Below are 63,770 nucleotides of genomic sequence, written 5' to 3' on the forward strand. Positions count from 1 at the left end.
GTGGTATTAGTTAGCCAGCTAGTACTATACCCGCCCGGCACGGATCTATTCGGACGCAACCATGGTACTAATGAACCACCTAGCGTTTTCACCGAAGACGATCTAGACGAATATCCGTCTTATGAAATTAAAAGGTTTCTCGACCGACGCTAGAATCAGAATATAAAGAAGAAACAGTACCTAGTTAAATGGAAGGGCTAGAGTCTAATTTATAACTAATGGTATAATGAAGAAGACCTTAGAGATGCCCGCGAACTTCGAGAGGAATTCGACATAATATACCCAACCTTAAAAACGGAGATGAGGAACCGTAAAAGAGGACCTAGACAAAAGGAATTCATAGCCTTAAGTACTGAAAGGCGTTTCTTGCACAGCGTTGAAATCCCAGCTTAGGTTAGAAACCGAAAGGTTCCTACCTAAGATGGATACAATTCCGAATTATCATTAATTGCATGTATACGTTCCTTTTCGCGTTTACCCTTTAGAAGTACTACCGTATAACAAAAGAATTATATTAATAAAAGAATTGTATCTAATGTTAAACGTATAACAGCATCAAAGCATTGCATCTAATATTAGATATATCTCTAACCTAAAAAACACACTTCACCGAAACTGCGCCTATGTGTATAACTATTCCTATAATCATGTCCCCTAAACATTCATAGTAATAGTAAGCGAAATAGTATAACGGTCCAAGAGGAATAGAATCCGTGAATAAAAACACAGCGACATTAATTATTACCGTATACCTACGAGCTTAAACGAATTCTTAACGTATTATAACACGAATTCCGTGAGGACGATAAAGGAGCAATCTCATAGCACTATATCTATATAGATTAACACTAGGATCCGAGAATGCCCTCCTTACTATATATATCTCGATCGGCTATTAAGCACACGCTAGAGACTACCGTTTAGTATCCGTTAGTAGGAATATATTACTACACACGACGACGATGACGAACACGATACTATTTAGTAGTTAATAATATTATCGCTATACTTACCGCTATTAGTCCTCTTAACGACGCAAACCTAGTACTAGTAGATATAATCTTAGTAAAAGGAGAATTCACCCTACCGTCAAAGGAAGGTAGTGATAGTAACGTTACGCTCGCGAACACTCTTACCGCCGAGCTCGATTTACCTTCTACTTACTCATCCTTAACTTAACGCGTAACTTATCTTTCTATCTTCTACCTTAACCTCGCAGAGACTCTAGCTTAATAAGTTTTATCTATAATCTTAAATAGTCACTAATTCCTCCTTACTCTTATATCTATAGTATATAAAGATAACACGGAGTAAAGATAATGAAGCTAAAGTCACCTTAGATAAGGAAAACGCCTTAACCCCGCTAAAAACAGTTACTAAGAGAGGTCGTAAGCGAAAGCCGAAAGGGAATGAAGGTGACGGAGGTTATTCGGCGAGCGAAATTAACGAAGGAAAGGCTATAAAGAGCAAGAAGTCACTGATTAAGAAGCCTACCGCCTTAAAATATAATATAGTTCCTGTTATAACTCGAGCGGTGTATGGAAAGCACCCTTATATAAAAGGAATAACAAGCGGTATTATCGGAACTACATAATTGGAAACCTTTCTATTCTATAAAGCGCGCATTAGAATCGACGTAGAATAAAAAGGAAGCTTTAATAGAAGATACAACGAACGAAAACTAGTCTATGATTATCCTACCTTAGGAATTATGGTTAAGGGCCTCCGATTTGCGATGCCAACTCACGGCATCCACCTTTCTAATAAGTGTAAACTCGAGATTTACGTGGCATTGATGTTCCATAGGAAACTTAATAATATCTTTTGCTAGAAGGATATTATAAATAGATTTATAGCGTTATTTTAAGTGTCGAAGACTTAGTCTTTAAAGGAAGTATCGCCTTTTATAACGAAGGAAGGCGATAATTTCTATATTCTACCGCGAAAGCTAGACCCTCCCTATAAAGATGGATGCTTATACTACGATGATAAAGGAAAGCCGGTTGCGGTTAATGGAAAGTTCTACTATCTTGCCATCGGTTAGTACGTGCTCCATAAGGAGCGACCGATTCTTACCGACACCGATATTAAGAATTCTACCTGGTGGGACCCTTCTCTCCTAAAGTACGGGGTTTATCGTTCGAACATAGAGGTGTCGCAAATGGCATTATATAAGCTTTAATAGATTAACCTCCTATATAAGGAAGACAAGGGAGTCATGTAGGATCTGAAAGGTCTAACCATGCTACCAAATGTCGCCGTGCTATATTATATTATAATCGAGACGAAAAATAAGCTTAAGATTACAAGGAAGGGCGAATAAAAGGCGTATGATAAGTATAGTGCGAGGCACGGTACCATGCGTTATAATATTCTCGACGGTAGCATAATCTCTAACTCTAACTATAAATACGAGCCGCCCATGATAGAAGAGGAGGAACTAGTCGTCACATGGTAATATTAGTTAGAATTTTCGGACCTAGGAGTAAATCCATACCGCCTCCGCCTAGGTTTGCTCGCTCTAGTATCTATGGACGAAATTAGGTACATTCTAAAGTAAAAAGAATTCTTTATAAAGATTCTAGCCACGGTTTCTAACAAAGAACTCGAGGAGAGTATAATATCCGCGGACGAGGAATGGAACTTCACCGTCACACTCCTAAAAGGCACGAGATTCGAGGTAGAGTAACCGTCTAAGAGTAGTATTATCGCGTAGCTCTTAAAACCAGGTAATAGATACTCTATAAAGGAAATAGCTTAAGTAGAATATACGTAGATTCCGGCACGATACTTCGTAATAGATACTATAGAGGAAATCCGGAGCCACTATAGTCACGCGTGGAATATACTAGTATCTTAGCTATAAGGTTTGAATAGTAAGAATATTCGGTGCTACGCCGCATGGCGAAGGAGGGACGGATTAGTTTAGGTTACCGTTATAGCTTAGTAGTAAAGAGACATCGCCTAGGAATGGGTAATAGGACCCCTAGACTTAATCATATAGTAATTATAACATGATTAAGAAGCGACGCTCGTGGCGCACGAATACTAATAATACATCCTCCATAGATACGCAAGATCCTAGCACGTCGTATAACGCCTTAAAGGACTTAACGGTAACCATATAATAGTACTATAATCGTCCGGATACCAGTTCTGGTTAATCTACCGTCTAAGTTCCCTAGAAGATAAGGCTAGAATTATAAAAAACGTCCGTGAAGTGTACTCATAGATACCATTAAATAAGGTTATACTCTAAGACTTGGTTCGGAAATAGGGCCTAATAGAGAGCGCTATAGTAGACTAGCGTCGAGGAGTAGAAGAAAAGCTACTTAAAGAAGTCCACGCGCTATATGTAGAAGACATAGCGCGTGCATGGCTAATCTTGGTAGTCTCTCTTAAAGACCTCGCACGGAAATTCGCCACGGCCCATGAAAAAATACTATGGTTCACGGATCCTTTGAATTACGGTGCCACGAACGACTAGGCAACCATGCCGATAATTATTCGAGACGGTTCCCGCGAAGATCGAATTGCATAGGGTAGGAAAATTAATAAACTCCTACCACGAAACCTGCTTAGTGGATGTACTTTAACCCTGCCTAAAATCTCTACGTAAACTGTTACTATAAGCTCGCTACCTAGTTTTGATAAAACAGATAACTTTTTCGTAATCGAAGGATTCACGAATACCAATGAGGTATGGCTAATCATTTCGGTAAGAGAGATCGCTAAGGGACCAAAGGCCGGAGTGTCTGCCTTAAACGTCCTAAGGAACCTAACCGAAGGCGTTATTAAATTAAGGACACCGGAAGAAACATAGACTCTGGTCACGAAGGCGATAGAGGTAATCAAGGTCCCACTCTCTATTATAAAACCTATGCCAGCCACCACCGCGAAGAAAGCCAAAATAGTAAAGAAGGTAAAGTCAATCACCGCCAAAACAATAGCATCCAAGGTAGCTCCTACGTCGTTAGAACTTCCGCCTACCCTAATAGAGCTAACGGAGCTACGATCTACCTTAATTCCCGCGACCTTACCTACCTTAGTTCCCGCCGCGTTAACCGCAAACGCTATTAGTTAGTAAGAGGCGGAAATGAACACACTTATCTTAGCCCACGAGAAAAAGATAGAAGCATAAATCAAAGACATTATAATGAAGGCTCTAAAAAGGTTCATAGTAGAAGTATAAGAGATCGCTGCGCAAAAGATAGCTATAGTAGTAGCAATAGCTGCGCCCGCGGTAACTGCTGCGCCCGCGGTAGATGCTTCATCCGGGAAAGAATTAATTAGGTAAACACTAAGAGTCACGGAATGGATAAAGAAATTCATGGAAATAATCATAGACCCGTAACATCTAAATAGCGCGATAAGAACTATGGAGCGCGCTATGGAAGTAGGCGCGTAAGATATTAACGAAGTCATTAGGAGATACTAGTAATATATCCAAGATAGCTTCGAACACCTACTCGCTATAAAAGAAGATAAACTACGTATAGCTTCTAACGGAACACCTTTCGAAACGCTCTTCGACGAAGTAGCGGCCGCTAGTACTTATAATTACTATCCTGAACTCGATAATATTCAGATGGAAATACCGGTTTCTAGAATTCCTACGCCAGAACATCGGTTTAAAGAACTTCTAGAACGAAACGCCTAGGAGCTCTTAGACGACAAGGCATTAAGCTTAGAAATTAAGCTACTAGAAGTTAGAGAATTAGATACTAACATGAATGACGACCTAATGGAAGTCGTGCACGAAGAAGCCGTCTTAGATAAGTTCAAGAAACAAATGTAGCAATTCGTAAAGCTCGCGAATACCGACGACTCGGAGTCGGTAAACGAATTTCATAATGTAGAAGACTCCTAAATGGGAGAAGCCGCCGCAACTGAAACCGTCCTAATCATTGAAACTAAGGAAGTTACCGCCGCCATCGATAATGCTACCACTAAAACCATGCTAATAGTAGAGACTAGTGCCGTAGCCGACGTAAAGATTAACGTTATTGTAAGTGCCGTAGCCGACGTAGAGAATGACGTTATCGCAAGTGCCGCTGCGGCTATAAATATAGAAACCGTCATTATTCCGATACCTATAGTTCCTACTCCCGCTAAATCCACTCACTCGAACTGGCCGAGAAAAGACGATGATACGTACGAATGGTCTTAGATCCCTATAGCTATACCGACGCTACGAATGGATCAAATGAATATAAAAGAAATGAGAGTAATAAGAATAGTACTAAATCGTATATTCGAATACCCTAATAACTAATTCGAAGCTTTCCTCGAGGTTCACGATAGGCTTTAGGAAGTTACTATAAATCTAAAGGTAATAGAAGCTATCCTCGCGTAAGAACCGGAGAGACGAAGAGCTATATTATAATAATACTATCAATACTTCTACCGACACCTAGGGAGTGATATAGCGTAGTATCTACACGAGCATCCAACTAAAGTAAGCCTACCAGAGTAAGGACTTTCACATTTATCGTTTCGAGCTGTTGGGGGCAGCTGTCACGGAAAGTGATAAGGAGATAGATAACGGCAAGAACCACGGACTAGCAGTCCCATATACATAGCCGTAGATTCCATGAAGTAGCTAGTAATCAATTCAATACTTGACTAAGACTTGACATCTCTGTCCTTAACATCTCCCGCCTACTTATATAAATTAAACGGAATAGCTAAACGATTTAATCGTACGGTTTAGACATTAGTAAGATTAATTCTCTCTTCTAATACTAAGTTAAAATTCTAGGCTAAAGCTATTTATATAATAATATTTATTAAGAATATTATACTATATACTTCTCTCCTAATAGTTAACACGCTATATTATACTCTCTTTAGTAAGAAACCTTCTATTTAAAACTTATATCTATTTGGAGTTATCTACTATATATATATTCTAAAAGAAGTATAAAAGCTAGGTAGTAAGCTCCTTTATAGATTAGAGAAAGATATTCTAGTTAGCTATAGTAAGTTAGATAAAATCTATAAGTACTATATTTCTAACCGTAAGGTTATTATTAAGTTATAAGATATTACTTTCGTACCCTTTAGTCCAAGACCACTTCTATAGTAATCTCTTTTCTTAATTATTATAGAAAGAGATAGCTCTAAAGAAGAGTCGGATAATAGAGGAGTATCTTATAATATACTAGATATATTATATAATATACTAGTTGTAGTCTATAATATATAGGACCTCTAGCCCTATATAGAAGATATAATAAGTCTTACTAAGATACCCTAATAAAGATTATCTACCCTTTCTTATAGTAGGACGCCTTCTACTATATCTAGGGTAAATTAACTAAAATTTAAATCTTTCTCTAGCTATAACCTACTATATAAAAATCTATATCCGTTAAGATTACCTTCTAATATATCTTATTTTAGAAGGAAACATAAGTATATAATTTATTTTAATAACTCTATAAATTTAGTAGATATAGAAGAGAAGGAAATAGTCTATACTCTATTAGTTAATACTATCTTAAATATAGATGTTCCTTTAAATCTAAAAGAGGCTAGGAATTCTTCTAATTAGTATTAGTAGTAAATAGCTATTAAAAAGGAGCTAAGAAGTTATAAGATTAATTAATTATAGTAGGAAGCTCTACTTACTACGAATGTCTCTATAATAGTTAGTTCTAGATAGATATTTAATATTAAGACTACTATAGATAATACTAAAGTTTATAAGGTATATCTTATTATATAGGGCTTTACGTAGAAATATAGTCTTAACTATAATAAAACTTTTACACCTATTATTAAGTATAATTCTCTTTATATTATACTCTAATAGACCGTGTAATATAGTAAGTATATTTACTAGATTAATTTTAATACTATCTATCTAAATAGTAGTCTATCTAAAAATATCTATATAAGGCACCCGCTAGAATTTAAAAAACTAGGTAAGATTCTTAAGCTCTAAAAGGTAATTTATAGATTAAAATAATCTAGTTAGAAATGGTTTTATACCTTATATAATCTTCTTTAATCTCTTAAATTCTAATAGTTATAGTTTAATCTATATATCTTTATTAGATATATTATTATTACTATCTATATTAATAACCTACTACTTATAGAGGAGAAACCTTATATTTAATACTTTAAGTAATAGATTATAGAATATATAAAATATAAAGATCTTAGAGAAGCGCGCTTAATATTAGGTATTAAGATTAATTAATCTTAAGAAGACTAAATTAAGCTTTCTTAAAAGGCTTACTCTTAATATATTCTAAAAAGGTTTAGTATAATAGATTATAATAGTAGAAAGACTCTAGTTAATATAAATACCTTTCTAATAAGATTAGAAGAAATCATTAATTAAGAACGCTAGCTTATATATATATAACTAATTAGGTTACTTAATTATCTTATTACTAGTACACGTCTAGATCTATTAGGCACGTGCCTACTAGTTAATTATACATGTATGTAGCAGTCGTATATAAGTAGTGTGCTCTACCCTTGAAGTAGTAGCTTTAAGATTCGGTCCTTTTAGTATAGTTGGTTAGTACGTAGAGCCCGCCTCCTTATAAGATCTTACCTTTATAGTCGGAATATATACTATTTTTAATATAAATCCGTTGGAGTAATATACTTAAATAGCCTTTAGTATATTATAATATATTAAGTATACTATTAACTAATACCTTATATTAAAGAAATCTAAAGGCGTAATAGAAATTAATATATTCTTAGATACTTCTTAGAGTTTAGACTCTAATACTACGAAGTCTATCTCTATATATATACTTTAATTAAATAGAAGCTTAGTAGCCTAGAATAGTAAAAGGTAATTATATATTACTAAGTCGACCTATAAAGTAGAGTATATAGCCTATTTAAAGGCTATAAGTTACTTATAGTAGGCTCTACTAGATATAAAAGAGATTTTCGATTAAGATATTCTAGTTTCTTATCTTCTTATAGATAATTAAGCTACTATAGCTCTTATCCGAAACTAGTAAATTATAGTATAGTCTAAATATATTATAATATACTATTACGCGGTTTAAGAATTATTTACTAATAGAGTTATATCTATATAGTATATTATAAGTTACGATAATATTACTAATATAGAAATAAAAGGACTACCCTTACTACTACTAAATTAAATAAAGATAATAATTAGTTTATAGTAGAGTTATCTTACTTATAGCCGTTTCTCTCTTAGTTATTTCTCTTATATCTCTCTTTCCTTTATTCTTTTAATACTATCTCTTACTATTACTTACTTTAAGCTTTTCTTTATTCTAATATTACTAAGTATATATATATACTTAGTATAGGGGAGTGTTATCGGAAGGCACTTTAAGTAAGAGACACTACTTCCTAAACGGGACTAGTGTCTAAACGGTTAAATAGCTTCGACTCTGTCTCCCAGAACTTAGTTCTCTACACACTTACAGAATACACTCAATGACCTCAATTACGTCTCCGTTTCTCTTATAATACTAATCAAGTACATGTCCTCATCACTTCGCCGTGTTATAGCGCTTTCGTAGCAAACTTACCATGAAATTATAGGCTCATGGGAAACCGAATATGGTTCCGCCTTGCCATTGAATCTGCTTTGAAACCGTAAGTATGATGTTCTTCCACCATACGTAGCGATCCACTATGAAAGTTAGTCATTGAGAACTCAACAATTAGGACGACAGACCTTGAGGGTCATGTCTGTTCGCGTAGTCCAATCGTTGAACCAGGCGACGCTCCATTCAATCACTCTATCAAAATGGCACATATGCCTGGTCCTGGTATTCACGGTACTGCCCACATCGTCGGCTCGTCTATCGCAGGTCAAGCATTGGAGATATAGGCTGATCTAATGATAAAGCAATGTTTTTGTTCTAGGCGGTTTCAAGTGTTCTGGTAGATAAGTAGTGGACTTAAGGATGGGGTAATTAAGGGTGACGAGGAGGGAAGAGGAGGCGGATGATAAGGGTCATGGCATCTGTGGAGTGTTTGACTTAACGTCCTTGTTCGAGAGAAAAAACCACGACCGTATCCACCAAGGGGTGATCGGAAGGGTTATGGCGAAGAGCGTTCGAGCACAGGACACAGGCTTTCGCCGGTACTAGGGGAACAAATCAAGAGAAACACCGACTTTCATTTGAATGACGAATTTTACAACCTGGACGAGATGTTCTGCGCCAGAACCTCTTTCGCCCCTTTTAATTGCGCTTCGAGGTCTTCCTCCCACAGCCATTTCATACGTACAGCCATGTTCTCCCTATACTTGTCAAGATCATCCATTACACCCGGCTTCTCAAAATCGTAGAGCTGCCCACAGTCCCTACTTGTCGTGACCAGATCCTGTGTGCGCTTTCTCCGCACGGCGTCGAAAGTCTTGAAAGCTGCTTCGATCTCACTTTTGTCGTTGATGGCAGCCAGGATCTCGCTCATCATCCACGAGTCTTCAATGCATATTCCAGCACCGGCGCCCTGGTGTGGTGTCGATGCATGAGCTGCATCACCGCTAAGACAGATTCGTCCTTTGCAGTACGTTTCCGCAGGAGGATGATTGAAAAGTGCCCATACGTCGCTCTTCTTTGTCAGGTTGATGATGTCGATGGCATGCTGGCTCCAGCCCTCGAAGTCTTTTAACATGTCTTCCTTGGTCATGGACACAACCCACTGGTCAGAGTCCCACGTGTCGCGACTGCTGAATGCGACCACTATGATAATGTCAGCTCGAACATCCTATTCCAAGTCCGGTTAAGTCGTTACCGTTCATCGTTTTTCCTTTCTCAATGGCAAACGTGAGTATGTGACCGCCATAGCCGCCGTAATTCTGCGAATTCATTGCCAGCTCCTCCCCGAGAAGTTCCACTGCCTCGTTCATGGGAATAAGTCCTCTATATGCGTACTTGCCCGAAAATACAGCTTTTGTCGCTGGGTTGTCTTTCCCAAGAACGACTCCGCGCATAGCGCTCTTGATGCCGTCGCACCCTATGACAGCGTTGTGCTGCGCCGTCGTGCCATCCTGGAAATGAAGAAGCACGTCTCCATTGTCCAGTTTCTCCACATCGACCAATCTCTTCCCAAAGTTTGATATTTCCTGCGGCACAAGCTTCACCATCTCGTCCAAGAAATGAGCGCGATGTACGCTCGCCTGGCCACCTTCACAGGGAAGTGCAAACCACTTGTCTCCGCCCTTCAAGCCTCCATCTTTCGACCCAGGCTTGGGCTTCCATTTTGCATCGCCTAGTCGGAAGTCGAACCAAATATCCTTCTTGCTGTCCCACTGATTGTGTGTTGCGACTTTCTTGAAAGCCTTCTCGACGTCTGGGGAGATCAGGCGCATGGCACGCTGCGCATTGGGCCCGAAGGAGACGCCTGCACCGATTTCGCCGAACTTAGGAGCTGCTTCATAGAGTGTTGTTTTGATGCCCTTGTTCAGTAGAGCAGTTGCTAGGGTAAGTCCGGATATGCCGCCTCCTACGACGGCGATATCGAACGACTTCTCAAATGGTGACATTGTGGACGTAAGCTGGCTGATTCAAGGACAGGAGGGTAAGAGCTACCTGACAACAGGAATTGTCTGGAGCATGAGTTCGATTTGTACGTATGCATTTTGATGAAGCTCTGAAGCGGGGAGCTCTTCGGGATATGGTCAAGGCATACTGAGCTCTGTCGGAAGAGGGCCACAGCCGATGCATGAAGCCATACGGAAGGTGACTTTACGACTCCATTGATCGTGGACTAGGGCTGACCATGCTGCTCGGCGAAAGCTCTGAGATAGTTCGCATCATACCGCGTGACGGTCCACTCAGAAGGGGGACATTGTCAGTGATGAATGTTGAAGCCTGTAGAGCAGCTTGGACGTGGAGCCTTATGGGTGCCGAAGAGGGGTTGTTCATTCAAGCTTACCTAAAAGGTTATAGCGTAGCGAATCTCAGTCCCAGCCTTGGGCGGACTTTCCTCCAGCAACAAACGACACCATCCAACATATCCCACACTGATCTCAGACGTTATTTTTTATATTCGTCCTTCGTTGATGCTGCAGTGAGGCCTGTATGAGCGGCTACCATATAATGCAAGTGCTGTGAGTTCGTATACTATCAAAAGTCGACGACGAGATGGCGCAGATATACGATCATTCAAACATCAGGATCGCCACACGGGCCAAAGAAGAGCATGGATCTTTCGACACTGTAACGACTGTGCTTGTGACTGGCTATGGTGTAAGATAGTTTTCCATTCATATTTTCGTGTAGCAGATCAGTGCACTCTACTGTCTGAAAGAGTTTTGTTGCACGTGTCACTTATTCAGCTGTTTGTATAGCCATTCCTCCAAGAACATGAGGACAATTCGTCATGGCGTATAGCATCAACTCTACCCTCTATTCTTCCAGCTACGAGAGATCACCCTATCCCCATCCGGATTGTCGTCTACCCCTGGCCGATCCGCGTGTCCTATCAAGCAGTCCTGGACCTTGTCCCTTCGCTTGTAGAGAAGGTCAACCCAGATATCATCTTGCACATCGGCCTAGCCTCTGGTAGGACCACAAGTGTGAAGTTCAGTACAGATCGACTAACACGCTAGGTCGCAACTTCTACGCCATCGAACACGGCGCCCACAAGTCCATCTACGGTACGCATATCGACGTTGATGGCCAAGGCTTCCCCCAAGAACGCAGTGACGAAGCATTTGGTGACCTGCCCAGTATCCTCGAAACGGGATTCGACGTCCATGATCTGTATCGGCGCTGGAAAGCAGAAATACCCGACGCTAACGCAGACATCAGAACCTCACCAGACGCTGGGAACTTTCTCTGTGGCTTCATCTATTACACGTCGATGTCGTTGTTCGCTAAGATGAAACGTGCGGAGCGGCCAGTAATGTTTTTCCATGTTCCATATCTATCGACGGAGGAACAGGTAGACGAGGGGAGGGAGGTGACGAAAGGGTTGATCAGAGCGTTGGATGAAAGTCGGGCAAGGCGGGGGACGCATCATGGGAATGTGGGTGCTGGTTCTCGTAACACCTAAGGGCTCTCCTAACTAGCTTTCCAGTCGTATGAATGACATCCATTACTCAGTGTATCGCTGCAGACTCAAGTTTAGACACCGAGAGACTGGTGATTTAGCGAGCTGATTAAGCCAGACGATGTTGCCATAGGGCCTCACTGTGGCTGATCCATGGTAATTGTTCGCTTCCGATCATTGACGTCATAGCTTGGTGATAGCCTGGGAGATCTGCTAATAAGGGATGAAATTTGCGCATACACAGTTTGAAAGATACGCATAGTGCATCAGACCTCACGCAGAGATGCTACATCGTTAACATCAGACTTCCTTCCAAGTGAATTCCAACTAGAGCACCTACATCAAAGCTCCAGTTTCCACAGTGCACTACCTATACTGTTCCTCATATTAACGACGCTCCATTAATACTTCCACCCCAATGCCGACAGGGATCACCGAACGCCATTCACATAAAACTTTACCGATGTCAGGGATGATCATCCTTGCTACAACCACCGCCAATACTGGTCAGAGGACATGATAATCTATATATTACCTGCAGACTGTAGACTGTGTTGAAAGAGTAGATAAGTGTAACAGAGCTTAGACACCTCCGAGTCTGATGCACAGGCGAGATATGATAACAATCGAGCTTAATAGACCTAGCTACTTTAGAAATTACTTTCTTTCACATCGACCAGCAAATAATTTGCTTAGAGCTATCACTAGTTCTCCGTTAGGATCTAGCGAAACAACTTGGTTAGTAGTTGAGGCTAATGCACTCGCTCTAACGTTGACTGCTGTCTCTATACGCGGCTGGCAGGGCTGACTTTATCGACTTTAATCATCTGTGACTTTGCGTGTGAACTCGACTACCACCTCCAGAGCACTATTAAACTTTGTAGTCCAGCACCCGCTAATAATGTGGCCACACGCAAACTCGCTTACATCTGGAAACTCCTCTCTCATGAAACGGGCAGTAATTTCATCGTCTTGCAGGCCATGGAACGGCTCCCGACCAGTCATGATGTAATACATAACAGACCCTAACGCGAAGAGGTCCGTTTTTATGTTTGGTGTGGAAAGGGGATCTCTGGGAAGGAAGAAGGAAGTACTCTCCATTGCCTTTCCATCCAGTTCTCCATACAGGGAGCCAGCGAAGTCGCAGAGGCGAATATCAAGGTTTTCGTCCAGTAGGAAGTTATTTGGGTGGATGTCGCAGTGGATGACATTTCTGGAGTGGATAAATGCAATGCTCTCGGCCGCTTGTTGTGCCCATTTCTCTCGTTGCTGGATAGGAATGGATTTGAAGTCGGCCTTGGAAAAATAACTGCGAATATCTCCGTTGGCCTCAAAATGAAACCTAAGACCGTATTCGTGTTGGCCAAGGTACTTGACCAGCCTTTGGTGGTCTCCCAATGCTGTAAGGATAACGTGTTCGATTTCTAGACTTCTAAGGGCCCAGCGGTCATCTCTGTCACGGACATATTTAAGGATTGATTTATCTGGTAGAAGAGCAAGTAGTGCGGTGTTACCACCGGACAGCACTTCCGATACCCCAGGAGGATACCATGGCTTGAGATATTTCACACTTGACTCCGGGCGACACGGATCGACATGGAACTGGCCATCCATCGGTACAGCCGATCCATCAGAGAAGGTGGCAAGAGGCTTTGACATGACATACAGGCGATGAGAAGGGGCTTGTGCTGGCGGCGATCAACGTTGGTCGAAGTAGAAGAGCCTGTCCACACTGTACGATCCGTCGTTTTCCTAGAACCTGACGAGCTAGGACTGGTACACGCGTGTTCTCACCCCAATCTTCCTATAATAAGCCTTTTCCACTTTTATACTTATCTATAAGTATATAAGAGTTTTAAAAGTAGATATAATAGATAATTAGATAAATCTCTATCTAGCTATAAGCTTATTTTATCTTTATAAGGCCTCTTTAAAGAGATAGAGAAGAGTCTTTAAATATTCTTAGAAGTTCTTAGAAGAGGGCCCGTGCGAAAACCGCGTCAGGTTCTAGGAAAACTACCCTCTTCCTCTTCTCTAAGAAATTAAACCCTCTTATTATAGACTATATTAAAGAGTTTAGAGCTTAAAAATTATATAGGAATAATCGCATTACTCTACTCTATAAGTCTATATAGATATTATAATATATAGACCTCTATATAGAGGTAGAGAGGTAAAATAACCATCGAAGATTTGGGGTGAGAACACACGCGTGAGATGGAAAATGCCAAGCTCGTCAGGTTCTAGGAAAACGACGGATGGCGTTGGTACTAGCGCCCAGAATCCCTGTCACATACTGCCGTTATTGTGTTTCCTAGCAGCGAAGAACACATGCTGTTACCAGCCAAGATATCCATTGTAGCCTAAGCTAAGCACTTCATCATCATCCATCTACTCCCCGGCAACTAAGATATTATGTTTCATCTATCTCCCTAGCGCTGTCCTTAAACCAACGACACCTTCCCACCCTGGCCGACACTGCAGTCAACGGGTCATAGATACGAAATGCCATGCTAAGCCCTGAAAATCATGCAGTATTCTTTTTCCATCTCGCAAACTCTCCCCCGCCTCGTGTGCGACGTGTCACGTCACCGCCTCTGATATCAGTCTTTGTTTATGCTTTCCTTTTGGCGCATCTGGTCCAGTGTGTTCAGCATTGTATCGCATTCACAACTTACTGCACAAGACCCCCCAGACGAGCCACTGCTACACCCGCGCGCGTCTTTCCATTCTTCGCGCTCTGATACATCTTCCGACTCGGAAGCATTAGCTATGGACAATCTCTCCGAGAGACACAAGGTTCCCGGTACGCCACCAGATGTCGCTAAACACTCCGATTCCACCGATGCAGACGGCCTTGAATCGCGCCTTTCAAGCAGCGAGGTGGATGACTATGACGGCGAGACCACGTTGTACAACAAGAAATGCGTGCTTGTGAACCGGCAGATCGACGCGATGGGCATGGGTAGGTACCAGTGGTACGTATGGACTTTGTGTGGAATGGGCTATGTTTTGGATCTGTTATGGGCGCTGGCGTTCGGATTGGTGTTGAGTCCTCTGCAACAAGAACTAGGGTTTGGAAGTGAGTCTTGTTGCTGTCGTGTTTCCTGTAAGGCTATGTGCGCTGACAGGGACTGATAGATGACAAAAGTGGGAATATCTCAGTTGCATTCTCGGCTGGGCTTACAGCCGGTATGTCAAATCGCGTAATCAGAGTGGAAAGCTTATATTGACTACCGACTAGGTGCATTTGTCTGGGGAGTGCTTGTTGACATTCTTGGTAACTCACGCCTGCTGGCCCATGTATCTCCTATTGATACTGACATAGCCCAGGCCGCCAATGGTCCTTTAATCTCACCGTTCTCTTCACTGGCGCGTTTGGAATTACTCTTGGTAGTCTCGACTCCTACACCTCCTTTCTCGTCATCACCGCGTTTGTCGGCTTTGGCGTTGGCGGCAACATCCCTATCGACACCACCATCGTGCTTGAGTTCATCCCCCAGAATAAGCGCTTCCTGCTCGCTCTCCTCTCCGTCTTCCAGCCCGTGGGCTACGTACTCGCTGCTGCCATCGCATACGGCTTTATACCCTCGCACTCATGCAGCCCAAACTTCACTGCCGGCGACGACGCCCTCCCGTCATGCCGTAACGTCGTCGACGGTACGCCATGCTGCACCAAAGCGTCTAACATGGGCTGGCGCTACGTGATGTACACTACTGGCGCAATCAGCCTCGCCGTCTTCGCGCTGCGCTTCGTCATCTTCAACTTCCGCGAAAGCCCCAAGTTTCTCATCTACCGCGGCCATGACGAAAAGGCCATTCGCGTCCTCGAACAAGTCGCCGATTTCAACGGCTCTTCGTGCACGCTCTCCATGGCTGACTTCGACACCCTCTCCCGCACCCATTCCCCGCCGACCCCTTCCTCCATCTCAACCATCCCAATTCTCAGCCACAGCACCAATACAACAACATCCCCTTCCACCATTTCCCGCCTCCGCCTAAACCTCCTTTCCGAAGCCCACCGCCTCGCCCTCCTCTTCAGCACACCTACCATGACCCGCCTCACGCTCCTCGTCTGGCTCACCTACATCTGCGACTTCAGCGCCTTCACTATCACCGGCACCTACCTTCCCCGTATCCTCGCCCTCAAAAACGCCCACCTCGACAAATCCCTCACCTACACCTACCGCAGTTACATCTACATCTACCTGCCCGCCATCCTCGGCGTCGCCGTCGCCGCATCCCTCTACCGCGCCCCACGCGTCGGCCGCAAATTCACCCTCGCCGCCTCCGCAGCCCTGATGGCCGTTTCCATCTTCGTCTTCGCCGCCGTAAACACCCCGGGCGCGAATATCGCGGCTAGTATCGCAAAGTACTTCTTTCAGCTCATGTTCAATGCTGTCTTGTACGGGTGGACTCCCGAGACGTTTCCAGCACCCGTGAGAGGCACGGCGTGTGGGTTGGCGAGCTTTTGGGGCAGGTTGAGCGGGATTGTGAGTCCGCTTGTGGCGCAGCATTTGTATGCGCGTGTGGGTACCGGTGGGGGTGAGGGTGATGCGAATGCGGTGTTGTATCTTGCTGGTGGGGTTATGCTGGGCTGTGTGGTTACGACGCTGCTGCTGCCTGGGAGTGTGGTTGGGAAGGATAGTTTGTAGGCAGGTAGGAAGCCAGTCAGCTTGGATGAATATGAAATGGCATGAAATGAAATGGAAACCTCGATATGGTGCGCTTGGTATCGTGGATATAACGTTACTGCTTTATGTGAACTGTTGCGCTGCCTATGTGCAACGCTGTTTTGCTACGTGGCTGTGCCTGTGGAGTCGTGATATGCTGTGCTGGATACTAGAAATGAGACCTCCTAGAGCCCGTGTGAAAGCTAATTTGCTGTGCTTGATACTAGATATAATAGCTCCGGTAGTTTGTACTGAGGCTAATTCGTTGTCCTGGATAGTAGATACAATACCTCATATAGCCCACTGAACAGTCGTTCACTGTGTTGGATACTGAAAATGAGACTTTCGATAGCCCGTGTAAAGGCTTAATTGCTATGCCGGATACGTGGTATTATACGTCCCATAATCCGTGTGAGGGCATGTTTGCTTTTCTGGATAGTACATATGACGCCATTTACTGCCCCTGTGCATGGCTGTTTGCTGTACTGGCTATGCAAATATTGAGCTCCTGTAATGTAGCCAAATCGTCCTAAGTGGTGTTGGATACTAGGAAAGACACAGAGCATAGCTGTTGTAAGATGTGCGTCTTCTACATGCTAGTGCGTTTGCTATACTTACGGCCATCTAAAATTACTGAATGCTTGGATGTGCACGATAAAAATCACGACTATCACATGGAAGAACAGTGGTCATTATGTTTAGGTATCATGAAATTGCATTGCTTATTCTTCTGAAACCCTCTCCCAACTTGCTACCCAATGCGGCCCTGGGGGCGAGGTGCCGGGTGCGCGTCTTCAAACGGCGATGGCAAAGGCCAACGCACCGGCTCCCAGCACCATGGCACCGTTGGCCATGGTGCTGGCCACAGCTCCGTCGGTAGAGGGGACAGGGTGGTGGGCCGTCGTGGTGGTGGTGGACGGAGGGGCTGCGGAGGTCTCGGGGGCAGAGGACTCAGTCCTGGTGGACGAGTCTGAGAGGGTAGCAATTGAGAGGGCGCCAGAAACACCCGACGACGCGACAGACACCGTAGGAAGCAAGACAGCAGTGATGGACGGCCTGGGCGTTGGCTTGGGAGGGTTCCAGACGGTCTCGGAGCGCGGAGGGGGCGGGGTGCTGGCATTGGTGCACATCTGAATGAAGGCGATGGTGGTGGTGGACACGATGTTGACGATGACAGTTGAGACGGCATGCGGGGCACCATAGTGCTGGCACTCTATGCGTTGTATCAGCAAGAGTGCTGAGGTGAGGTCAGGATACAGAAGATCTTCCACTAAAAAGATCTTCCACTTACTCGAAGGCGCTTCAGCATCAGCAACAGCAACAGCGGCAGAACCCGCCAAAACAAACAGAGCGGCGGCAAGCAGAGTGAAGAGTTTCATGTTGAGCATTGCGAGTGGTGTTGAATGAATATTGTGTCTTGTAATCTGACGTAGTGGTTAGCAAGGTTCAGCTCAGCAAATCAAACGTGAGAAGGGCGACAAACCGTTTGTGTGAAGATATTTGTGTGGTAAAGAAAGTAGAACAGAGAGAGACAGCAGTGAAGGTTTTATAAGGGACGAACAGGACAGCGACAGTGCTGGCAGTCTGATCAGGTGACAGGAATGTGACACATAGGCTACTCGGCGAGCAAGTGAATTGAGCGGGAGGCATGCAAGGATCGACTTACAGGACTCACCGAGTGAATTGGCGGAGTATTGGGTAGCGGTGTAGCTCGAGAGAGAATAAGGATGAAATGAAAGCACTTTGATACTGGAACTTGACGGACAGACAACAAACAGCGATGCATACGACGTATTGCTCAGGGGGCGCCTTGAGGCTATATTGTGAGAACCTATGAAGGAGAAGAAAACATAAAGCATTTCGCATGTCACTCCAGCACGTGCATATCATCATATATCTTTGCGTGACTGACTCTCTATACCATTCCAATCATGTCGACTTCCCTGACAGTTGCTGCTCCTTTTTCGGGCTGCTTTGCGGTGTTTATTTCTTACAGCCTGAGGCAGAAAGTGAGTGCTGGCGGTGACATCATAATCGTATGTTGCTGCCTGCAGGTATCAAGGCAGGTGTCAGGCAGGTGTTTACAGATCACCTCAACGGCTCCCTAATCCAGCTACCAGAAAAGGAGGACGAAGGAGGACGAAGGAGGAAAGAACGAAGAAAGCAGTCGCCGAAGAGGTCACTTCAGTCAGCAGACTCGGAGGTCAAAACACCCGGCCCGTTCACGCACATCTGTATTTCTTCTCTTCCTCTCTTCCTCACACTCTCTCCCAACTTCATCCACAATCGTTCAGGTGTGTCCACACTCGATCAATTGCTTCATTCTTTGTCCTCTGTGACGCTTCAATTCTTCAGCCCTAGACAGCAGCCTCAGTTCGTCTTGGTCCCGTAAAGTCGATTGAGAAAGATGTTGTTCTTCAAGACCGGTGCCATCGTCGTCGGTGTTGTGGCTCTTGCTGCAGCTCAGCGTAAGTCAATCCTGTGATTTCCATTGCTCTTTAGTGTTATTGAACACCTTGGACTGTGATGGGAAGTCCATTCAGATGACCACTTGCTGATCCTCAGAACCAGATATCGGCGCTCGCAAAGTCCATGTCGATCTCATTCCGGCAAACGCCACGTCAATCGTCTATGAGACGCAGTTGAGCACCATCTTCAGCTGTGCTCCGCATGTTCCCAACTGTCCTCACGATTCAACTATTGTGGTGACTTCAATCATTCCGATTGCAACTACCATTTGCCCTGTCACCTTGACTTCGACCTGGGTTGAGTCTTCTTTGGCTTCTCCTCCTGCACCAAGCAGCTACGGCCCTCCACCACCTGCTCCCAGCAGTTATGGTCCTCCTCCTCCACCTGCTCCCAGCAGTTATGGTCTCCCTCCACCACCTGCTCCGAGCAGTTATGGACCCCCTCCACCACCTCCAAGCAGCTATGGCCCGCCACCACCAATCAGCTACGCGCCCCCAAGCTCTTCTGCTTCTTCTGCTTTGTTGCCCACCGAATACTCGACCTCTTCCATTGTGGTCACTCGCCCGGGACCTCCATCAAGCTACGGTACTCCAGTTCCTTCGGACATCGTGACTCTTACTTTGAGCACTGCCAGCCCACCCCTGTCTTCTCCGATCAGCGAAGAGCCTGGATACCCTTCTCCTCCACCATATGTCCCTCCTTACATCCTGACTAGCGAGAGCCATTCTGACAGGCCTGTGTCCATGAGCACCACCGAGGTTAGCATCGTCACTTTGCCCACCTTCGCTCCGAGCATCTCTCCGAATACTACCTTATCGGTGCCAACTCAGGCGAACGGTACTTCCACCGCGACTCCAACTCCCCCACCAGTCTTCGAAGGCGCTGCTTCTCTCGACAAGGTGGTCAATCTCGGACTGTTCGCGGCCACACTCTTCATTGCTTTCGTCATCTGATCTGGCTGAAGAAGTACCATCCGCCAAGGCGGTCATCTCGAACGTAATTATGCTCTTCATGTTTACGATGTGGTATCTTCTCACTTTTTCTGTTGTCTTTGGGGAGCATCTGATACGTAGCTCTACTTGCTTTGTAACATTAGCTCTGCAGCTAGATATGTGCGCGTCTATAAAGACACTAATGAATCCCAATTGAGTTTGCAACACTCTGCCTTTGCGTGTCAATCATGCATACCAAGGGAGATGCTCGAGCGATAGGACTAACTCGCTCTGGCGGGGGTGATTCTATATTATGATTGTGCGCAACCAGATTGGAACGCACGCGCGTGCATGTATCCAGATCAGATCGCGCCGGGGAATAGATTCTGTGAAGCTGTGGTAGACTGGTCGTAAGTAGTTAGTGAGACGGTCAGATGGTCGGCCAAGTCGTGCTAGAGCTGTAGTTTCAACGACCGGCATCTTGGATTGCCATATATCTCAGAAGTAGCCAATCGAAACATTGCACTCAAGCCAGCTCCAACTCTTAGATGCCCTAGGTAAGTCACATATCGAGCTACATGGCGCCATTCTTCACGGCACGTCGGACTGGAGTATCTCTCCTCTTACCTCATAGTTAGCTACCCAAGGTGCACGGGAACTACTAAACACGAGGTAACGTCTGCTGCTTTGGTTGCTTATCAGGTGGTGTACATACAAAGATGCATGTTTAGCTAAGTCAGCGTCGTGGTCTTGAGATAAGGTTGCATGGAATGAGCCTCATCAAGTTTCACAATCGGCATTAGCTCTCACCGTCATCATAATCGCCTTCATCATTACCGTCGTCATCGTGCCCATAATCGTCCTCGTCTGAAATTCCTGGGTATCGCAATCGCGGGAACTCGTCCGTAATATCCACCTCCTCCTCCCACCAGCACGTCGTGCCATCATCATGGAACGCAAACCCGCTATCCTGATCTACCACAAACGCAGACGATGCGTCCCCATCGCTACTCCCTGCAAACCGCCAACTGTCTGGATGTACGGCAGTCCTGCCCGTGCGGCAGTTGACGACGAGAAGAAGGGGGGACTCGATCGAGCGTGGGAACGAGATGTATATTTTCTGTAGTCGTGGCATGTTTCGAGAGGCGCGCAAGCCTGCATGTAAGAGTGCTTTCACGAGCCGCCCCATATGTCGCTCTATATAGTCGCCATCGTCGTCGTCACCCTCGTTGTAATGTTCGTCGTCAAGACGGGATGATGAGAGTACGGAGTCAGAAGCGTGCGCATGGCTTTCGACTTGCTTCGGCTCTCCTTCTGGGTTCTCCGCGTCTAACGATACACGTTGCGCACTGGCAGCAGTCGATCCCGGTAGCGCGCCCGATGAGGGAGCCCGGCAGCGCTTCGTGAGGAACTGATCCGGCGTCCACTTCTGCGTGAAAAACGGCTGATTCAGCTTGACGATTAGCGTTTCTAAGCGCGAACTTTTGCTATACGGCGAATTCAGACACGCAAACAGCCGCTGACACAAACACCGCATGCGCACGCGTGCGCTGTGTAGTGTTGGAAGCACCGGGCTCAGCGCCGCGCACACGCACTCGATCGTCTCGCCCGCATCCCCACGCCGCAATGCGTAGCTGCCGCACACATCGAGCGTGAGGTGCGCAAGCAGCGGCAAGCCACGCTCGCTCTTGAAAACCTGCAGTGCCGCAATACCACGACACAAACTCACCAATGTGGCTTGGTGCACGTAGTCCCAACGCGGGCCAAACTCGCGCTCGTCCTGCTGGCTCAGCTCGACGGCGAGTGAGTCTAGCGCCGTCAGACCAGCAAGCCTGTCGGAGCTGGCAAAGGCCTGAATAGCCGCGTTTGCAAAGTCGATCCACGTCTCTAGCGCCTCGGTGTCGGCGGGCTGGACGAAAGCACCCTCAGCGTCGTCGGGGCGGTACTGCTGGCGCAGATACTCGCCCCACGGGCCCTCGAGGCGGATAGTGAGGTGGGACACCTTTTTCGCGATGAAGGCATGCAGAGACGTGCCTGGCGCCGGGAAGCAGGCGATGTCGGTGGCGGTCAGGGGCCAGGAGCCGATTGCGAGCGAGGCGTAGTAAGTGGGCAAAGCGAGCTCGAACCATCGTTTGTTGATGAGGAGAAGGTCGATCTTGTGGGCGTGGATGTAGGGAGTCTTTTCGAGAATCGATAGAATTGAGAGAAGGAGTTCGGTCGGGAGACTCATGAGATTGGCTGGCATGGCGAGGAATTACTGCTGAAAATGAATGGTTTGCTTCCGAACGGGGAGCGATGTGAGAGAGGCATCTGATGATAGCCAGAGCCGTATAAAGGAATCTAATGACTATTGTCTATTCACGCATGACGGGAGGAAAAGAGCATCGCACGACATTAATGCGGCGTCACACCTACATATACGTTGATGTCTGACGTCCAATATGCACCATTCCTAGACCGACCTAGTGTGGAGGTTACATTTGTGGCCTGAGGCATTCGCACAGAACACTGAGCAAATCGAGCCTTGGTCAAGAGGAAAGAATTCTTTACAAAGTACAAAGCTTCATTTTGGCGCGGGCCATTTGCTGTATCGAGACGAGCAGACGTATCATTTCTTTGACAGACCCAGGGTATCGTCATCTAACAGGCCACCATTCAGACCAAGCCATGAGCGTAAGAATCGCCATACTAACCCGCCGCAGTCGTGCATTATAGTAGGTAAATCGAAAACGCCAGCGCTATGCGATGATGCCAGAAAAGGATTATGCCACTACATAGCGGAACGTCTTCAGCTGAATGCCGGGCGCAGGTCCTTGAGCTGAAATTCTAGCCCTTGTAATTCTATCACGTGCCCGGGTTTGCTGGCGTCCGTATAGATATTAGATACATCATGAGGATGAAACAGCCCTGTCTGCGAACAGTTTAGTATTGCTTTGAGTCCGGGAGGATCTGTCAATCGAAAGACACCCCAACTAGAAAGTCATCAGCTGCAAGTCGAGACTGTAAGATGGTTCAGCTTACGATGGATCTTTGCTTGGTGCGCATACAATAGCAACACTTTCTGCTAGCATGACTTGATAGCCACTATGAGTATGCAAGTCCCGACTACTCATGAAGCAGGTTTGCGAAGGGTGCGTGTGTATCCAGCCAAGCACCATCAGACCTTCCTCGTCGCAATAATCGAACAAGGCTTCTTCATTCAGCGTCTCGCACGTATCAGAGGTACTTTTCTGTTCTGGTATCACGAGCTTGGATATGAATAGGGCGTTTGAGATGAGTGTCCCGCAAAGAACGCCACAAGTTTCGAGATTTGCCTGTGTGTTACGTGATGCAACAGACAGAAATCTTTCACGCAGACCTTCAGGGAGGAACAGCGGCCGCAAAGGAGACCCGTTCTCGAGATATGCGGTGGGTTTGAAAGTGTAGTCGCACGAATTGACTTCATTCGTCTCGAATGTTGGCGTTTTGGCTCTGGAAGGTAAATTCGGACTCTCGATGATCTTCTGAGGAACCGGCGGCGGGCGTGATGATGAGTCGAAGAATAACTGTTGTATGGGCCTCGGGGGTAATTGTGGCGGTCTCTGCTCGACTCTTTGCGTTGTGGCAGGCGACTGTCGAATCTTGTTTGGAGGCACAGGAGCTTGTGAGAACTGACTGCTAGCGCTTCGATGCGGCACTGATGGATAATGGTAGCTGGTGTCACGTTGATATTGTGGACTCCCAGTGCGTGGAGTGATACCTCGTGACAAATTTCTCCCAGTCTCTTGTATCCGCGAAGAGAGATCGTCTTTTTCGGGTGGTCTTGGGCCACCGGCAAGCTCTTCCTCCCAATCACCCCATATTCCGCCCACACGACGTTCCTGCTCCTCTTCCTCAGATACTCCCGCTTGGCGAACACCGCGACGAGCACCGTCTCTTCTTCGTATTTCACGCTGTGCAAGTCTAGCGGCGAGTTGATGATTTTTTGTAGCTTCTATAGCCCGTGTCGAGCCATACATGGACGCATCTGTGAATTTAGCCGCATGCTCGCCATAGTGTAGATCATGCTTCTCCACTCCACTATCATGTGGAGCTTGAGTCTGCGCACTTCGTGCCTTCTGATATTCGACGTAGCGCAAGTGCCTCTTCTCGATACGGGGCTTGAGTTGATCTAACCGAGAGAAATTCTGCTCGACGACTTTGCGTGCCTGAACGAGTAATCTCGCCGTTTTCGGATCTTTGACCTGAGGATGTTTATCCAGCTTCTCCAGCACTAGGATAGCATGCCGCATGAGAAGGAGATAGGTCTGGGCATCGTTGCCTTCCCCCTCGTAGATCTGAGCCTGCTGGCTTGTCAATGACAGTGCCAAAAACGTTGCGCACAGTATCGCTTGCCTCCTTCTGGATTGTGTCGGCGCTGCGAAGCCAATAGCGGAGGGGAACCTGATCATTGTACTCAAAGTTACCAGCTTGCTTGCCAAGTTCCGGAATGCTCAATGCAGCCCCGGCAGTGGGTTTCGGGGACGCCGAAGACATTGCACACAGTGAGGGAGTAGGGGACGATTTAATGTAGGTAGATGTAGGTCGTCGGAATCATAGAGTGACATTGTTGGAGTTGGAAATGGGACTTGTTGATGCCTGAAGGCGGCATGCGCGTCCTTTGGCTTTGGCTGTAAACACATTGATGGCAACCCGACAGAGGGGCAGCAGCTATGAGAGTTACTACGGAGCAGGGGCGCCGTTGCGGAGGGCCCAAGCTTCACCTCCGACGCCGACACGACTTTTTTCCCTGGAGCTAGCTTCACACCTCAGGTCCTCCACGATCAAGCTCCAATGGAGCAGTATGCTCGTCGGGCGGATGTTTCGATGGCAATTACGGCACTTCTGCGCACCCGGAACTCTCCGTACACCTTCTCAACTCCCAAACCTCTGCCGCTATACAACCCAGCAGCCGGACGCAATCCAGACGAAGAGACGCCCAGGTCGACCACCCAAGAATGCTCCCAGCACAGAGCATGTCAAAGCAAAAAAGACGCGAAGACCACGGGTGATTACCGCATCTAAGAATGATCTAAAACCAGAGCTCACAGGCCTTGTTGATATTTACCGCTCCCTTTCGACGCCCAGGGTGAATGTCGTGAGCCCGGAGCTATGCGGTATGTGTTACTCGCACAAGAGGGAACAAAACGTCTGACGAGTGTTTTCTGTACTAGATCTCTCCCTAGACCTGGTTAAACATAACCTGGTCGATTATGTAGGATGCGACATCATAGACATACAACCAGGAGCGGGACTCTGGTCGGCCAGAGTCCATGAGCTCCTCAGGCCTCGCACGCATATTCTCATGGAACCAGATATGGATGCCTTCGGACCATACCTACGACCACTTTTGGAGCGTCCCGATTCCGCTTTTAGACATGTGGCACACCCCATAGGTCTTTTGGGCTCGTATGAAAAGGCCATGCAAGAGATATCAAACACGGTGTCAGAAGGATCCCTAGATCAAGCGCCTCATCAGAGACGTCTCTTGGTTACTGGTTCTCTCATGAGTTGGAAGACAGTCTACCCGCTCTTTCCGATGGCTGGCAAGACAAGCACTACCATGGGGCGACAGCTTCTGAAGCAGTTTATCTCTTCCATATCTAACCGCTCTCTATTTCATAATAGCGGGCCAGCACGAATGCTTCTGTGGGTCAATGAGTATGACATGTGGCCTTATCTACCGCGAAGCCTTCAAAACCCGAACAGAGCTGCAATGGGCACTCAGTTGATGACGGACATCACACAGATCGCTGGTACCAATGAGCACCGTGGGGAGGGCAAGTTCGGGCAGCGCAATGCCGCCATTGAATCTATCAGTAGTAAATTGGTTGCTTCACGCATGGCACGTACAGGCATGACCTTCCCACTAGACCGTCAGAACCTGTCATACAAAGCTGGACAGCAAGCTCAGCTTTCCGAAGATGCTCTTGTCCCCCAAGCCACTGACACAAAGCTTCGACACCACAATAGGATTCCCGAGATGAAATTATGGTTAGAAAACATCGAGAAGGAGACAGTCCTACCAGGGTTCTCAAAGAAAGCACAGGCCAGGCTTCTAGAAGCACAGGAGCAACTGGCAAGCGGAGCTATTGAAGTACCCACCGACGCAGAGTTTCGGAAAAAGAATGCCCGCTCCAAATATCCGTTCTGGGACAGGATAGGTAAAGACATTATCCGTTTCAAAAGTAACCTGAAAAAATCCGGGAAACGTGAAGACGGGTTGGCAATGCTTGAGGAAGTGTTGAGACTGGAGCGGGCCACATTCTCAGCTACATCCGAAGAAGAGCGGATCCATTTAAGAAAACAATGGGAAGTAGCAAAAGACAGACTTGACTCCATGCGCGCCAGGCTTCCAACAAAGGACCAACTCGCTTTCTCAACAGACCACGACGAGTACGTTGGGTTGACAGGCGACCGTCCGAATTTGATGTGGGATCGGAGGCCATTCGAGCCACTTCTCATCCTGGAGGACGAAATTTTTCCGGCCCAGGGTGCTGCCTTGGTGGATATTGTACCGAAGGAAATACGTTGCACCGCGGACGAATATAGGCGTTTCGAAGATTTCATGATTCCCTTGCGATCTCTGGAAAATGGGAAAGTCAGGGTGGCCCTGGACACAGCAGGTCATGGTGCAAGTGAGCTGGTCGACCAAGTCGAGCTACTAAGAAATCCATACGAGGGCGGCCGGCTAGATCCTGATGACATGTACGTCAAAAATCTTACGCCAGAAATGATTCTACAATTGAGTCGAGCATGGATGGCGTGGCCATTTCGCGACCCGACCTCGGACCGACCAAGTCACTTCGAGTTGTCTCATGAGGAAGGTTAACTGTCGCGGGAGGATGACCTCCATTGCTCAAGTATTCAGGGCGACAAACAAAATATAGAAATGTTGTACGTAAACGCCAATTGTACATAAGGCATAGGATTACATATATATACATGAATATTATACTGCGCCTGAATTTATGTCCATGGCCATTTATCGCTGTAGTCCATTGAGGCCCATTCAACAAGTTGCGATTTGTGATACAGGATGGAACGGTCCTATTTGACACGAACCTCAGCTTTTCTTTTTTATGATTTTCTGAGTCTTCGCAGCAGGCATCACCCTTTGCGACGCAGGGTCCGCGATCAAGTCAAATAGACTTTCTTCACCTGATGCTCCTGAGCCCTCACCTGCCTGTTCATAGAGTCAGTCACCATAAGAACCCAGAGGTAGAGCACATCAGCATTCTAAACCTACCTCTTTACCACTATCAGTCTGACCATCCCAACCTCGTCCAAACTTGTCTCTGAAAGCCTTCAACCGACCCGCCTCATCTACTTCCAGATTGACTAAAGAAGTATCTGATGGGTTCCATAGCGCAGAGTTTCGGCGGTCTTTCATTGACACATAGACGGCTTTAGGTGATGTTGTACGGTGTACATAGGATGAGCCGTCCGAGAGAGTTACGAGTTGCGTGAAAGTATATGGGCGCTTCGGGCGTTTGATGATTGTCGCATGTCGCACTTGCGTACGCGGTAGCGATGATAGAGAAGTCGATGCACGGAGAGATATCCGGCCAAAAGATGCTGGGGACAGAAGCGTCGACATTGAAGTTGGATGCGTGATGAGTGCAAGTCGTTGCGGGCGCAATAATTCTTTGATGTTGAACGGCTCGGAGGTCCGCAAATTCTTGGCGAATGGGTACTACTAAGTTATCCATCCGATGGATTCATCCATTGTCATCTACTAATCAGCGACTCCGTCTGCCAACCTTTGGAACAGTCACAGCCCTGTATTTTCAGCGTGACGTGTAAATGGTCATGGACTGATGTTGTATGCTACAGTGTAACATCAATAATGACAATCTGCCAATGTAGAGGGCCTGCGGCGCGTCAGTTCTTCAACTGCCTCTATCGATGGAGTGCGCGTTCAGGTAATGTGGGTATACGCTGCCAGAATTACAACTTACTCTTCCACAGAGTGCCCTCCCTACAGCTGTGCTCTTGGCTCAACTCTACAACGTACGCAAGGTCTTTCGAGAACGAAATGCCGAGTCTCAATGTACCTAATACGTACTCATTCTACAATCAGAGAGATACCCCCAGTAGCGCAGAAAGAGCTAGATAGGATGAAAGGCAGTTACGAATGGGGCGACGAACGCTTCTTGGCTGACCCTATGGTATTGCAAAGGCCACGCGAGGAGGAGATAGATGCGCTGCGGGAATCGATCGACCCGCAAATGCGAAAAGATCTTTTCATCAAAGTCTTTCGCGAGCTGATGAACCCTGTCGCTCTCATAACGGCAATCACAGAGCCTATTGAAGAAGCTGATAGTGGTAGAAAAGGATATTCAAACGTTCAGATCATGACGATAAGCTCGCTGACGTCAGTGACGGTATCGCCTGTTCCATATGTCTCTTTCAACATTAAGATTCCATCGCGCACCTTTGATGCTATGGGGCCGCTGTTCCGCATCAGCTTGCTGGTCTGTAACAAGATAGCTGCATTCACGGCCGAGCAATTCACGATGGGCGACGCGCGGGAGATGCTTCTAGGCTTCACGGGTTCCAAATTACCGACGCTCAAGAGCGATGACATTCGGATACCATATCTCGAAGGTGTTAGCACTGAGTCCCTTATCTGCAAAGTGGACAAAACAATGGAAGTTGGAGATCATGTCGTGGTAGTAGCAGAGGTCTTGGACGTCCGCCGCGATCAAGTCCGTGGTAGCGAGACGCGTCATCTATACTACAGGACAGGAAGGTACGTCGATGATAACGGGGTCAGCATGCAACCACGAGAAGACGTGTACGACCAACTATGGCATGTTATTGTAGCCAAATCGATACACTATCTTAAAGGCCCGCAGGGCCCGGATACATTGCGAGCAGAAGGACTCATAGGGATTCTCAAAGCTACAAAGATATATGAGATTAGAGATACGCAGCGGGGTACCATGCATCTGAATTTGATGCTCACGATATTGAAGCAGACTTGTCCAGAACTTCTATGTAACTTATCCGACGAAGAATTGATGAAGGGATTCCAGCCAATCCCATACGACATGTGGGAAGGTCTGGTTGCGAGCCAAAGGAAAACAGCTAGTAGCAGAAGGCCTGAGAAAAAGTCGCTCCCAAATGCCTCAGCGCCTCAAGAGAAAAGCAATCTACCAAATTCAGACATAGCTACCTAGGGAGGTAGGAGTGTCGACGAGGCTCATCTGGAAGATTCCAAAGACACTATTTCCCCAGACGCCCTGATTGAGGAGAAAGGCTCTCAAAATACGGCCAAACGTGCGGGGAAAGAGCTTGGAAAGCGCGGTTTATCTGAAGACCCTGATCAACGGGACGCCGTCGGAACTGCTAGACCAGAGGGGCACTACAGGATTTCGGAAAACCGTCTGTCGTGCATTCACTCGGGCCAGAAGGACTCGAAGAACCAAGAACCGATCAGAAGGTACCGAGGATGTATGTATTATATTATAACATATCAGCGTTTCCCTCAATACACGACAGGACCAGCTCCAACGCGCTCTGTGTAGATTGGCCCAACATTCTACTTGAATCAAGTCGGTAGATCAGCCTGTATGCGATGTTATGGTTGCTCATTTGACGGTGCGGCCGACGTGCCTCCATACGTGTGTTTCTAAATTCCGGTCTAGTTCTATCTCGGCACATGTTATCCCGAGATCATGGCTACATTCACATCTACCGACCCATGCTATTATTACAGTAACTATGGGCTCCGAGCTCTAGATCTTCCGGTATCTGGGGTAATTTGTATCCCTGGTCGTGATCGACATCGTGGTGAATCCAATCGCCGACCTACATATGACTCTCTGTCAGCCCAATTCAATTTCCCCTTAACTTCCGCAGTTCCAGAGCATCATCCGAAATGCAATTCTCCTCTCTCATATCTCTTTCCCTTGTCCCATTGAGCCACGCCATCCCCGTCATCTACATTGCTGGTGACTCCACCACCGCACCCGACGGCGGCCACAATGGTACCCAGGGCTGGGGTGAATACCTACAATATTCCTTCTCTGCCAACACACGTGTGAACAATTCTGCGTACGCGGGACGGTCTGCGCGTTCCTTCACGCGCGAAGGCCGCTTTGCAGCGATCGCAGAGGCACTTGTGCCCGGCGATTGGGTCATTATCGAATTCGGCATCAATGATGCCGGAATTCCACAGAACGGGAGTACAAGTACGACGGGAGACAAGGGAAGGGTGGACTGTCCGGGTAGTGGAGAGGAAGTTTGTGTTGTCACTTACAACAACGTGACCGAGTACGTGCAGACGTTTGGCACCTATGTGAAGAACGCATCGAGATTGTTTCTGGAAAAGGGAGCAAAGCTTGTGATCTCGGAGAGACTGCCTACAAACTCGTGGCAGACCGGGGAGTTCAAGTTTACGCCGAGTGTGTATGCGTATTATAGCATGTTAGTATGCCCATTAAGGGGTGCAGGCTTGGGGCCGCGACGATGCTAATGCAGATGATACAGGCTGGTGACTCAGGAGCTTGGTGGTCCAAAAGCGGGCGTTTACTTCGTTCAGCATGGACAGTACGCGGCGCAGGCGCAGAAGTTGCTTGGGAAGGATATTGTGAAGGCAAACTATCCGATGGACAACACTCATCCGGCACCGTACCTGGCTGACATCGTAAGTTGCGCCCATCCGCACTTTCTGATTGCTAATCAACTGGAAATCAGTTCCACCAGGCTTTTGTTTTGGGTCTGAAGTGCGGTACAAGCCCGCTTGCAGATCTGATAGTAAATGCTACAGCTCGTATTGAAGGACCTCTACTGGGTACTTGTATCCAGGCGAATGCGACACTGCCCATTTGATTAGAGACCCTGAAGTCGTTGAAGCAAGCACTAGAAAAGCAAATCCTTCAGCCAGCTGATTGATCCTCCTGGCTGGCTCAGAGGAAAATTCTGCATTGGATGATGATGTGCTTCAAGAAATCCAGTTGCCTTTGTACAGTCTACGAATATATGGCATGGTTCCCGTTGCATTTTTCCAGCCTCTGTACCCACTTCACCCCTATATATATATATCTTGTTCGACATGTTCACAGGAATGATTCTTGTGTACACAAGCTCCTGTCGCTTCCGGACTTAGTCGACACAGACACTGCCATTTGTATCACGTCTTACGATAACTCCCTTCAATACAAGGCCCCTAGCGTAAATCTAAGCAAGTGCCATATTGTCGATTCAATTTACTCGCACTACTGATAATGAGCTATCAGCTGTAGTCGTCTCCCTTCATAGGGCTCAGTTTTAACATCACATATTGATGAGAATCTACTTGTGCCTCGGGAGAAACCGAACCTTCGAACACTGCACAAACTTTCTTTTATGTTGGCACCGGTGCCGTCGGTCCGTCCGGACATGTTTGATGTCGGTGTTGGCAAGAACTAGTGTTGGCAAGAACTATTTCATAATCGAACTCAATGGGCCGTTGACCTGGATTGTTGTGTCAATAGGCTTAAGTATACTAGTATGGAATCTGCGAGTTCAGGAACTACGTTGTCTATGCATCGAAGATCCTCACACTACTGTGTGATATAGATTGTGATTCTAGCGTCAAGGCAACTTAAGTCATAAACCACCTAAGGACTTTAGAGTATTATAGGGCATTAAATTATATAGAGACTTTATAAGTAGAGGAAGGCATAACCTCAAGTCGAGCTATTAAGAATTATAACTATATTATAGATATCTAGTACGTTATAGCTAGGAGAATAAGATTATTAAACTTAATATTCGGGCTCGCCTCTTTAATAATAGATACTTCTATATAATATATTCTACCTCTTAAAATATAAAATAAATACCTAATAGAGAGATAAAGAACTATAAGGATAAATATAATATAGTATAGAAAAATAAATTAATAGAAAGAAAACTATAGACTATAATCTAGTCTAAGTATAAGTGTAAAGAGTGAAGACGTGGGATAGTAGTCTAACAGTTTATAGAGAGACATAGGAATGTATTTATAGAGTAATCTTACTCTTATATAAGGTTAATTCCTAACGAGTAGGAATTAGTTTATACGGTCCACTTATATAGTAACCTCGCTTAACTTAGCTAACTTAACCTAGCTCTAGCCACTACGTGGCTATATAGATTAGAATAGTCTATATAGGTCTATTATAGTTCCCGTCCTAATAATATCCTTCTTCTTTTTATACTTCGCCCCGAAGCACTTAAGTATATATAATTCTAAGTCTCTATAATCTATCGTGTACCTATATATCCGTGACTAAGTTCCTATAATATTATAACTATTCTTAATATAGGTGAACTCGAGATTCTAGTTTACTTTTACTAGTTTATACACGCGCTTATCCCTTACTTCGTGGCTACTACCTAGGATATATAATCGCTACTTTAGTCGAGTATATATTTAGCTTCGCTTGCCTTTAATTTTATTCTCTAGTATATCCACCTCGCTCTTAAGGTAAGTTATTAATTTATATACTATCTTCCCTAGTTTAGGTTTAGAAGGGTCTATAGTAGTCTATTCTTATTAGAACCGGTCTAATATAACCTATTCGCGTTATTATAGTTACTGATTTAGCTTCGTTAATCGCCGTTAAGGGTAGATAAATATTCCTTCCTTAGATCTCTAGCTAACGTGTATATATAGATATCTAATACTAGTCCTATCTCTAAGTCTACCTTCTCCTCTTATAAGACTCGCTCTAAAGGTATCGTCTCCTCCCTAGCCACGCCGGCTAAGAAGTCTACCTATCGCGGTAGTATAAAGGCGCGCTCTAAGTCGGAGAAGAGAGTAGTTAGGGCTACTACTACTACTACCTCTACTACTAATATAGCTACTAGTCGCTCTAATCTAGGTAATCCTAGTACTAAACTTATAGATAAAGTAGTTATAGGTTCCCCTCTCGCTCTAAAGCGTACGCCGTCTACTCTACCTCCTCTAGAGGATAAAGAAGATCTCGTTATAAATGATGATTGCGAGCCCTCGCGCTTACCCACGCCGCTATCTTACCGCTCTTCCTTCCGGTCTAATATAGACCGATTTAGTCGCTCTAGGTCCTTTTAGGACCTTAATATTTACTCTAAACCCTAGCCTACTAATAATAAGGCCTAGGTTACTGAGGATACTAAACGTAGTCGCGGTTTACGCTATAGGAAAATAGCGAACTATAGTTCGATATACTATATATATATTAAGGGCTATACGGCCGGCTCTAAATATCTCTTTCGCTCTAACTCTAGTATTAGCTACTACTCTACTAACCGTAACGGGCCTATATACCCTATCTTTACTCTATCTATCTACTACTACCGCTATACCGTAACTAGTAAGACTTATCTATAGATAAGTATAATAGGCTATCTTAATCTAGTATAATCTAAAGTAGTCCGCGCTAATATATTCTTAGGTTTCTATATATATATAAGATATATATAATGACCTTCGCGTCCGTGAGACCCTCGGGGGTCCTTATAGTTATCTATCTACTATATAGAGGGAGTTTAGGGAGCGCTATAAGCTCTTCCTAGAGGTTATTAAAGTATAAGTTATAAATACGTTAATTATTTTTAATATCTATTAATTTTTCTAGCCGCCGCGAGATCCCTAGTGCCTAGGCTACCTATTCTAGGGAGTCTATCCTAGCTATAGAGGCCGTAGAGAGGATTTACTCTATCCCCCCCCGTCCATCTCGCGCTACTAATGGATCTTATAAGAGGTCTACTATTTCTCCCTCTAAGTCGCCTTATAAGAGGGTATATATTCTCTTCTAGATTATTCTAGATTATATTAGCTAACTTTAGACCTAGTCGCTACGCTCCGGCGCTTAAGGCTCTTCCCTCTAGGCTCTAACGGATCGGGTTATTACTCTAGAGACTAAGGTTATTATCCTCCGCCGCTATATTATATAGTTAGAGAGGACTATACTAGAGGTTAGGACGGATAATAAGATAGAGGAGTAGCTCTATGGTTCTAGCTCTATAGGTTTGGCTCTGTGTATTGGCTCTATGGTCTAGCTCTATATATTAGGTCTATGTCTAGCTCTATATATTCTAGATCTACTATAGGTGGTGCGCGCCGGCTCTATTTACCTGGCTTTTATCCGTTTTAGTCCTTTTTAGACCGTTTAGATACCTATCGGCTAGTTTCTAGTAATTTAATTCTTAACTTAACGATATTATATGTGCGCTCGCTTAGCTTATAACTATCGGTTTCTATATTCTGATTTTCCTTAAGTTATCTAAGTGTAGGCACCGTATATAAATTAGTTTATCTCTATGAATTCTATTAGAGTACCTAAACCAGTGGCCTAGTAGTTATTAGTTCGGGTACTCTAACCTTTTATATTTCGTGTTAAGAGTTTAATTCTATAGTAGGGTACCTTTTTTTAGGTTCTTAGTCCTATGTTTTTCTCGTGTATAATGGTCTATGTTAGTCTATTCTAGACTCTTCTATGTTATTCTATTATGGTATGTCGCGTTACGTTCCTAAAATGGTTATTTATACTTTCTTCGCGTCTAGTAACTATATAATACTTAAATTATAGGGCTGCTATATAGAGTTTTCCTAGTGCGCGTCTAGATTTCCTAGTTTAGTACTTCGTTCTCTACGGTATCCTTCTTCTTTTTATAACGACCGCGATGTTACTATACTTATATTAATAATACGCTATTCTATATCTTTTACTTATACGCAGCCATTATAGAACTTAAGATATATACCGCTGGTTCCTAGGTATCCTCGTCCTTAGTGTAGTCCGTCTAATAGATTCTATATTTCTAAACACCGTCTTTATTAATTCTATGTTCGATATTATGGTCTACTTTAAATATATCTAGTCTATCTTAGGGTATAATAGAGTATAACTATATATTCATGCGGCTATACACGTTAGGTCGAAATCTTTCGAGTAGTAAGACGTGGAACACGTTATAGATTCTTATATCACTTCCTAAGTCGAGCTCGTAGGCTCTTATACCGATATAATGTTTAATTCGGAAGGGACCAGCCATTTTATAATTGAGCTTCTTATTTACTCGCGATATTCATATATTATAAATATTAAGAAGGACCTTATCGCCCTCCTCGTACGTCTAATCCTTAGCTAATCTATTATAGTACTTTATATATAAGTCGTTTACTTATTAGATTATAGCGCGATAGTTACGTATGGTTTCGAAGATTTTAATCGCTAATTCCTAAGCGTGCACGTTCACGTCTATTATTTAATTAAATTAGACCGTCTAAGGCTTAAAACCTATCCTTAGACTACGTCCGAGGTTCGCCTAGAAAGGTATAATATCTATTATACTATAACGACTATTATTATATACGAACTCTACTATACTTAGTAGGGAGGCCTAGTCGTCCTACTCGAAATTATAGAATACGTGTAGATAGGCCTCGAGCGTCTGGTTCTATCGCTCTATCTAGCTATCTATCTAAGGATGAAATACTATAGATATGTTTCTATTTATACTTACTATTTCGTAGAATAATATCTAGAATTTAGACGTGAAGGTACTTCCTCGGTCCGTAATAATCCTTTTTAGTATACTATAGACCTTAATAATCTTATTCGAGAATACCTACGCTAGTTCTTTAGATATAATCGTCTTCTATACCGGGATATACCTAGATATCTTTATAAGTCTATCCACGATAATAAGAATAGAATTATAACTTATCCTAAGTATCTCGCTTAGAGGTAAGTTAACTATAAAGTCTATAGTAACGTCTTCCTATATAAAGAGGGGGGCTAAAAGAGGCTGTAAATTCCTATATAGCTTGTGCCTAGGGGCCTTCGTTCTTTAATAAATCGGATAAGTAGCTATCTATTCTTTAATATACTTAGGTATATCTTTCTAAAAATAATACTAACGAATTAAGCTTAGGGTACGTATATACCTAAAGTGTCCTACTAGGTTAGCGTTATAGTATCGGCTAACTACGTTAAATTATATATTACCCGTCGGTATATAGTACTTTCTATTATAGTAAAGTAAGCCGTCCATAAAGGTCTACTTATAGTCTACTTTAGTCCGTAATAACCTATCTTACTATATTTTATATAACTTTAAAACTATCGGGTCTATCTTCTATAGATCCACGATTAACTAGGCGAGGTTAATTAGATATTTATACCGGGTATTATCGCCCTTCCCGATAGCGCTAATAAACGGCCTACTAGGGACTTTAGTACCGTGTCTTTGGTTACTAGCTTTAGTCTTAGAGATTCGATTACTAGTATCGACGTTAGCATCTCGCTAATCGCCTAATAACTTAAAATCTAACCTCGTCCTTAAGAGTTAGGCCTATAGCTACTCTAGGACCCTATAGCTACTATAATCCTAGGCGCCTTCTTTATAGTTAGGTCTTCTTAATATTCTATTAGCTAGGTTTATACTTCTAGATTAATAGTAGATTATAAAGTAAAAGTTCGTAAGCTACTTAGTCTATCGGACCTATTAACGGTTTAAAACTATCATACTTATAAACCCCTTTAAGTTATAGTAATTAGTTAGTAACTCGATATTATATATAGTACCTTTAAGATAATATCGCTACTATTTAAATAACTCTACTATTACTAGTAGCTCTTAGTTATAGATAGTATATCTAGTCTTAATATCGACTATTTTGCGTGAGAAGAACGCAACTAGATACCATTAGATCTTTTTAGACTTAGTTAGTCTAGGCTAGGAGAGAATGCCTAAGATTATAAATTCTAACGCGTCGGTTTTAACGCGGATAGGTTTAGTTAGGTCGAAGTATACTAGTAATAGAGTAGTTATAAATACCTCTTTGATTTTCTCGAAGGAGGCCCTTTCGCCTTCTAATAATTCTATAGACTACGATTTAATATTACGCTATTTCTATCTACCGCGGACCGTAATAGACGAATCTATAGTAGTAGTACACGTGTTAAGTAGTGCTACTAGCCGGGAGAAATACTTAACGAATTTTTAGTAGTAATTAGCGAATCTAATAAAGACACGTATATCTTAAACTAATTTTAGTTTAGGCTAGTCCACAATAGTAGCGACCCTGTCCCTTTCTATGGTTATACCTTAATTAGTAATAACGAAGCCAAGGAAGTTAACGTGGTCCTAGTGGAACTTATATTTAGATAGCTTAATATATAGCTTATGTTTTTCTAGCCTATCTAGGACTACGCGTACGTGCTAGATATATTCTTCTTTATTATTAGAGAAGATAAGGATGTTATTAAGGTATATAATGCACGTCGTGTCGAGTAGGCCTACTAGCGCGTTATTAATATACGCTTAGAAGGTTCCTAGCGCGTTAGTTAGTCTAAAAGGGACTACTATATACTTAAAGTGTCTATAACGGGTCCTAAACGCCGTTTTCTACTTATCGCCCTTCTTAATATATAGGCGGTAGTAGACGTCGTATAGATCGAGCTTAGTAAAGATCTTCGCGCGCCCTAGTCTATTAATAGACTTAGAGATAAGAGGTAGTAGGTAACGATTCTTTTATATAATATTATTTAGACTATAGTAGTCAATATATAGACGGAGACTCCTATTCTTCTTCTTTATAAAGAGGATTAGAGCTCCGGCTAGAGATATACTAGGCCTAATCTATTCTCGCGTAAGGTTCTTTTTAATATATTCTTAGAGGACCTATAGCTCGGGTTCTAATAGAGGGTATATAGGTCCGTATAGAGGTTATTAACTATCTTTAAGGTTAATAGTAAGGTCGGTAGATTAGTATTAAGGTAATTCGGACGAGTCGATTGCTAACGCGATATATTAGTATATTTTATACTAATATAGTAGGTTTTCGTCTACTTTAATACTAAGCTCTCTATTTTAAGTAAGTAAGAGGACATAGATAGCGGAGATTACCTTTTTATAGTCCTTCTAGAATTATTCATTATCGACTAGCTATACTAGGTTCTATTATAGTAGGTATATACGCTAGCTAGCTGTTTTCTAGATAAAGTCTAGTTTCGGGTTATGTTTTTCGAGCTACGGTATACCGAGGATTATATTAAAGGGACTATCTACTACGATAAAGGTTAAGTAGTAGGGTTTCTACTTCCCCCCGCTGTCCTAGATACTATATTTAATAGTATAGATACCCTATAATTTAATAGGACTATCGATACTATAGAAGGTAGTACCTATTAGTACTTAAATATCGACGTTAAGTTCTCGTGCTCGTTAAGTCGATATAACGTTAGTAGCTAAACCACTATTAAGTATTACGGTCTAATATTATCCACGAGAGACCTTGATAGGCCTAGCCTATAGTTTAATATACTAGTTGGCTAGTTATCCCTCTATTTTAGTTACGCCTATAAGTCGCGAGGGTTCCTTATAGGTAGTTAGTTTTTTATATCATGTACTAGGTAGTTAGGCGCGATATATTCTAGCTACTAGTACTTATAGTATATAACTAACTTAGTATCTATATTAGTATTTAGTAGTTTCCCTAAGCGGTACTCGGGTACTATATAGCCTATCCTACTATAGGTGTAGTAGGTGACTTTAGATTATTTATATAAGTCGTTTCTCGCGTCTTAATATATCGACTAGTAGAAAGATCCGTAGTACGGGCCTCGTCTTCTCGAGTTCATAGAGTAGTAGCGCCCACGAGGTATTCCGCGCGATCTATTACTAAACCGGTCCTCTTTAGACGATTTTATATTAGATTAGATTAATAGGGATAGTTATACGCCTATACGACGTTAGTTATTTATTATACGCTAATATCATTCTACGAGATTCGCGAGTACCTAAAGATTAGTAGGGATAGACGTTATAAGGTTAATGCGTTTCTTTACGCTTAGGTTAAGGGACCTTTTAAAGTTATTATATTATTAAACTATATAATCTTCCTTAGCTTCTCTCTAAAGAGGTCGGAGGTATTTAAGGAGTTATAATAGAGATTATCTCTCTCGCTATTAAGTCTTAAAGATATGGCTCTAAGCCTATTTATATCGCTTAGCTCTATCGCTAAAGTATTAAAGAAGGAATTCGGTGAACGTGTCCTAGTTATACGTATCCTTAGGGTGTTTAATTTAATATACTATCTAATGTTTAGATAGCGTTAGGTCTAGGTAGTTCTATACGAACCTAATCTTATTACTATCGTTCGTGAATAGATAGAAGAATCGGCTATACTAGTAAGTCTATTCGTGAAAGCTCCTCCTGGTTTTACCGTCGAAGTAAGGTGGTTTCTTAGACTAAGGTAACTAGGATAGTAATAGACTTAGTTAGACTATTTCGGCTTAAGTTAGTCTATATTAGTATAGGTTAGTTACTACTAGTACTAAAGCGCGTAGTGCGGCTTCGAGTCTAGTAGTTCGTCCTTACGCTTTATCGAGTTCACGAAGTTACTACTTAAGCTAAGTCTAACGCTATCTCTCCGTGTATAGCTTAGTATATATATTATTATAAGGCGTGGTTAACGTTAGTTAGTTCTAATGAATTAATTCATTAACGTTAATAGGGTCTAGTCTTATAGTAAGGATAGATCTAGTATAGTATAAACTAGACCGCGATAGAGTATAATAGACTTCTTCCTTATTATCTAGGTAATCTTCTACGGTTATACGGAATACCGTACTAGTTATTAGTATAATAGCCTATAGAGTATACTTATTAGTAGAGGTAGTCGTAGGGAGACTATTCTCTTCGTTTAGATTTAGAGAGAGTCTCTCGTATAAGGTAGTGCTACGGGTATTATAGCGCGTAGTAGGAGCTATCTCTATAAGCTACCGTTATACTATATAGAGAGGAATTAAAATATAAAGAGTAAAGACGTAGGATAGTAGTCTAATAGTTCATAGAGAGACATAGAAATGTATTTATAGAGTAATCTTACTCTTATACGAGGTTGATTCCTAATAAGTAGGAATCGGTTTATATGGTCTACTTATATAGTAACCTTACTTAACTTAGCTAACTTAACCTAGCTCTAGCTACTACGTGGCTATATGGATTAGAATGGTCTATATAGGTCTATTATGGTTCCCGTTCTAATAATAAGATTAATAGAAATGGGTTACCTTTAGTAATAACGAAGTATAATTAGCTACTAGTTCTATTAGAACCAAGCTAGAGTAAGAGGCTAGAAGTTAGTAAGTCCTTGTAAGTGAGATTTCCTTACACTACTATGTAATATAGATTATAATTCTAGCGTTAAGGTAACTTAAGTTATAAACCACCTAAGGACTTTAGAGTATTATAGAGTATTAAATTATATAGAGACTTTATAAGTAGAGGAAGGTATAACCTTAAGTCGAGCTATTAAGAATTATAACTATATTATAGATATCTAGTACATTATAGCTAGGAGAATAAGATTATTAAACTTAATATTCGGGCTCGCCTCTTTAATAATAGATACTTCTATATAATATATTCTACCTCTTAAAATATAAAATAAATACCTAATAGGGAGACGAAGGACTATAAGGATAAATATAATATAGTATAGAAAAATAAATTAATAGAAAGAAAACTATAGACTATAATCTAGTCTAAGTATAAGATTAATAGAAACGGGTTACCTTTAGTGATAACGAAGTGTAATTGGCTACTGGTTCCATTAGAACTAAGCTAGAGCAAGAGGCTAGAAGTCAGCGAGTCCTTATGAGTGAGATTCTCATCGCGACCTGTTGTGCCCACTGCCCCTCATCTCTTGCCTAAGCAGTGGCTGCTTGTTGATAGCTCATCCTCTCATAAATGGTATATACGCAAGTGACAAATCCTACTGGTGTATGATAAAATGTACTTTCCTCCTCCACAACATAATCAGTGACTAAATATTGCACGGCACGGAGTAAGGCACCTCGATGAGCAGTTGAAGGTCGGTTTCAAGCTCTGGCAGTACGGCAATGATATCAAGGAGAGGCACATCCGCATGGAAAGAAGAGCAGCTTTTGTATTACTTCAACGATCACCTTGAGGCATATCTGGACATTGACACTGCCATTCTGAGCACATGTCCAGTCGAGTGTGTCTGATAGTGGTAGAGTGGCTCGCCCTAGCATGAGGAGGTACTAAATCAACTTTCAAGATAGTTCGCAGATTTTCGGTCCACTATGAAGCGAATCTGCTTTACGACAGTCAGCAGGCATCTTTCAAATCGAGGACGAATTTCAATGTGGTTCAAACAGCCTGCTTGACCTTGTGAGTCTCAATAAATGTTTTTTTAATCGTTGGTTTTGCACGGTTTCGGGCGTAGGGTGGTTACTAAATGCAAAGGCTAATTAGCAGCCCCGCAACTAGGTATCCTGGATTCACCTCAGCGGTGGCAGAATAATCTTGGCGTGGAATTTCGCACCCTGCCTTCTGTGTGCGCAACACCACATTTCGCATTCTAGCGCGCTTCAACGTCAACCCCCCGCGACTCAATAATACCACAAAAAGCCATGGGCGTCGCTTTCGATTATGCGCCAGACCGGCCAGAGCAGATCGACCAGATCCTGAATGGCCTTGAGCGATACAATCCTGAGACGACCGGGGTCTTCCAGGACTACGTGATGCAGCAATGCGAAAGCCAGACATACGACTGCTACGCCAACCTGGCGCTTCTCAAACTGTAAGTGAAACCTCTGTGTATGTACGATACTATACGATGATGAACAATTTTCATATCCACGTTTCCTATTACCTGAGGGCGAAAGCTCGCGGAAGTTACAACCTTAGCTCTAGAACTGAATGTTCTTTACTCGTTTGCGAATTAATCGGACAGAAACTTGCAGAGAGGTTAACTGACGACACATTTGCGTGCAGATATCAATTTAACCCGCATTTAACGCGCGACGAGACTATAACCAACATCCTCGTAAAGTCTCTCACGGTCTTTCCCTCACCAGACTTCAGTCTTTGCCTCTCGCTTCTCCCACCACATCTCCTCTCGCCTAGTCTAAACCCCTCCACACGACCATCTGGTGACCTCGCAGAGTCAGTCCAAAAACTTTCCGTCCTCAACAACCTCCTTTCATCCGCAGACTACTCCTCGTTCTGGTCAACACTAGACTCGGATGATCTGTACGCAGATCTCGTCGCTGATGTGAGCGGCTTTGAGGAGCTGATGAGGGTACGGATCGCAGTCACAGTATCACAAACCATTCGTGAAGTGCAAAAAGAGATTCTCTCGAGCTGGCTTAACCTGAGCGGAAACGAATTTGAGCACTTCGTTGGCACAGTGTGCGGCTGGAAGGTTGACGGCAGCAAGGTGGCGATACCCCTGAACAAGGAGAATGAGGCCAAGGGTACAGTTGTGCGCGAAAACGTGAAGTTTGATCGTAAGTCATGTTGGAATATTTCTGCTTCTATCCGTGCTAACAAGACAAAGAATTCTCGAGGATCGTAAGGAGGGCATATGAACAACCAGCGTGATCGGGTTGACATCTCAATATAAGAGCCTTTCCGGAAATACATATACCGGCAACGCCGAACTGGGTATATCATTGAACAAATCTTGCCAAGTCCTGGTGAAAGGGACGTCATGTCCATCTTTACTTTCTGGTCTGCTCCCACTGTACACCAGCCCACTCCTCAAGATAGCCAACTTCTCCAGCACCTACATCTCCAGGCTGGCAATCCAACCTACACACCCCGACAATCACAGTGCCCCACTCCATTCCCTCAAGCCCCTCCTCTTCTGCCTCTAGTTCCATGATCGCATGTGGCGTTAGTTGGACCTCAAACACCCTCTCCGCCCCACAGTTTCCACACCTCGTCATGCCCGCATTACCGCTCCTTCCATCCCCTAGTGCCTTTCCGACCGCATCGAGCTTACTATACAGTAATGGCTGCCCTTTGAACTCATAACGCAACACCTGCTCCGGGTTCTGACTCAGCCGGTCCGCAAATTTTTGGAATGTCTTATCAATCTCAGACTCGTATTCGCCTTTCATATCTTTCGCAGAATTAGAAAATTCGCCGTCGACGTCCAATTGCATGCGCACATTTTGAGGGGGCATGGGGGCTTCAGCATCTAGGGTTTCATAGTCTGCATCGAGATTGTAGATTGGGTATGGATCTGGGAAGGAAGATTCTGAGGGCCATGGTTCATGGGGTCGCGCCGGCTGGCGTATGGCGTGCGGTGGGGAGGAGATGCGAAGTTTGTCAGCGAATGAATCGGTGAGGTTAGAAAGCTGTAGGGTTGGTGGTTGAGGAGGTTTCGCGGCGAGTAAAGACGTTGCTGCAAAGGGATTCGATGTATGAGAAGAGGCAAAAGGGTTTGGCGGTACACTCGATCCGGATGATGCCGAGAAGGGATTTGCGCCCCCTCCTGTGAGTGGCTTTGCGCCAAAGAGAGATTCTCCCAAGTTCATCTGTTGTTTCTTGGACTCTGACGCTGCCACCGGAACCGCCTTTGCTGTTTGGGCTCTCGCCATGGCTTCTTTGCTGACACGAATAGCTCGAAAGGCTCTTATGCTTCCATCTTTCCTTCTACAGGTCTTTTTACGACAGCTCCATACATACAGACGTCTTTCGTGACCGGGAAAAGTGCCTGGCATGTCCCCATTGAGCTGGAGGAGAAGAGAAAGGTAGGAGTTGCAAGTTTTGCATCTAGCGAGCGCGCCAGTTGGGGCAGTCTTCGAATCGAGCCATTCCTAGACTTGTCAGTGCCGCGCATGTATAATAGGTAGGAGTTCATACTGGGTGTCCGCCAAGATGGCTCACATTGTCGTCCGTCTCATCTTTGGTGGCGTAACCTAGAAGGACATTTGTTTCGGTAAAGTTGTCTTCCGCACCGGAAGAGTCACTGTCATAAGTCGTCATTTCGAGATCACCTGCCAAATTATTACGTCGTGTTCTATAATGCGCATTTACGATTTGTGGTGTTGAAAATCTTCTTATCGATAGGCGACGATAGCTGCCTGAAGATCAGGGCGACATGATCCATCTCCTGGTATCACGCTAAGCTTCTTCAGACTAGCTCAACTACTTTTCATTTCGTCTTCGTGGAGTATAGACCCGCACGAACACTCATCTCCCGAACATTCCTTTCGTACACTAATTACATCGGTTCATTGCCATCTCATTTTGAAAATATTCGATTTTATTCCTAACATTTCTTTTATATGCGTGAAAAGCCTTGGTATATTAGCGAATTTCGAATACAAGGCTCGAATTCTAATATTTACCGACTCTATACCAACGTATTGGCTAAGCTTTCAGCGATATATCGGATGAGTAGCAACCATCTTGTGGTCATCACACAAGCTGCAATGATCATGATGATGATCATGATGGTGGCGATGATATCTGGCAGTTTCCTGCAACCTAACAAAATGTTAAAGCTAGTGTGGTTGGTAAAGAAACGGCAAATCAATGAGAAATTATTCCGAGATGACTGCGTGCGGGATATTTCTCCTGAACACTGATTCACAGAATACCTAACTAAACTTGAAATCCTATCATTCTTATCCAGATTATTCTCATTAAAGGCACCAAAGATGGACGATTTTCATCTCTCCAAGATGACTCTCACCTCTCGTGTCAAGAGAGTAAGGCGATGATTATTTCGGGATTTTGGCGTCAACATGGAAGAGCAATAGTCTGGAATCTCATGAAGATAGTATAATAGTCAGGTTCTTCTTCGTCTCAGTCTATCCAATCCATCCTCATTCCTCAGCTCACTTCAGCATTCACTCATTCGGTCTTCAAACCAAAGTCGCTCTTTTGCAAAAGTCATTCGCTTTTTACCACTCTACATAATCTAATCCAGCCTCGACTCCTTCAAACCTATACACTAATAATTAATCGTTCCACCTCGACACGATTCCCAAAATGCAGTACTACAGTGTCATCGCATTGTCCGTCATTTCATCGGTGGCTGCCGCCGACCTGAACATGTTCAAGCCGAAGATGACCCACGACAAATTCATCAATTCCATTCCGGAGTGTGCTGTAAGCGATCCTCAAGAGCCTTTACTGACAAAGCTGACATTGTTTAGCGCGAATGCCACTCCTGGGCACTTGGCAACAACGGCTGCTCGTTGGATGACTTCGATTGCCATTGTCAAAAGAAGGATGCCACTGACTCCATGATCAAGCCTTGCCTGAGGAATGGCTCAGCGTGTGATCCTGGTCGATTCAACAGTAAGCTCACGACACGTCCTATTTTTTTCTGAGAGTCAAGTCTAACACATACCAGAGCGCACCGGCAATGATGCAGACTACGGCTACAACGATGTGTGTGCCCCGCCTGTCGCAACCATGTCCTGGGAGCAGCCCAAACAAACTCCCTCGATGACTTGGGGAAAGCCATCCAAAACTCCCTCCATGACTTGGGAGAAACCATCTAAGGCTCCATCCTCGATCTTGCAGAAGCCGTCGAAGACTCCCTCTATGAGCTGGGAGAAGCCCAAACAGACTTCCTCGATGACGTGGGAGAAGTCAACCAAGGCCTCCTCCATGACTTGGGAGAAGCCATCTAAGGCTCCCTCTATGAGCTGGGAGAAGCCATCAAAGACCCCCTCTATGAGCTGGGAGAAGCCATCTGAGACGTCTTCTATGAGCTGGGAGAAACCATCCAAGACCCCATCCATGAGCTGGGAGCAGCCATTCGAGACTCCCTCCATGAGCTGGGAGAAGCCATCCAAGACGCCATCGATGACATGGGAGAAGACCTCTGAAACTCCTTCATCGACTTGGGAAAGCACTATGGAGACTCCTTCCTGGGAGATGTCCTCATCCTGGGCCGAAGAGACTTCCTCTACGATTCACATGTACACGTCTGAGAAGCCCATGCAAACCCCATCGACTCCATCTTACCAATACGGCCACAACCACACGAGCATGCACATCCACAGCTCTGAGAAGCCCATACAGACCACATCTACTCCTGCTTACCATTACGGCCACAACCACCCAAGCATGGCTGCAGAGTCAAGCCACTGCACCAAAGATTGTGTCGCCGTCACCGTTACAAAGCCAACCACCACCATGACCGTCATCGTCACCCCAGTGCCTATGGGATCTCCAGCCCCGTCTGCATTCTGCCCTTCCGTCGGTGGTACCACAACTGTCACTGTAACTGCTACACGCAAGGTCCAGCCTACTGTGATACCTGCCATCGGCCGTCAGACCCCAAACAGCGGTGCGGCCCCGTTGGACGTGGCGCTGCTGGCGATGTTCTTGGGTATTGTCGGCTTGTGCTTCCTGCTATGGTGAAGGGATGTAGTGGTGTGTATTGAAGGTGGAAGTTACGAATCACGCCTGAACAGCTCTCTTTTGTCAATCTTTTTCCTTTCTACTTCTTCATGTCGATATACTTTGTAGGGTTTTATAATTTGAAATATGAATTTGATCCTGGAAATTTATACATTTCGACTTTCTGCGATGCGATGTTCACCTTTCACCAGTCCGACGATCCAGAAAGGAGACTCGCCGCTATCCACGAGCAGCATCAATCAATCTCTTCCTAACGCTCAGTAATCAAAATCCAGCAACGACCGCACAAATACAATAATACAAAGCTTAACAAAGCACAAATATGCTCTGCAGAGCCTCCATTACATAGGCTTGGCGTGATGTTATCGCTCCATGGATAGACCAGCGCCGGTACCCAACGTGCAGATGCACTACAATCATCCTTCTACTGATACGGATACCGGTTCCAGACTGCCACGCATAGGGTGCAGTGAGCGGGCATACTTATGGTGGGTGCAACGTTGCCACTTCATGTGCTTGAAGCAAAGGCAAATAACTCAGGATCGGCAGATCAATTCTTTGTTCTTGGCTCTGTACGCCAAAGTAGTTTCGGTGTTCTGTTCGTGACACGGGCGAGTAACCGCGGTAGTAAGTGTAAACTAGGTTTTAGTGGAGCTGATCCCTGGGCCGCTCCCGCCTCCACGATGCTTTGGGCTGGTCCACTGATGTCTTACAAGGCTGTCGCTTCCGCTTTCTGGTATCGAAACAAAGACTTTCTTTGAGAATCAGCTGATCGCGCTCTCGAATATAGAAGAGACAAGTGTCTGACTGATGCCACATTCGTGATGCCAGTACAACATCATGTCCATCAAGAGAAGGACTAGTATAAACCAGCTATGTTACAGACTGCGAAATGCTTACTATGTCTTTGAGAAGAATATTCGATAGCGTCTCCGGCCCGTTCAAACCGGGCTGACACTAATTACACTTCAGGGTTCGGTTTGTAACTTTGTATTGCTATCGCAAGCCTATCTGCTAGCGTTGGTGTTAGGTTGCCTAGCCAGCATGGATTCCCAGTAAGCGGAGATATCGAGCGTGACATTGCACACACACACTTCATACAGAAACACACTCTGACAACCGCCACATTGCATCATCCACCTTCATTCCGCGCATCTGATTTCGCGCGCCCGTGGTATCCTCTTGGTTGTCGTCAGACTTTAGAGCGCGACGACGTTCGATCGATTCAAGTGATGCAACTACGAGAGATAACAAAAGGATGGCTGCGAGATGACGTCGAAGTTGGCGAAGAGTCAAGGTTTTCGGTCACTCCGGCTGTCGCGAGCTGCATGGTTGATTACACTTGAGCTTGAGCTTTTGTGAATCACCATGGCGATATTATTCAGCCCGTCGTGGACTTGTGGTATGGTGACAACTACGCGCAGCGATTCAAGCGTATGTCTTTTTGAAAGTTCAACAGTCTAGCGAGGAAAGGGGAAGTCAGAGTAAATGAAACCGAACTCTTCGCTGATTATTTGTGCACTAGGCATAAGTGTGTCTTTCCGAGACCCCCGCTTATGGATGCCTCTACATTAATTGCATGCTGGTTCCCAGCACAGTCTACGCAAGGCTGTTAATGCTCGCCATCCATCACGAGTATAAGACGTTGGATTATCCATTCATGGCCTGTTATCTCGGTGTACCACGTAGATCCATGACCAGGTTGTTACACTTCAAAGACAAAGCCGTGCTACTATACTGTATTCTACGCGGTGTGACATGAATATATGATACTGTAACGCACTACAATCCCAGCACAAATCAGTCAAGAATTACCCGATTTGGCAAGTCCCAAGTGTGTGTCTGGGTTGCACGATGCCGGCTTGCCTAGCGTGCCGCAGCACAGGCTCAGGCTCGTACAAATGCAACAGCAACATGGTGTATTGGCTCAGTAAGCGGCATCTTACTGCAGCTGGTTTCTGAAGGGGACAGACTGAAGAGGCTGTAATGCTGAGCATAAAGGTGATATGGTGGGGCGCCGATCTCCCAATATTGCGAGCATGCAGGGTTGCTTAGTGAGTGCGGAGCAGAATAGATCGACGTCATTCAAAATATTCCGTTACACGATGTGACCAATATTACCTGTTGAATCGACGGGTATACACGGCGAGGCCCAAGACGGTGGTGTGGTAGTCACGATGGGATAGGCATGCGTAGGTACTGGGGAGCTGGCGCTTTCCAGCGACAAGAATGTTGGGATAGTGTATGTTGACGACCATGGATTATACGACCGTCACTGCCGTCCTCAATATATAAGTCGACCGTCATGCCGTCCATCAGGTATTTTCTCCTCGCATTCACCACTAATCACTTCTACATCTCGGTGTAACACAATATACCTTCATCATGCGTCCCTCAACCATCGCTTCCGTTCTCGCCTTGACTGGTGCTGCCATTGCTCAGTCCAACTACCCCAACCAGTCTGCACCTTTCAATCTCCAATTTATCTCCGACGATGACGAAAGCCTGAACGGTACATACATCGGCGCGTGTCACACAGGCGCAGCTATAGAGTCTCTCTGCACTCTCGGGTCCAGCAACAGGAACAACTACTATCTCAATTACACCATGTACCCCAGCGAGAACGTTGGCCTCTTGACTTGGAACCTCGTCGGCAACGGCTTCGTTGCTAGCAGTCCCATGAACATCTTTTACTCGATTGGCACGGACGTGGCTCAGCTACTGCTCCAGCCCTCGTCCAACGGTCTCCATGTTACTTTTGACGACAACAACAAGATGGCTATTTCGAACTCGATCGATGATACTGTTACGCCACCCAAGTACATCACTCCTGCCGAACTGCTCTACAGATGGCATGTATGTTTGACGAACTACCTTGGGTATAACTACAACACACTCACGTGGGTCTTGGGCAACGACAAGCCGCAAAATCCCAGCTGCAAGAAAGTCGATGTGCTAAGGACATTTGTCTAAGCAATGAGTATTTGAGGATGGACGACGGTATAGAAGCTTTACACCCATGGTTCGAAGTTTTGATAGCCCTGGCCCGTAATATGCGACGGTGAATAAGGAAATGGCTCCAAACGAGCCCGAGATAATTTACCTTGAGGCGGACGGTGACGACTCTTGCACATGAACCTGTAACGTATGGCTGAAGACAGCACTATTAATAATTAATACGAAGCACTCCTTGTTGTACTCACTTTCGATGAAGAATCTTATGAGTTGACCGTTTACGTTCAGCCGGGACCAAGCATGACCTCAAGAGTCTCGAGTCCTGCCTAAACGCTATTCGGTGCCCGGGTTGCTTGTCGCGGTGGGCTAATCACCCGCTACGCAGCCAGTCCATGCTAACCCTCCTAGGCTACTATGTAGTATATGAGTTTCTATCCGTACGGTGAATAGAGACGCGGCTCGAGCTTGAAGTGGAATTGAATGGGTGGGAACTTATTGCTCTGTTTCAGGCAAGCTCAATTTCCGCAGCAGTGAGTCGGTGCCACTCATTTCAGACTTTTAGAGACTGATTCTGTTTACTCAAGTCTGGAGCAAGAGCGTCCTCGTGCTTGTTCACATCTACTCACATGCTCATGTCGATGGACGCAGTCAGATGTTCTTCTGGACTCTTGAAGGATAGCATTGTGTAAATTCAAGCGAATATCCCACGAGACACAACGAGATATTCCGAGGATTGGTCACATACTTTCCCGAAAGAGGCAATGGTACACACTCACAAGTATGGGATGGATCGATATATAGAAATTCGGTGTCCAGGTCACACTTGGTTGCTAATGTTGTTGATGTGCTCGTCGTCAAGTCATGTATCTGATGTACAATCAAGACGAGACGCCGCTTCGTTGCCAATAGTGCACTCATAGTATCATTCGTGAAATGTAGTGACTTGCAATGGCACGAAGGGTAGACATGTTAGCCAAAGTGGACACGAAGCAAGACGGAAAAAAATGCTGTGATCAGCACGTAAAAGGATTTTCTAAACATATATATACATCGAAAGTAACTTCATGTTCCTCTGCTCTTTCTCATCGTACCATTTCCTCATCTACTTACCTTGTATACCATCCGTTCGTTGCCATGTACTTCAAATCCAACACACTTGAGCTTACGTTCTGAACATTTGGGACCCCCAGATTGCCCGCATCGTTCAAAACCTCATTGCGAAGAGTCTGCATCGCCTTCCTAACGCCATCCACACCATAGCAATTGGCATACATAAACGGCCTCCCAATGCCCACCGCGCGGACTCCCAAGGCCAACATCTTCAACACATCCGTCCCGTACCGTACGCCACCATCGGCATACACCTCGATCTGCTTGAAGATCTCAGGCGCTTCATTGTAAATCTCCAACGCGACCTCGAATGGGCTGGGGCTGAAATCAAGCTGACGCCCGCCGTGGTTAGACAGATAAATTGCAGGCGCCCCGTTCTCGACAGCGAGTTTGGCATCCTCGACACTCTGGATGCCCTTGGGCACCACGGGCAGGCTGGTCATGTTTGCAATCTTGCGGTAACGGGCCCAGGTAAAGAGGGTTAGACTATCGTCTGCGCTGCCAACTTGGTAGCGATTTGCACGCGTACGCACGCCGTTGGCAGCAGAGTCAACGGTCAGGAATATAGCTTTCTGGCCTGCAGCCGCGATCCGGTCGAGGCGCTGCTGGACGACAGTGTCGTTGTTGTCCACGTATAGCTGCTGGAAGCTGTGGAAGGTGGAATTCGATCCGTTAGTCTTCGCGGCTATGATTTCGTCCATGGGAATCGAGCTGAAGAAGCTCGTGACGTAAAGCACGTTCTCCGCCTCCGCAGCCCGCACCAGACTCTTCTCGCCCTCCGGATTCGCATACCCTGCGCGTGCAGCAGGCGCGATGAAGAATGGCACTGAGTAGTTGTATCCGAGTATCTTTGTGGGCAGCGTGGACTCGACGTCCATGATATCAACAAAGACGCGTGGTCTCCAGCGGACACGGCCGAAAGATTCAAGGTTATTGCGGTATGACCATTCGCCGGCGGCGCCGTTGCGGTAGTAGGTGTAGGCGCTCACGTTCATGTAATTACGGGCGGCGGCGTCAAAGTCGGGGATGCCTTGAATGGTTGAGAGATCGGGAAGGGAATGGTTGGTCGGGATGAAGGCTTCAAAACTATGAACTGTCAGTTCTAGCAGTGGGGAATATGATTGGGAAGAACTTGCCCAGTGTCTGGCTCATTGTCGAATGGCCGTACTGCGAGAGCAGTATGTATCAGAAGCGTTGCAAGTACGAGAATGAAAAGCATATTGAAGAAAGGTAGTTATACAACACGAAAAAAAATAAAGGAGTGAATTTACGCATACATAAAATCTTTCAATCCCTTGATTAGAAGTCCACTCTTTATAACCTCGATCATCATCCTGACGCAATTGGCAATTCTCGTCCGCGACGCGCCAGCACATCCTTCAACCGGGTGATATATCGGGATTCATATCCTGGAATAATGCTCTCCACCAATGTAGAGATCAGAGACCAAGTCACTCTCCACCAAGTCCAAGGCTGTGTCGTGTCCTAGCAGTCTGTGCCCAGGAACAAGGATGCTTACATTCCTAATTTGACTAGCTCGCAGATTGTCAAGCCTCGGCTGACAAATGAGCAGTGACATACCTACTGCTGTCAGTTTATGCCTCATGTCTATTATCTCCGTCAATCTGAATCCTCTGCCAAGGCGCTACACGATTTCTCGCAGAGGGTCTGGTTTTATTTATCATGGTATTTTAGGAAAATGTTTACCGATGTAGCCGAGTTTTAGCCTGTTTCGTTCGTGCTCATTCATGAATCATCTTCTTATAAAAGCAAAATATAAGCCTACTAGCAAGTAGGTAGTAGAAGATGGTTTCGGTGGATGAACTCTATAAGCTCTAGTATCAGTAACTCTCTTTTCAAGTGTATAGGGGCTATCATGTACTTCTAACGGCTATTACTCGAGATAGTATACCATATACAAGTAGTAACTATACAGTAGCACAGAGGACGAGCAGTTCAACTTTGGACTCTATATAGATACCTCATGAGCTATAATAGTATCGTAAAATTCCATAAATGTTATTTTTATCATGTAAAACTAGGTAAACACAGAACTAAGAAGTCCTAGGAATTCTCTAGTTGAAACCTAGCCGCTTAGCATCTTGGCTAATTTCGGCTCTAGTTTCGGCTAGAGATAACGTCTTTATGCAGATTTTGATAACTGACAAGGTTTATGGAAGTACGTAACTCTGCAATGGATCGTTATTTATTTTTGCTAGTCTTTGAATAGCTTACTCAGTCGAAATACAACCATATGCTTCTTCGGTACCTCTATTCAATTTAAAACACGGCGTCCCTGTACGCTACAAGATACTATAGAAGGCTAGTTCCGGCACCAGGACCCGGTAAATGCTATCTGCATAACAACTTCTTGAATATACGAGAGCCACGAAGATGCGGCGAACCCCGAGGTGGCATCCACTGAGGGGCGCGTATAGAATGCTAATAATGATGGCGACATCATTCTGCGGAGTGACCAGGTATCACAGATGATACGGATTGCTGTTTGCGTTTATGCAACTAAGGCTCCCTATCGAATATAATGGTATGCGTGGCTGGGTACATCTCGTCATGCATGCGCGTCGGTTCCTCGACCCAAAGTCTTCGCCATATCTCGTCTCTCACTCTTCAGATATGAAACACTGGCAATCGAGATCATAAATGTCTGCCTCGTTAGGCATCTTTTGCGGGAAACAAGGTATTCCTGGCTGCGAAACAGCCGTTTCGGTGTCATGAATGGATCATCGAAACGTTGAGACATGCAATAATAAACAAGGCTAGGATTTACGATACATGCAGGGACAGCGGAAGTGGCGTTTGTTGCCGGAAACAACCTGACAAATGAGAAGTACTGAGTACGCGTAAGCATTCCTATAGAGATGGGTGGAAAAAGAGAGCGGCAAGAAAAGTGGCGCCCTCCAGAGTCCAGACTCATCCTGGGTCAGCAAGCTGGCGGTAACTATCGAGTTCGATAGCCAGAGTCCGCAGGGTGACCCAAGGAAATTCTTCTGCGGAAGGTGGCTCTAGTCTCAACCCGATTCATCAGTCGTAGACCATAATGAAGAACCTACACCCTTGTCTGTGGGTGTCCACGCGTCCACATTACAGTGCTAGCGAGTCAGTGTAGATGATTCAGAGAGCGATGCCACTCAGTAAAGCTGCAGATAATGTTTATGTGGTCGAAATAGGCTCATCTGCAGCGTCGCGATTGGAACCAGACCCACTTTCGGCCGAGTTCCGGCTGCTTCCGAGGTTGCCTTGTGCTGCGCCACCGGCCAGAGCCATTGCACATGATAACTGGCTGTAGAGAATGTGTGAACAGAAACTGGATCATTGATCAATGCTTTTAAAATACAAATTCGAAATGAATGGTTTGACATCGACATAATTCATTCGCTGCATAGCTTCATGGTTCCTTCAACCGTGCGCCTATGCAGATCTCCAACGCCAGACAATGCCAGACTAGTCAATCATTCGAGATAACGATAACAGCCTCAAAATCTCTGCTCTCAGCATAGAGGACCAAAAAGGGAACCCACTGTAGACCAATACCATGCCTGATCATCGTCGTTACGCGGCAAGACTCCTCCGGCCCATCCCTCTCCGCATGCTCTCTAATTTCTTCACGATCCCCTCGTGTACTTTCCGAGATTTAGCCCAGTCGTCTCGCATTTTACACATGCGAATAGTCGCAATAATCCCGAGTCCGACAGCCTTGAGTGTCGGCCGACGGTCGTGGAATGACGCGTCTGGAGTGATGCCCATTTCAGCTACTAGATTTAGGGACGCCTTATTACTGTTCCTCCATTAGCACATTTCCTATCAACAACGAGGAAGTGGGAATTTACCAGATGCCGTACATGCCGACTGTGAGCAGGAACCACCTCTTTTGCCAGCCGAGGCCTTCGCGGAAACTTTCTTCCCGTTCACATCGCTTTCGAAGATAGCCGATTTGGCGGGCGAGGCCCCTGAGCTCACTCTGGTGTCGCTTCTCCATGCTCATTATTTCCTCGCGAAGGCGCAGTCCATCTTCGACGGCTGTGTCGTGGTCAATCTTAATACTGCGTAGGCGAGTCGTGGTTTCCTTGGTAGCATTACGGAGCTCAACGGTGAGACTTTGTACTTGCTGTTCCCGTTCTGCCAGCTCTTCTTGAAGCACGTTCAGCTCATCGGACATGTCCCGGATACGAATTTGTAGCTTGTTTATTTCGGATGTTGTTCGAGGAGATCGGCCGCTTGTTGCCTCAGCTTGCTGCAAGCGCGTCTCCAGTGTCTCTATCTCATCTTCCTTAGATGATATCTGGAACTTTAGATTGTCAGTCTCATTTGCGGCTTTGCGAAGTTGTTTATCCTTCTCCCGGAGTTCGGAGCGCAGTTTCCCCTCGAGTTTGACGAGCTCAGTCTCCTTCTCCGTCACGCGCAACGAAAGTTCTTCAGCCTCAAGCTTAGCATTCTTGACAATTTCTTGTAACTTTCTTCGCTCTTCAGTCAAAACCTTCTCATTGCCAGTCTGACGCGAAGTATCGAGCTTCACTATCCGCGATTGGAGGGATTCGCGATCTTGGTCAGCGATCTTAACTTCTGACTCAAGAGTCGAAACCTTGGTCTGAAGGGCCGTCTTCTCTCGCTCCGCTGTGCGGATCTCTTTCTCAAGCTCGGTGACTTTGACTTGAATGTTGTGCGATTCTTCAAGCTCTTTCTCTAGCAAAATGACCTTTTCTCGCAGCTCCTTCCTCTCTTGCTTCGTGTCCTCAGCATCATCAACCAACACCTGAATCTCATCTTCTAGATCCTGCTTAGCAGTCTCAAGCTCAACTTGAAGCTCTCTTATGGTCTCTAGGCGCTCTGCTGCCGTATCCTTGGCGTCGTCGAGCTCTCTATCTTTGCGGCTGAGGTCGTCACGGAGATCTTCCAGCTCGTTATCGCGGTCACGCACTATATTTTGGACTGCTTCCAGTTGAGAATCGGGTTCATCTGCGTGCTGTCGAAGAGCTTCTAATTCGGAGTTGCGCTCTTGCAGAGATTTCCGTGCATTCTCTAGTTCCCGCGTGCGCTCATTGACCATAAATTGGAGTTGCTTCATCTCTTCTATAGTCGTCTCCTGTGTAGAGACAGCTTTCCGTATAGTGGTCAATTCTTGGTCGCGCTGGCTAAGTCGCTGTTGAAGACGCTGCACTTCCTCGATGGCAGCATTTCTCTCCTCTGAAAATTTCTTTAGAGATTCGATCTCCTTCTCTCGTGCGTCAAGTTTTATTTGCACCGTCTGTGTGAGCTCTCTGGATGCAGCTTCATTGGCACCTGCTTGTTGTTGCTTCTCGTTGAGCTCTCTGAGTTGGTTTCGCACCTCTTCAAGCTCCTCCAGTTGAGATTCTGCGGCATCTAGTCGTACCGTCAAGCTCTCGATTTGAGAATCTTTCTCTCTTAGGGCTTTTCGTGCCTGCTCGCGAGAATCGTTTGCCGCTTGCTGCACCAATTGCACTTGATTGTCGCCCTGAGATTCAGCAAGCCTGATCCGGTCCATAAGAGAATCAATATCGTCTTGCTTAGAATGCTCCATAGACTGGGCTTGGCGTTGAAGCGCACGGATCTCGAGTTGCTTCTCGCGATCAAGGCTCTTGAGTTGCTCTTCCAGATCTGCTTGTTTTCGAAGTGCTTCTTCGTCAGACGTGTGCAGCCTTTGTTTCAACTCTTCAAGTTCGGCATTCTTCGCCTGAAGCTGCTTGTCAAGCCGGCTTTGCACTTCTTCTCCCTCATTGTCCCGTTCTCGCTCTAGGCGCTGTAGATCGTCTTTCAGCGCAGCAATATGCTCCTCCTGTTCTGCAATCCGCCTGTCTTTCTCCTCAACCTCAGCGTCAGCCTCACCGCTCGCGACTCGAAGCTTGGCCTCCAGTGCTTCTACCTCGTCTTCTTTCTGATCAAGCAGGCTCTCCTTCTCGCGCAGCTCTGCCTCAAGGTCACCAATATCATCTCGGTATTTCTCGGCTTGTCGGTCGTCCGATTGTGCATTGTCCAGTTTTTCTCGAAGTTCGTCGAGCTCAACAGCACGCTCCTCATTTATTCTCCGGAGCTCATCCATTTCTTCCCGTATCGCATCGTCCATGTGCCTTCTCTTAACCTTCTCTGCATATTCCCTGAGTTGTTGTCGATATTGCTCCAGCTCGTACTCTGCCTGTTTCATAGACTTTCGATAGGTCCGAAGGTTCAATTGCATTTCTGCAGAGCTTTTCTTCAGTTCGACGTTCTCTTTGGACATTATTTGGTAATGTTCGGGTCCGTTCCTGGTCAAGTTTTCTTCTAGATAGTGTATCTTTAGCTTCAGGCCAAAGTTTTCTTTGTCGATCTGTTCAAGTTTCTAAAGAATCATGAGCGTGTGGTTTAGAAGGAAATCATCTGAACTTACAGCTTCCTGCTCGCGGAGCGTCAAAACGTTTCCACCGTCTCCGAATCCTTCCTCACCTCTTCTTGGTAATGCCAAAGGAGTGCTCATCATACTGCTACTCGCGGCCGGTGGTAGAGGCGTTCCGGTTGACTGATTGACTAGGCTACTGGAGCTGTACATTTCGCTGGGTTCTGGTAATGGCGTGTTCCCTAGTTTAAAGCCTGGCTTCATTGCGGCAGGTGTAATGGCCTCCCCAGGTACCCTGAAACGAGGGGTAGTATCATGATCGCCAAGATGTTCGGCGAGAGCGGCGCGCTTTGTAGCAGATTTTAGGAGGGGAGTGAACTCCTCCGCTCGACGTGGTTGTCGCAGCTGAGCGAGCGGGATCCGTTGTTGTACGGGTGTAGAGTGTATTCCGCGTTGCGAGCGCATTTGTGATACGATATCCTGGCGTCCGCCGGGTCCCTTGGACGGTGACGCGAATGATTGAACCTCCGAGAACTCAGGCGCGGCAAAACTCATACCCTCTGCTATATGAGTTTCGCCGTAATCGGTGCGCGGCGATTCAACTATGCCTGCCATCATGGGAGCGTGGCGCGACGTTCTTGGGGATACGAAGAATTTAGGGTTAATGAGTGTAGCAGACCATGCGGAAGAGAAACGATGGCGCGTCGAAATGCAAGCGCCTGCGTGTGATTGTTGTACATAGGTATCTGATGGAACGCGCTTGTCAAGTAAACAAAGAAGCCGCGCCGGATTTAAGCCTATTTTGTTGCGCTAGTCATGCGTCATCACGTGAATCTACCGATGCCAAGAACGTCGGAGCTTTGAAGTTGCCTCCTGGTCGGGCATTCCGTTCATCTCGTTTCCATGTCAAAATGGAGCGACCACAAGATGATGGACTCAAGTGGTTTGGTGAAGGGTTTGATGGATTCCCCAAGCGACTTCCCGGAGACTGCGTTGAGTACAGTATACGCATTATTGATTCCAAACTTCCGGATACGGCGATCAGGGAAAAACTCAGCAATGTGGAGCGTACAGCTTCTAGACTGAGTAGGGAACTACTGAAAGACTATATCTGGCAGAGAGATATCTTTACTCTCAATCTCAAGCGAGAAGACAATTTCTGGATCCTCCACGGCCGTACAGATTTTGGCGATTCCGTCGCGGACGAATGGCTCATCGTGTATTTACTAAGGGAGCTGAGCCGACTAATTGACAACGCCTGGATACGAGTATATGACACTGATGGAGAATTCCTGCTGATAGAAGCAGCAAATGCGCTTCCGCGCTGGCTCAATCCCGAGGTTGCCCAAAATAGAGTGTGGATTCATGGAGGGAAGCTTCTCATCATTCCATTGCATCAATCGTTGACGTCGCAAGGGAGAACCAGCCCGATCACGAAGCCGTTGTCAATGATAGAGGCTACTTGCTTTATATGTCGAAGCCCAAGAAAGTTGACACATTCGCCATTAATCGAGGAGGAGGCTTTTTACCGCATTCGCAATCATCCAGGTCAGATCAAAGACAATCTCCATCATGCACCACTATACATTCCACGGAGGCTTGCATATGTAGTACATAAAAATCCAAGTCATGTCAGTGCAGCTATAGAAGCATTCTATCTCCGCGATCCTATAGCAGTCCGGCCATTAAATACGAAAGACAAAAGCACCCTCAACTTTCCGCCCGAGGACTTCGTTAAAACTGTGGTAGGTTTCAACAAGGTGGGGTACGCACAACTCTACAGTCAGGATTTCACGCCCTCGAAACTATGGGAGGAGTGGCTGCACGAGACCAATGATGCTGTCACACGAAAGCGTTGGGAAGTCGCAATGAAGCTTACTTGTGGGTTTGAAATGTTGGTGGAGGATCCGCAAAATCAGGACAAACGTGCTGTGCGAGAAATAAAACTTCTACTGGAAGATCTTGGTAGTGGCGAAGAGCAGCTCCCATGCGACAAAGAGGTAGAATCATGGGTAGTCCAGGAGGATAACGAAGACTGGTTGGATATCGACCTGGAGAGTCTTGAAGATGAGCTTCAGGGAAGGAAAGGCAATGGAAAGAGAGGCGCCAAGGGAGGCTTTGGTGATGAGGCGACTCAAGACAATCTGCGCAAGATGGTGCAGCGATTTGAAGATTTCTTGAATAACGACGAATCTGATGATATGGACGAAGATAACGATAACGAAGACGAAGAAGACCAAACAGATGAGGACGAGGACCGAGAAGTCTCGTTCGATGAGGAAGAGTTCGTGAAACTGATGACTGAAATGATGGGCCTTCCGCCTGCATTAGGAGGAGAAACACATCAAGACAGAGTAGAATTGGGAAGGGCACTAGCATCCCTGACAGAGTTCAAGGTAGATGGTGCCAAGGCTGATACTTCTGAGGATGTTGATGATGATGATGACGGAGACGACGCTGAAGATATTAGAACGTTGTCGGAGCTCATGGGATTGGAATTGAAAGCTGCTGAGGCTCTTAACTTGAACATAGACCCATCAGGAAGGTCTGCACGTACATCGGGGGTCAAGTGTTCCGGGGAGCCAGTGACAACTGGGAAAGTGAAGAGAAATCAGGCCAACGAGGCGGTTGGCAACGTCTTCGAAGCATCAGAAGATGAAGAGAAAAGTGACATAGATATCGATTTCGAACTCGCGAATGACCTTCTGAAGAATCTTCAGGGGTTAAGCGTAGTCAATGTCGCTGCTGGTAATACCAATGGTCTGAAATAGTCACAGCAGACCAATCCCCATTGATTGGGCTTACACTTATTGCACTCATCGTGGTCGTCTCGTCTTTTCTGCGCCCGGGGACACATAATTGCTCTGGAGCGGCTTTATGGCTATGTTATAGCACATTCGACAGGCTCCTAAGTCGTGGCAAGGGTAAGAGTATGCTGCCCAGGAGGCCCAGGCACTTTGTCCCGCCGGCCCTCAGTAAGAAGCAATACTACGGACCGATGCCAGGAATTGCACACTATCCAAGCATTCCAGAGTACCTCGTCGTGACCTACGAATGCTACGAGGAGACCGATGTACGCACATCGTCATATCAGACTCCAGTCATTGTATGTTCTGTACTTCCGCGCTCTTTGAGTAGCTTCTCCACTACCGCCCTTGCTTGAGCCATCAATTCACCCTCGAAACCTCGTCCGACATCCCCTCTTCGTTCATTGAGCCAGCCCACATCCAGTTGTCCGAGACTCATGTGTCTTCCATCTCCTTGATCTTCTGCTTTGCTAGCAATTATACCTGCGTCTTCAAGGGCTTTCGTCTGTGCTGCGAGCGCATCTTGTACGTCAAGAACGAGGGAAAAGTACCTTCTGGCTGCCTTGAGAAAGGCTCTTTTGTGCTCATCTGTTGGATCCGGGTCATTCTCAGCTAGTGTTGGGTTATTCGTAGGCGAAGGTGAAAGGGCGACCATGGCGGCGCGAGCATATTTGAGGATCTCTGGAATTTTCTTATTGACATTTAGCTAGATTCAGCAAGTAGTTAACATAGTCTTACCTGATCAATGACATTCAACTCGCGAATGTGCTTAGCAGCGTTCGAGGCGTCGCGCAATTCTTTAGGTGGACTACCTTCCATCGCGTATCGACGTCAGGCGCTCGGGTTTAGGACATGCATGAGAGAGAAGTGAATCCGCTAAGTTCTGTTCTGACTGCGGAGCTGCTCCGTACGGTAACTACGGAGCAGTCGGCTCGCTGCGCGTTGATCACACAGCTTTGTCTGCTGTGGCGCTTCATCACATTAATACGCATCTCCACCTCGCACATCTGCGCAAACCTACTCCTCTCAGCACAGCAATATCGAACTCTTGCTCAGCATATGTAGACATTGCCCAGGCTCCGTGTGTATTCGCATATTGACCTGAAGTCACGCGTTTCCAACAGAAGACACCGCACCAATATCCAGATCTATCAGGCATTCCATCGAGGCCGGAAAGTCTCCTTCGAGATGTCTGGCCCTCCTCCTGGGCCAGGTGCACCTGGTTCACGGAGTGTTAGTGTCAACAATGGTCCTCCCAGTGCTGGTATGGCGCCTCAGCAACCAATGCCTCCGCAACAGGCGACAACTCCAGCAGCGGCCGCGGCACAGTCCCAGTCGCAGCAAAATCTCAATCAAATTGTACGTTCCACCAATGTGGCTCCTCACTGGAGCATGGCGAAGACGCTTGTGTCTCCTTATCGGCGTTCGTTCAAACCGTCCGATATCCCATCCTTTTCGCGTCCTCCGCCTCTAGCCTTTCCTCGCCTTCAGCCGCCTCTGCGACTGCGAGCTTCGCCGATGCAGGCTCCACCGGGGCAAGGGCGGACTCATGATGATGAGTTTACACCCTATCGTGCTTTTCTTTTGGTCGAGATTCTTTTGTCATCAAAACGATTCCCCATACAGGCTAACATAATATAGGTATTGGAATATCTAAACAAGAAGGGCTATAACAGGACTGAAGCTATGCTCAGAAAGGAGTCTTCACAGTTAGATTCTAATCGCGCTCCAGTCGATGAAAGCGGCTTCGCTAAATTTCAGCGTTCCTATGAACTGCTTCGGACTTGGATCGATGGAAACATTGATCTGTACCAGCCTGAGCTAAGAAAGCTGCTATGGCCAATTTTCGTGTATTCATTTCTTCAGCTCGCCGCCGACTTCTATCAGGATGATAGCAAGAAGTATTTCGCACTGTACAAAGACTCCTTTATGCGGGATCACCCAGACGATGTCCGTCAACTCGAGGCAATCAGGAATCCTGAACATGTTAGCGAGAATCAGACAGCCAAGTTATATCGTAACAACAAGTACCGACTGTCGTTGACGAACATGGCTTTCAGCAGCTTACTTCAGTTCCTAGAGTCCAAGGAGCGAGAAGGTGGCAGCGTCCTGCTCATGATTCTTCAAAATCACATGAACATCGTAACTTTCGAGCGTTCAGCAGCGGGACCTGAACGGACTATTCAAGCAATTAGATTTGGCACAGGCCACGACGATGATCTACCAGGCGAGGATGAGGGTATTCCTGGTCATGCACCTGGATCTGCAAATACGGGAAGGGAGTCGACTATCCTGGCTAAGCTGCAATTGGCACAGATGCCTATGGAGCCTGAACTGCAAGAAGATGTACGAGCTCAACTTGAGGAAGAAGATGCTAGAAACCCTCCAAAACCTGGTCAGAACTCTTTGGTAGATGAATTTGAACAGCGTATCAAGACAGAGCCCGAAGACGATGTTCCAAATCGTGATTTGGTACCGCTTCCGCCATCTGTAGCACGCGATGTGAACATGGAGGTACAGAAGGTCATTGAACATAGAGACCGATTCCGCATATCAGGCCGAACTGGAGGCGTGGGTCCAGGCATTAGTGTGACTATGTTCACGTTCCACAACACATTTGACAAGTAAGTTCTTTTCCGTCATGCTACTTCGGTGCACTGACCACGTGTATTAGCGTCAATTGTATGGACTTCTCCGGAGACAATACACTGGTTGCGGTTGGCACAGCTGAGTCGTATATCCGAGTATGGTCAATGGATGGCACCGCTTTACCAGATACGCCTGGTGTTAACAATTCTACACCTTCATCATCCAAGCGTCTATATGGGCATTCTGGTCCGGTATATGCTGTCTCATTCTCGCCATCAACTGCTTCTCCTGACCCGGCAGGGCCTTCCACTAGCTCAAGATATCTCCTCTCGTCCTCAGCCGACAAATCGATCCGCTTGTGGTCATTAGAGACCTGGTCAAACGTGGTCGTCTACAAGAGTCATGATGCGCCCGTGTGGGACGTCAAATGGGGTCCTTATGGCCATTATTTCCTCACCGGCTCTGCGGACTGGACCGCTCGACTATGGTCAACCGATCACGTGGAACCTCACAAAATCTATGTAGGCCATGACAACGATGTTGACTGCGTTGCCTTTCATCCCAATAACCTCTATGTATTTACTGCATCGTGCGACAAGACCGTGCGTATGTGGCATATTAGTAGCGGTAGCTGTCTCCGACTTTTCACTGGCCATACAAGTGCAATTACCGCTATAGCTTGCTCCCCTGATGGCAAAGTACTCGCAACAGCAGATGACACCGGCTCCATCATTCTCTGGGATCTGGCCAAAGGCCGCCGGAAGAAACGCATGCGAGGCCATGCAAAAGGCGGTATCTGGAGTCTTTCCTGGAGCGTGGAGAGCACCGTGCTGGTATCGGGTGGTGCCGATGGAACAGTCCGTGTGTGGGACGCTGTTCAAGAAACTATTGACGGCAAGATCGTCGCTGAAGGTGGTGCTGGCACAAAAATCGATGGTGCTGCGGGAGCTGCTGGCACGACGGCTGGGAAGAAGACAAAAACGCCCAAGGAGACTGTCGTGTCGGCGGATCAGATCAGTGCGTTCCCGACGAAGAAGAGTCCGGTGTATCATGTACAGTTTACGCGCATGAATCTGGTCCTGGCGGGTGGTGCTTACATGCCGTAGACGGCGGTTTGCATCATCTTGACCTCGGCGCATGTGAGGGCTCTGGAAAATGGCGTTGGTGGCGTATGGAGAGAGATATCAGGACCATCGGCTGGCTAGCCTTGACATGTATAGTGCTCATAAAATTAACGTCGCGATTGCTTATTTGAATTCGCCTTCTACTGTTCAGCAACCGTTCTCGGGTCCTTGACCCTCTGGTCATTCTCAGTATCGTGACATTTTGACTTGAAATGTTGCACTCGTGCACCAACAATCACGCGACGGCCACAGTCTGATTAGCCGTTGCAAATCAAAAGCATGAGTTCGACTGTTCGACTCCTACTTTACTGTCAAATACCGCACGTCTAGCCAGTACTTAATATTTCGAACACGGTTGGTCGAGGGTTTCTCGATTCAGTAATTTGATCACTCCGGCACACGTCGTCGCGCCTGTATGCGATACACAACATAGTCAATCACGCAAGATCTATAAGTAATACCGATCAGCTCTAACGATGGTCTACACATGCATTACTTTAAATATGTCTGTTCATAGGGTTATGTGTATGCGTGAATAGAAGAGCTGATGT

General features: G+C 45.6%; 20 protein-coding genes across 20 annotated transcripts; 11 read left to right on the top strand and 9 right to left on the bottom strand.

Moving 5' to 3' along the window:
- Positions 1–9,102: 9,102 nt before the first annotated feature.
- On the bottom strand, positions 9,103–10,844 carry EJ05DRAFT_473420 (FAD/NAD(P)-binding domain-containing protein). Its single transcript, XM_033743400.1, has 2 exons — positions 9,763–10,844; positions 9,103–9,710 (listed from the first exon to the last, which is right to left on the bottom strand). The coding sequence occupies exons 1-2, from the start codon at positions 10,511–10,513 to the stop codon at positions 9,160–9,162; spliced, it is 1,302 nt and encodes a 433-aa protein (XP_033603271.1). The 5' UTR covers positions 10,514–10,844; the 3' UTR covers positions 9,103–9,159.
- A 243-nt stretch (positions 10,845–11,087) lies between these two features.
- On the top strand, positions 11,088–12,087 carry EJ05DRAFT_461407 (peptidase C15, pyroglutamyl peptidase I-like protein). The gene is made up of 3 exons (XM_033742644.1): positions 11,088–11,219; positions 11,321–11,534; positions 11,582–12,087. Exons 1-3 carry the CDS (start codon positions 11,115–11,117, stop codon positions 12,025–12,027), a joined length of 765 nt encoding a protein of 254 aa, XP_033603272.1. The 5' UTR covers positions 11,088–11,114; the 3' UTR covers positions 12,028–12,087.
- A 546-nt stretch (positions 12,088–12,633) lies between these two features.
- On the bottom strand, positions 12,634–13,757 carry EJ05DRAFT_461411 (kinase-like protein). The gene has a single exon (XM_033742645.1). The coding sequence runs from the start codon at positions 13,681–13,683 to the stop codon at positions 12,844–12,846; it is 840 nt and encodes a 279-aa protein (XP_033603273.1). The 5' UTR covers positions 13,684–13,757; the 3' UTR covers positions 12,634–12,843.
- A 1,039-nt stretch (positions 13,758–14,796) lies between these two features.
- EJ05DRAFT_435411 (MFS general substrate transporter) lies at positions 14,797–16,679 on the top strand (the record flags this gene model as incomplete). Its single annotated transcript, XM_033741698.1, has 4 exons — positions 14,797–15,106; positions 15,166–15,216; positions 15,269–15,304; positions 15,358–16,679. 4 exons carry the CDS (start codon positions 14,797–14,799, stop codon positions 16,677–16,679), a joined length of 1,719 nt encoding a protein of 572 aa, XP_033603274.1.
- Positions 16,680–17,491: 812 nt separating this feature from the next.
- On the bottom strand, positions 17,492–18,198 carry EJ05DRAFT_535728 (uncharacterized protein; the record flags this gene model as incomplete). Its single annotated transcript, XM_033749269.1, has 3 exons — positions 18,181–18,198; positions 17,989–18,121; positions 17,492–17,910 (listed from the first exon to the last, which is right to left on the bottom strand). The coding sequence occupies exons 2-3, from the start codon at positions 18,083–18,085 to the stop codon at positions 17,492–17,494; spliced, it is 516 nt and encodes a 171-aa protein (XP_033603275.1). The 5' UTR covers positions 18,086–18,121; positions 18,181–18,198.
- A 605-nt stretch (positions 18,199–18,803) lies between these two features.
- On the top strand, positions 18,804–20,376 carry EJ05DRAFT_473422 (uncharacterized protein). The gene is made up of 2 exons (XM_033743401.1): positions 18,804–19,165; positions 19,269–20,376. Exons 1-2 carry the CDS (start codon positions 19,105–19,107, stop codon positions 20,117–20,119), a joined length of 912 nt encoding a protein of 303 aa, XP_033603276.1. The 5' UTR covers positions 18,804–19,104; the 3' UTR covers positions 20,120–20,376.
- A 362-nt stretch (positions 20,377–20,738) lies between these two features.
- EJ05DRAFT_243529 (uncharacterized protein) lies at positions 20,739–22,729 on the bottom strand. Its single transcript, XM_033740083.1, has one exon. It carries the CDS (start codon positions 22,341–22,343, stop codon positions 20,898–20,900), a length of 1,446 nt encoding a protein of 481 aa, XP_033603277.1. The 5' UTR covers positions 22,344–22,729; the 3' UTR covers positions 20,739–20,897.
- On the bottom strand, positions 22,615–24,757 carry EJ05DRAFT_243505 (putative endosome-associated ubiquitin isopeptidase). The gene is made up of 2 exons (XM_033740082.1): positions 23,120–24,757; positions 22,615–23,070 (listed from the first exon to the last, which is right to left on the bottom strand). The coding sequence occupies exons 1-2, from the start codon at positions 24,526–24,528 to the stop codon at positions 22,887–22,889; spliced, it is 1,593 nt and encodes a 530-aa protein (XP_033603278.1). The 5' UTR covers positions 24,529–24,757; the 3' UTR covers positions 22,615–22,886.
- A 127-nt stretch (positions 24,758–24,884) lies between these two features.
- EJ05DRAFT_243556 (S-adenosyl-L-methionine-dependent methyltransferase) lies at positions 24,885–27,305 on the top strand. The gene is made up of 2 exons (XM_033740085.1): positions 24,885–25,233; positions 25,291–27,305. The coding sequence occupies exons 1-2, from the start codon at positions 24,921–24,923 to the stop codon at positions 26,946–26,948; spliced, it is 1,971 nt and encodes a 656-aa protein (XP_033603279.1). The 5' UTR covers positions 24,885–24,920; the 3' UTR covers positions 26,949–27,305.
- On the bottom strand, positions 27,101–27,790 carry EJ05DRAFT_243553 (uncharacterized protein). Its single transcript, XM_033740084.1, has 2 exons — positions 27,366–27,790; positions 27,101–27,298 (listed from the first exon to the last, which is right to left on the bottom strand). Exons 1-2 carry the CDS (start codon positions 27,714–27,716, stop codon positions 27,254–27,256), a joined length of 396 nt encoding a protein of 131 aa, XP_033603280.1. The 5' UTR covers positions 27,717–27,790; the 3' UTR covers positions 27,101–27,253.
- A 59-nt stretch (positions 27,791–27,849) lies between these two features.
- Positions 27,850–29,670, top strand: EJ05DRAFT_508071 (uncharacterized protein). The gene is made up of 2 exons (XM_033747977.1): positions 27,850–28,041; positions 28,088–29,670. Exons 1-2 carry the CDS (start codon positions 27,966–27,968, stop codon positions 29,299–29,301), a joined length of 1,290 nt encoding a protein of 429 aa, XP_033603281.1. The 5' UTR covers positions 27,850–27,965; the 3' UTR covers positions 29,302–29,670.
- A 224-nt stretch (positions 29,671–29,894) lies between these two features.
- EJ05DRAFT_524014 (GDSL-like Lipase/Acylhydrolase) lies at positions 29,895–30,955 on the top strand (the record flags this gene model as incomplete). Its single annotated transcript, XM_033748813.1, has 3 exons — positions 29,895–30,550; positions 30,614–30,770; positions 30,821–30,955. Exons 1-3 carry the CDS (start codon positions 30,003–30,005, stop codon positions 30,953–30,955), a joined length of 840 nt encoding a protein of 279 aa, XP_033603282.1. The 5' UTR covers positions 29,895–30,002.
- Positions 30,956–41,199: 10,244 nt separating this feature from the next.
- Positions 41,200–42,559, top strand: EJ05DRAFT_243658 (ARM repeat-containing protein). Its single transcript, XM_033740086.1, has 4 exons — positions 41,200–41,284; positions 41,372–41,696; positions 41,891–42,405; positions 42,456–42,559. The coding sequence occupies exons 2-4, from the start codon at positions 41,527–41,529 to the stop codon at positions 42,497–42,499; spliced, it is 729 nt and encodes a 242-aa protein (XP_033603283.1). The 5' UTR covers positions 41,200–41,284; positions 41,372–41,526; the 3' UTR covers positions 42,500–42,559.
- Positions 42,560–42,618: 59 nt separating this feature from the next.
- On the bottom strand, positions 42,619–43,891 carry EJ05DRAFT_435196 (uncharacterized protein; the record flags this gene model as incomplete). The annotated part of the gene is made up of 2 exons (XM_033741688.1): positions 42,619–43,722; positions 43,769–43,891. 2 exons carry the CDS (start codon positions 43,889–43,891, stop codon positions 42,619–42,621), a joined length of 1,227 nt encoding a protein of 408 aa, XP_033603284.1.
- Positions 43,892–44,902: 1,011 nt separating this feature from the next.
- EJ05DRAFT_497404 (uncharacterized protein) lies at positions 44,903–46,288 on the top strand (the record flags this gene model as incomplete). The annotated part of the gene is made up of 3 exons (XM_033746530.1): positions 44,903–45,022; positions 45,070–45,214; positions 45,270–46,288. 3 exons carry the CDS (start codon positions 44,903–44,905, stop codon positions 46,286–46,288), a joined length of 1,284 nt encoding a protein of 427 aa, XP_033603285.1.
- A 2,151-nt stretch (positions 46,289–48,439) lies between these two features.
- On the top strand, positions 48,440–49,472 carry EJ05DRAFT_473427 (uncharacterized protein). The gene has a single exon (XM_033743402.1). It carries the CDS (start codon positions 48,674–48,676, stop codon positions 49,259–49,261), a length of 588 nt encoding a protein of 195 aa, XP_033603286.1. The 5' UTR covers positions 48,440–48,673; the 3' UTR covers positions 49,262–49,472.
- A 785-nt stretch (positions 49,473–50,257) lies between these two features.
- Positions 50,258–51,789, bottom strand: EJ05DRAFT_243688 (FMN-dependent alpha-hydroxy acid dehydrogenase). Its single transcript, XM_033740087.1, has 2 exons — positions 51,490–51,789; positions 50,258–51,439 (listed from the first exon to the last, which is right to left on the bottom strand). The coding sequence occupies exons 1-2, from the start codon at positions 51,570–51,572 to the stop codon at positions 50,350–50,352; spliced, it is 1,173 nt and encodes a 390-aa protein (XP_033603287.1). The 5' UTR covers positions 51,573–51,789; the 3' UTR covers positions 50,258–50,349.
- Positions 51,790–57,587: 5,798 nt separating this feature from the next.
- Positions 57,588–59,470, top strand: EJ05DRAFT_461424 (SGT1-domain-containing protein; the record flags this gene model as incomplete). The annotated part of the gene is made up of 2 exons (XM_033742646.1): positions 57,588–59,053; positions 59,111–59,470. The coding sequence occupies exons 1-2, from the start codon at positions 57,611–57,613 to the stop codon at positions 59,468–59,470; spliced, it is 1,803 nt and encodes a 600-aa protein (XP_033603288.1). The 5' UTR covers positions 57,588–57,610.
- A 68-nt stretch (positions 59,471–59,538) lies between these two features.
- On the bottom strand, positions 59,539–60,358 carry EJ05DRAFT_243735 (uncharacterized protein). The gene is made up of 2 exons (XM_033740088.1): positions 60,245–60,358; positions 59,539–60,197 (listed from the first exon to the last, which is right to left on the bottom strand). Exons 1-2 carry the CDS (start codon positions 60,323–60,325, stop codon positions 59,790–59,792), a joined length of 489 nt encoding a protein of 162 aa, XP_033603289.1. The 5' UTR covers positions 60,326–60,358; the 3' UTR covers positions 59,539–59,789.
- A 164-nt stretch (positions 60,359–60,522) lies between these two features.
- EJ05DRAFT_461428 (WD40 repeat-like protein) lies at positions 60,523–63,379 on the top strand. The gene is made up of 3 exons (XM_033742647.1): positions 60,523–60,865; positions 61,148–62,130; positions 62,181–63,379. Exons 1-3 carry the CDS (start codon positions 60,695–60,697, stop codon positions 63,199–63,201), a joined length of 2,175 nt encoding a protein of 724 aa, XP_033603290.1. The 5' UTR covers positions 60,523–60,694; the 3' UTR covers positions 63,202–63,379.
- The last annotated feature ends 391 nt before the right edge of the window (positions 63,380–63,770 follow it).

This window comes from Pseudovirgaria hyperparasitica, assembly GCF_010093815.1.
Source record: "Pseudovirgaria hyperparasitica strain CBS 121739 unplaced genomic scaffold EJ05scaffold_3, whole genome shotgun sequence".
NCBI classification, from domain to species: domain Eukaryota; kingdom Fungi; phylum Ascomycota; class Dothideomycetes; order Acrospermales; family Acrospermaceae; genus Pseudovirgaria; species Pseudovirgaria hyperparasitica.

What these genes read in the sequence shown, in the direction of transcription:
- EJ05DRAFT_473420 (XM_033743400.1), bottom strand. Translation starts at nt 10,513, where the DNA reads ATGTCACCATTTGAGAAGTCGTTCGATATCGCCGTCGTAGGAGGCGGC. An exon ending in GAAAGGAAAAACGATGAACG is followed by an intron (nt 9,711 to 9,762) that starts GTAACGACTTAA and finishes ACATTATCATAG; the next exon opens with TGGTCGCATTCAGCAGTCGC.
- EJ05DRAFT_461407 (XM_033742644.1), top strand. Translation starts at nt 11,115, where the DNA reads ATGGCGCAGATATACGATCATTCAAACATCAGGATCGCCACACGGGCC. An exon ending in TGCTTGTGACTGGCTATGGT is followed by an intron (nt 11,220 to 11,320) that starts GTAAGATAGTTT and finishes CTGTTTGTATAG; the next exon opens with CCATTCCTCCAAGAACATGA. An exon ending in GCACATCGGCCTAGCCTCTG is followed by an intron (nt 11,535 to 11,581) that starts GTAGGACCACAA and finishes CTAACACGCTAG; the next exon opens with GTCGCAACTTCTACGCCATC.
- EJ05DRAFT_461411 (XM_033742645.1), bottom strand. Translation starts at nt 13,683, where the DNA reads ATGTCAAAGCCTCTTGCCACCTTCTCTGATGGATCGGCTGTACCGATG.
- EJ05DRAFT_473422 (XM_033743401.1), top strand. Translation starts at nt 19,105, where the DNA reads ATGTTGTTCTTCAAGACCGGTGCCATCGTCGTCGGTGTTGTGGCTCTT. An exon ending in GGCTCTTGCTGCAGCTCAGC is followed by an intron (nt 19,166 to 19,268) that starts GTAAGTCAATCC and finishes CCTCAGAACCAG; the next exon opens with ATATCGGCGCTCGCAAAGTC.
- EJ05DRAFT_243529 (XM_033740083.1), bottom strand. Translation starts at nt 22,343, where the DNA reads ATGCCAGCCAATCTCATGAGTCTCCCGACCGAACTCCTTCTCTCAATT.
- EJ05DRAFT_243505 (XM_033740082.1), bottom strand. Translation starts at nt 24,528, where the DNA reads ATGATCAGGTTCCCCTCCGCTATTGGCTTCGCAGCGCCGACACAATCC. An exon ending in GCACCAAGCAAAGATCCATC is followed by an intron (nt 23,071 to 23,119) that starts GTAAGCTGAACC and finishes ATGACTTTCTAG; the next exon opens with TTGGGGTGTCTTTCGATTGA.
- EJ05DRAFT_243556 (XM_033740085.1), top strand. Translation starts at nt 24,921, where the DNA reads ATGCTCGTCGGGCGGATGTTTCGATGGCAATTACGGCACTTCTGCGCA. An exon ending in CGTGAGCCCGGAGCTATGCG is followed by an intron (nt 25,234 to 25,290) that starts GTATGTGTTACT and finishes TTTCTGTACTAG; the next exon opens with ATCTCTCCCTAGACCTGGTT.
- EJ05DRAFT_243553 (XM_033740084.1), bottom strand. Translation starts at nt 27,716, where the DNA reads ATGTCGACGCTTCTGTCCCCAGCATCTTTTGGCCGGATATCTCTCCGT. An exon ending in AGACTGATAGTGGTAAAGAG is followed by an intron (nt 27,299 to 27,365) that starts GTAGGTTTAGAA and finishes ATGAACAGGCAG; the next exon opens with GTGAGGGCTCAGGAGCATCA.
- EJ05DRAFT_508071 (XM_033747977.1), top strand. Translation starts at nt 27,966, where the DNA reads ATGACAATCTGCCAATGTAGAGGGCCTGCGGCGCGTCAGTTCTTCAAC. An exon ending in TCGATGGAGTGCGCGTTCAG is followed by an intron (nt 28,042 to 28,087) that starts GTAATGTGGGTA and finishes ACTCTTCCACAG; the next exon opens with AGTGCCCTCCCTACAGCTGT.
- EJ05DRAFT_243658 (XM_033740086.1), top strand. Translation starts at nt 41,527, where the DNA reads ATGGGCGTCGCTTTCGATTATGCGCCAGACCGGCCAGAGCAGATCGAC. An exon ending in AACCTGGCGCTTCTCAAACT is followed by an intron (nt 41,697 to 41,890) that starts GTAAGTGAAACC and finishes ATTTGCGTGCAG; the next exon opens with ATATCAATTTAACCCGCATT. An exon ending in CGAAAACGTGAAGTTTGATC is followed by an intron (nt 42,406 to 42,455) that starts GTAAGTCATGTT and finishes AACAAGACAAAG; the next exon opens with AATTCTCGAGGATCGTAAGG.
- EJ05DRAFT_473427 (XM_033743402.1), top strand. Translation starts at nt 48,674, where the DNA reads ATGCGTCCCTCAACCATCGCTTCCGTTCTCGCCTTGACTGGTGCTGCC.
- EJ05DRAFT_243688 (XM_033740087.1), bottom strand. Translation starts at nt 51,572, where the DNA reads ATGCTTTTCATTCTCGTACTTGCAACGCTTCTGATACATACTGCTCTC. An exon ending in GACAATGAGCCAGACACTGG is followed by an intron (nt 51,440 to 51,489) that starts GCAAGTTCTTCC and finishes GACAGTTCATAG; the next exon opens with TTTTGAAGCCTTCATCCCGA.
- EJ05DRAFT_243735 (XM_033740088.1), bottom strand. Translation starts at nt 60,325, where the DNA reads ATGGAAGGTAGTCCACCTAAAGAATTGCGCGACGCCTCGAACGCTGCT. An exon ending in AGTTGAATGTCATTGATCAG is followed by an intron (nt 60,198 to 60,244) that starts GTAAGACTATGT and finishes AATGTCAATAAG; the next exon opens with AAAATTCCAGAGATCCTCAA.
- EJ05DRAFT_461428 (XM_033742647.1), top strand. Translation starts at nt 60,695, where the DNA reads ATGTCTGGCCCTCCTCCTGGGCCAGGTGCACCTGGTTCACGGAGTGTT. An exon ending in AGCAAAATCTCAATCAAATT is followed by an intron (nt 60,866 to 61,147) that starts GTACGTTCCACC and finishes AACATAATATAG; the next exon opens with GTATTGGAATATCTAAACAA. An exon ending in TTCCACAACACATTTGACAA is followed by an intron (nt 62,131 to 62,180) that starts GTAAGTTCTTTT and finishes CACGTGTATTAG; the next exon opens with CGTCAATTGTATGGACTTCT.